At 42.7% G+C, this 72,089-nt stretch overlaps 1 protein-coding gene across 2 annotated transcripts; it reads right to left on the reverse strand.

The window, feature by feature from the left end:
- Positions 1-18,482: 18,482 nt before the first annotated feature.
- Positions 18,483-38,550, reverse strand: Prdm1 (PR/SET domain 1). 2 transcript variants are annotated; one of them, XM_051175595.1, is made up of 7 exons: positions 38,264-38,550; positions 36,376-36,624; positions 29,894-30,013; positions 26,562-26,814; positions 20,759-21,864; positions 20,379-20,507; positions 18,483-20,011 (listed from the first exon to the last, which is right to left on the reverse strand). In XM_051175595.1, the coding sequence occupies exons 1-7, from the start codon at positions 38,303-38,305 to the stop codon at positions 19,436-19,438; spliced, it is 2,475 nt and encodes an 824-aa protein (XP_051031552.1). In that variant the 5' UTR covers positions 38,306-38,550; the 3' UTR covers positions 18,483-19,435. The 2 variants fall into 2 exon arrangements, with proteins under 2 accessions (XP_051031552.1, XP_051031553.1); XM_051175596.1 differs by lacking the exon at positions 38,264-38,550 and adding an exon at positions 36,983-37,252.
- Positions 38,551-72,089: the final 33,539 nt, after the last annotated feature.

The following is a 72,089-nucleotide window of genomic DNA, read 5'->3' on the forward strand; positions in this document are numbered from 1 at the left end:
TTAATATAAATATTTTTGCTATATAATACATTTTAATTCATATGTTTTATTTGTATTTGTGTATGCTTGTACATATGTATGTGCACCGTGTGCAGGCATAAGTCTAAAGTCAGAAGAGGGCATCCGATGAAGTGGGACTGGAGATACAGTGTGATGTGAGCCATCACACAGATGCTGGGAATCAAACCTGGGTCTTCTGCAAGAGCAGAAAGTGCTTTCAACTGCTTTCTCCAGCAACAATATGATTATTTTTACTTATCCAAAAAAAAAAAAAATCTAGCAGGGTAGTGGTGGCATACACCTTTAGTCCCAGCACTTGGGAGGCAGAGGCAGGTGGATCTCTGTGAGTTCGAGGCCAGCCTGGTCTACAGAGTGAGTTCTATGACAGGCTCCAAGGCTACACAGAGAAACCCTGTCTCAAAAAAACAAAACAAACAAACAAACAAAAAGCACAAAGAAAAAAAAACTAAAAATTTCATGTTAAAATAAACTTTCTAATTAAATAAGCATAATTTACCACTAAGAATTTTGCTAAATGATAGGATATAAAAAATGGAGAAAGAAACAAACAAGCCATAGTCTTTTATAACACAACAAATGCCAACATTTGACCAAAAAAAAAAAAAATACAAAGAATTGAAGTAGTGAAGACAGTCATGGGAACTGAGCCAACCAAGGAATACTTCCAGATTGACACACAGGAGAGAAAGCCCCGGTCCTTCTGAGACAATCCCTTTGTGTGTGTGTGTATGCTCGTGTATATATAAATGCACACATGTAAGTACATGTGCATGGGTGTGCATATGTGGGTATCTTTGTCTCAAAATTGCTTTCGGTAGGAAGATAGTGAAGCCCTGAGTGTATATTTTGATGTTGACATGGACACATTCATGTGAAGTGTCTCATCCCAGTGGGGTGGTAACGATTACCCTGCTGAGGCTCAGAGGGATGGCAAATCTCTTCTTGTTCCTTTCGAGTGTGAATGGTGACAGTATATGCAGAAAATACTCATCAGAGCTTGCTCCTCCCAGATGTTTGCAACCTGCAGACTGTGCCTACAGAGATTAGCTAAATCTACCTCTGTGTTCAGTTGTATGCAGTAACCCTGATTTCCTATTCAACCACACATAATAAACACACTGAGTTTCTGAGTGCTGCTTCTCCATCCCAAAGGCCCAGGCCACAAAATCCTAGCTTTTCTGTTGTCTGTGTGTCTTTAATATGTTCTTTCTTCATCTGAAGCCATCCAGTTAGGTCATGCCCTGGAGCTGGGCAAAGATGTGCCAGCTCTATACCTTATTTATTGAGACAGGGTTTCCTTTCACTGAACCTCACAGATTCAGCTAGCCTAGCTGTCCAGCAAGACCCAAGGATCCCCATCTCTGCCTCTCCAAAACTCCCCAGGCTCCAAAAGCATACCACCAACACTAAGCTTTTACACCAACACCTAGGGGTCTGAACTCAAGTCCACATGCTTGGAAAATCAGCACTTTATCAAGTGAGGTACTTCCTCAACCCAAAAGACACTTTCTTAATGTGTACTTCAAGGAAACAAAGAAATAAGGGTAGATAGGGGCAGGCTAGGGCCAGGGACTCCTTGAGAGAGCAGTGAGACCACAGACTTCTTCTTCAGTTTTATGATCTTGTGAAGTGCAGGCTCACCCACAAGGAAGTGTGGTCTTGAGTTGTTAAACTCCAGGTTTGGTAAATGAAAGGACAAGGCTTGAAGGTGTGTCATTATTAATTTAGAGGTACAGTTTTTCTCCTCAACTGTTTGTTGACTCATTTCCAAAGACAAACTGCAGAACCCTTGAGTTGTGGTTAGAGACAACGAACTGGGAATAACTTTTTTTAGGTGCCCACGCCTTATTATTCACCAAGACCTGGGCCACTGGACATAGGCTAGGACTGTCATAACAATCAGTAAAGGGCAAACAAAGGCAAGGAAAACGAAGATCCTTTGCTTCTACCAGGATGGAGAGTCCCTCTGCCTCCTACTGAGCTTCCGGGCTGTCAAAACATGAAAAAACAAAATGGTTGGTGGTTTTCAATGTAAACACCAGGCTCCAAACAATCAGCTCAATTCGTTGAGCAGTTGGATGACCCATTTTGACTCATGCTGCTTGGGTTATGGAAATTCCACTGCAAACAGCAGAAGGAATTAGATGAGACTAAGTCAAGTCAGGTGTCTGTAGACGTGGTGAGGGGGGGGGAGCAATGATTCACAGGAGGACTAAGATAAGTCTTGTCCTGCTGAACTCTGAGTAGTCCAGAGTCCATTTTCTGAAGTCATTATGAAAAAGGAAATTTATCCGTGTAAATAGAAAGTAAACCTCGGTAGAGCTTCACAGGTCACATTTCTCACAAGAAACCGAAGGTCAGGGCCCAGGCCCAGCCCCAAGAGTGGGCCACATGTCTACATCCCTCATCACACACAGCAGGTTCACAGAATGAGTAAAGTGAGGGGGACACTGGACTTTATTACATTAAAAGAATAGTTCAAAGCTGAGCCTGGTGGTGCCCATCTAGACTCTCAGCACTTGGAGAGAAGGGACAGGGGTATCAGAAGTTCAAGGCTGGCTTCACCTAAACAGAAAGTTCAAGGTTAGCTTGGGCTAAATGAAATTCTGCCTCTCAAAAACAAGCAAACGAAAAACCCAAAAACTTAATTTGAAAAGAACAAAACAAAGCAAAAACTAAAAAATTATTGCAACTACTAAGACTTTTTTTTCCCCTGTAGTAAAAGACAGGCATTGTTAGTTGTCCTTAATGGTTTTTGTCTTTTAAATATACATAGTTTTCACATGTGAAACTGTAGGACCCTATTATGGATAAAGATTAATACAAAGTGTGTTCTGGGGTAGATATGCTTGATGCTGAAGCTTGTTGAACTCCACCTATGGTGGGAGGTTGTGTAGCTTGCAGGCTGGGAGAGTTTATGCCACCATTTACCTCCTCTTGGGCAGGAGAGGAGATTCCCCTAAAACCGGTTTCGGCTACCTGTCCTTCTGAGGAGTCTGTTGGACGGTCCTCAGTGTGTTCAGTCACTTCTGTGAGTACCCTTGCCACAGTTCCAGAGAGCCATGAAGAAGTAGGTGCTTTGTAAACTGTGCTCCAGGCTCAGGGTTAGGGGACCAGGGTGGAGCCCATCTTTACTCCTGAACCCAATGTGTGTATCATGTTACAGTTGCCAGGGATTGACAACTAGAGGAAGGAGATGGGGAAATCCCCAGGGCCTCTTCAACCTCAGAGATTCCACAAGTCCAGGAGTTCTGTCATCAGGGGATCAAGAGTCTGCTGGCTGGCCAGGTGGAGACTGTCTGTAGTCCTTGCAGCAACAGAAGAATCACTGAAAGTTTCAGGTCAAACTAGTCTACATAAGTGAGCTGCAGGCTAGCCAGGACCGCACAACGAGACCCTGTCTCAAAAAGAAACAGAACCAACCAGTCAGCCAACCAGCAACAACAAAAACCTTCCAAAGGAAGCAAGTTGGATAAGCTGCCAGACCCTGAGAATATGCTAGCAGGAAGACAGAAGCCCCAGACCAGCTTCTCAGGGGAGGGGCCAGGGCTGTCCCGTGCCTGCTGGGCCACCAGCGTGAACTGCAGTGGACAACACAGTTCAACAGCAAGGAAGATTTTATTACTCATTTTCCAGTGCTCCCAGATCTCTGTTTGCACAACAGACTTGTCCTGCTTTTCATTCTAGAAACATCTGATTGGAGCAGGAAGCATCACTCTTCTTCCTCTGCCGGCACAGCTATTTCAAGGTTTCTTAAAGAGAATTCATTCCATTCCTTAGACCGCTATGAAAAAAAACAGTCTTTCACCAGCTCCCACTGTTGAGAATCAGACAGATATTGGGGTACTTTTTTTTTTAAAAAAAATATATGTAGCTGGGTCAAAATTCTAAAGATTCAAAATAATTCTCAAGGTAAAGTAAGTTTCCAACTCCTCACCCTTCCCTTTCCCCCTTTTCAGAGGCTTCAACATTCCCCTGACTCTTGCATATCTACTCAAAGATCAACACAGAGGTACAGGATAGAGCTCAGAGGTAGACTCATTGCTTAGCCTGCGCAAGAGCCTGGGTTTGATCTCCAGCATTACAAAAGGACATACTTAATGCATATATAACACTTTGCAAATCAACTGCTTTTTTCCTTCCACAAACAGAAGCGTGTTAATATACATTTGATCTTCTTTAACCTATAGTCATGTTTGGAAATCATTTTTTAAGCCTCGGCTGTCCTAGAACTCACTCTGTAGACCAAGTTAGCCTCAAATCACACAGACCTGCCTGCCTTTGCCTCCCAAGTGCTGAGGTTAAAGACATGCACCACCGTCTGGCATTAAAATTCTTTTTTAAAGCAGTTCAATATTCCACTATGTAACTGATCATTATTTATTTAAACTGTGTTCACTTAGTAGACATTTGAATGTTTTCCAGAGAGCAGTCATAAAACACAGTGCTGAAACAAATGTCCCTCATACCTCTGATAGTGTCTAGTCATGATACACCTTGTGCTGTTAATTTTATTCTCATGTGTAAATATCTTTTTGATGAGATTGTTAATGCCTGGAGACCTGGAAGACCTGTTGCACCATGATTGCCAAAGCAAGAAGCAACAGGGTGCACATAGTTTATGTGTTTTAATGCTGGGTGAATGAACCAAAACTCCCCAGCCATGCCAGTGACCCTTTACACAGATAGAACTTTGAAAGGTTAAATGGCCTGCCTGATTTCACAAAGACCCGGCCAGTCAAAGCCAATAGCAATATAATCAAAAGTGAATAAAATAATATTGACATTTAGAATTTGTTCCTAAAAGGAGAATGTTTTCCCAGCATTGCCTTGTACACCAGAAGTGATCATCTCATTGGCTAGCCCAGCAAGAAGAGTAGGCAACTGCTCTGGAAAAATCTGTCATCTTGGGAGGTAGGCAGGTGTCCCAGCTTTTGGAATTGCACGGTATTGACTCCAGCTCTCCTAGTGGTGTCCCAGTGACCTGGAAACACTCAAGTTCAGCATCATCCCAAGATCCTGACTGGCAAGTAGATCATTCCTTTCAGTAAGGAACCTAATACAGAGCCCAGAAGGGGACAAACGAGGAGACGACGAAGGAGCGGGAACCCTGTGAGCACATGTCAGCGCTGGAATAAATCAGGGAAGGAGGGGAGGAGTGGGTGACTCCAGCGCCGCCTCAGCTGTTGTGGGTGATCCATGGACGGAATGCGCCTTTGTTAATACACAAGGAGGGTGTTGTTATCACAACACCTAATGAGCACTCATTAGAACCAGGTAGGGCAATGTGTGGTTTGATTGGTGGCCCTCAAAACAATTATGTCGACATCTCATAGCTTAAAGATAGGGCTCTGTGGTTTCGCAACCACGCACCCCTAAAAAACAGAAAGATTTTCATACACATCGGTGTTGCATGAATCTCTATGACTCCTTTCATGGATTTCCAAGATCCCCACCTAGAGTGACTCCATACGGACACACCCTCACCTTTTTGTTTTGAGGTAGTAAGTTTCCTTTGCCCTCAAGGGAAGGGGAAGGGGAAAAGGAAGGGGAAAAGGGTTCCACAGCTGCTGCTTCTTGTCTTCTTTTTAACTCTTTCATTCCTCTCTTTGGTGACATGGATGAGCAGGCCCAGGTGGATTTGGAAAAGTCTCCCAATTCACTCAACCCATCATGAACTGGAAACCAACACTTGAACAACACACCAGGAAAGAGGAAATGTGGGTGCCACTGAGCCCTGAAATGCAATGGAGGAGTATAATTATCCAAGGCTGCAGTCTGATGGATGGGGGATGGAGGTTGAGTACAGTGGCCTGGAATCCGAGTGGCTATTGAAATAGTCCACATCTCAAGTCTCTGGCTCATGTCAAAGTGCTGGCCACAACCCCATACCAAAGCCCACCTGGGTACTCGTGGCCCTGACCCATGTGGCAGAGAGCCACGTGCTGAGTCATCAGTCCCTCCAAAGCTGAGCCAAGAGCTACAGAGCAAGGCCACACTATTTTTCTTTGCTACCTTGACCAAAACACCACAGAGAGCAAAGTGGCTGGACCATAGTGCCACAGGCCAATGCTTCAATGATACTTTAAACTTTAATACGTTTTCATTAAGATGAGCAATACGCTTTTAGCTTGCTAGGTTGTAGTAATAGACTCAGAGGTCACCTGGTTTAGTTGAGGCATTTTATAGATGTGGAGAGGTGACATGTTTTGTTAAAGTCATCCAGCTGGCCAAACCAGTGTCTTGGTCACCTGCCCTCTAACAACCCCTGGTACTGTGCCTGTCCATCTCCTGACAAATATTCATATGGCTACTTTACTTAAAAAATACCACTAACATGAACCAAATTATGCACTGCACTTTCCCCCCTGAAGCAGGAAATTCCTAAAGGTCAAGGTCCTGGCCTTGTTCGTACCTGACCCTCAACCTGGCCTGGCCCAATACTTGAAATGTAAGAGGCAGGTCCTTGGATGAGTGAGTAGACAACCTAAAAAGCTGGAGTTTCCTCTGTTATTAGGATGACAAACTCATAACCTGGGACAAAAATAAAATCAAATAAACTGAAGGCTCACATATTTATGTATTTGATGAGAGGACTTAGAATTATAAGGAGTGGTAAGAAGGATTTCCTAAGCAGTTTCTCTTGGGTTAAATGAACCCAAATGCACCACACAGTGTCAACTCTATGTTATAGCTCCTTCCTAAACTCTCTAACTCGGTAATACACAATAAAATGTAGGTTTCAGTATATATTATAAACTTTATCTCACTTCAAAGATCTAGGCTTTTTTTTTTTTTTTCTTCCAAACTGAGGTTGAGCTTCTGAGATGGAGAAAGTGTTGGCCATAATTTAAAAAGGTTTTGGTCACAGTAAGTTTGACATTGTTACTCAAGAATAGTTTTTGGGTAGGGCCTTTTGGTACACCCCTTTAATCCCAGCACTCTGGAGGCAGAGACAGGCAAATCTCTGTGAGTTTGAGGCCAGCCTGTTCTACAGAGACCTAGTTCCAGGACAGCCAGCGCTACATGAAGAAACACCGTCCAAAAAAATAAATAAATAGTAAAACAAAAACAAAAAAGTTAGAGCCATCCCTGGTGACACACTCAGCTGGTGAAGCAGATGGATTACAAATTCAAGGTCTACCCAGGCCAGTTAGCAAGACCCTGTCTCAAAAAAATAAAAAGTAAAATTACAAAGAGATCTGGGGATTGTGGCTCATTGTTACAGCGCTTGTCATATGAGGTGCTAGGTTCAGCCCTCAGTCATATAAAGGAAATCATCCCTATACGCCGCACTGTTGATACTGTTGATGCTTCCCTAAATCAGCTACTGTTTACCCTTTTAGGGACTTTTTTTTCTGTAGAAGTGAAATGGACCCAATAAATTAACTTTAAAGGACATTTGTGAAGATAAGTTAATGATTGGGACCAACTTAGTGACTTCTACAGGAGAACTGGAACTCAAGGCCCTATGTTGAGAACTGCTGACGTCACAGAAGCTGTGTTTAAGGTTCATTTTTACTTTCTGTTTCTTCTACTGGAACCTTGCCATTTTAAGTGAATACTACAGAGGAAAAACAGACATGACTCATGAATCAGGTGCTCTTTGGAACCTTAATCTCCTGCTTTCTTCATTTATCTCATGAAGGAAATGAACCAAGAAGGAAAGACAAGGCAAGAGTGGACACAAAGTCACTATAAGGAGTGCTAGGCTAATTTCTAGAAAGCTCATCAGCCAGTGGTGTGGGCAACTGGCTCAGTGTGCTTTATAGGTCCATGAGATGAGTGGAGTGTGATTTGTAATCTGTTCTTGTTTATTTCCCTGGCATGTCTACTTAAGCGTCTGGGAGAAAGAATCCTATTGTAAAAGCCTTCAAGCTTTGTTCTGTTCTAGGCGGGACTATGATCTATTGAAAAACAAGTTAACTTCATTCTGAGCCTTGAAGCTTGACAGTGTCATTTACAGCGTGACTATGTCACGCTGTAAATGACCAGAAACATTCCAGAGTTCATGACTGTTGTGTAACAACAACACTTCAAGGGTGGCTGCAGGCACGAGGTACAGCACGCCCAGTGTGCGGCGAATGTGGAGGAACCACTCCCCTGGAATGTGGCCTTGCTCAGAGGTAGTCAGGCCTTCTCTCCATCCCCACCAGCCGAGCGTGCTGGGGGTGGACAGGCCAGACTGGAGGGACAACTCTATTTTCAGGGAATGACAAATTGTTTGTGCTGATTGGGTGAGAGTACTTACCTGCCCCTGCTCTGGTTCCAGGGACAAGCTGCAGGGAGGATTCGCTTTGTAGTAACTTATATGAGGAAATGCCACCACATAACCTGCTACCGAAGAGGGAAGAGGACTTCAACCAAGGGTTGACTAGAAAATTCTCCTCCTGACAACCCTAAAGACACTAGGTTGAAGAGGACATTCCATTCCACTGAGAAGGAATAGGAGACAAGATGGCAACTCTAAATTACATGTGCAATAGCCCAAGAGGCTTATAAACTTTTAAGGAGTTGATTGTTATTTTCATTCCTAACTAGTGTGCTGGTGCAAATAACAACTCCATAAATGGCTGCAGCCCACTGGAGTGCTGAGCACATGGGTTTGTGCCTGAGGTCTGCAGTGAACGGTGAGCACTCACGAGTGAATCTGGACTGCTCTTGCACCATGAACTCAAAACAGGCCTCGGTATGAAAATCAAGCTTATAGACTTAACTGAAGAAAAGCACTCGCCATCAGTGGCATGATCAAGAAATGTCAGTACCCAGTAAATGAGGGGGAGGGGGATGAGAACCGGAGTTTCAGTTTTGCAAGATGAAAAAGATCTATTGCACAACAAAGTGCGTACAGTTGACACCACCGTGCTGAACACTTATAAATGCTTAAGATTGTATATTTATAATTTTTATAACAATAAAGAGAGGTCACAGATGTAGCTCAGTTGGTAGAAGGGTTGCCTAACGTGCCCTGAGTCCTGGCTTGGATGGATTCTCAGCACCACATAAACTGGGTGTGGTTACAGACACCTGGAATCCTAGCACTTGTGTGTGTGTGGGGGGGTAGCAGCAAGAATTCAAGATCACTCTTGGCTACTTGATAACAGGTTTGAGGACAGGCCAAGATACATGAGACTCTGTCTCAACAGGAGAAAAGAAAACCAAGAGAGAAGACAGACATAGCATTACAGAAATTATCCCCACCTGCTAAAACCAAATAGGTACCTGTGTTCCCACCTGCCTGCCTTTGCCCTTCTGGGCCCCATCAGTACCTTGTGACAAAGAGTCAAGCATACACTGTTTTTGGGCTACCCAGAAGTCATTGTGGCCACTCTATCGGCTTCTCAGAACCACAGACCTCTTGAAGTTAGTGTTCTTTGCTTTGTCTAATGAGCATTCCTCCTCACCCCAAGATGATGAGAAGTAGAGTGGTCTCCCCAAAAGACATGTTTGATGACCAAAGTCTGTGTAGGCCCAAGAGGCAAGCTTCAGGTCCTCTCTGCTCCCCTCTCCCCTACCAACCCTTCCCAGTGCTCTACACCCTCTCCCCCCACATGCGCCATCAGAGGGACTTTCCCTCTCTAACCACCAGGGTCTCCAGTGGTGAGAGCAAAGACGATGACAAAAGAGGTGATGTGGTTTCTGCACAGTTAGAAGTACAGAGAAAACTTTCAAACAGCCCTTAGAAGGGAGAAAGACCAAATACGGAAGGAAGTCCGTGCTCCTTCAGCACACGCTTTAGTTTTTCTTCTAAATCTCCCAGAAGGACCTGCTGTTTTGGAGAAGGCCTTTGGCAGAGCTCAGGGCAGAGTCTATACCAGCAAGACTCAGTTCCATCCCATTGCTTCCACACTCCTTTCTCTGGTGTGAATCAAAATTCAGCCCAAGATTTACGACGTGTTTCTCACCTCTAAGTTTTAGAAGGGTCCTTCCTTCCTTCCTTCCTTCCTTCCTTCCTTCCCTAGCTCCCCCTCCCTTCCTCCTTCCTTCCTTCTCTCCCCACCCTCCCTGTTCCCCTCCCTCCCTGCTTCCTTCCTTTCTTTCTTCCTTCTTTCTTTTCTTCCCAACCAGTTTTTAAAACTCATATAACCCTTCAGGCCACAGATAAGCAATTTGTTTTGTTACCACCTTCACATTGGAGGAAGGGTTTTAGCTGGATCCTAGCTGATATGGGATAGTTTACCTCAGATAATAAAAGTTTTAGTCTGGGACCCATATGTAGGTCAAAACTAGAGGAGACAAAAACTACCAATTTGAAGGAGTACAACTATAAATGTTCCAGGGTTTCTGTCAGTTGCAAAAGCTGTGTGACGGGTGATCATGTGAAAAGTCTTTACACAGCCCCAAAAGGAGTTATGCCTGTTGGGATCCCACTGATCAGACAATTCCTTCTTAACTTCCATCTCTACCTCCAAGTACATTTGTTAACACAACACAGGGAATATTCAAGGCAGGGAATGAACCACCTTAAATTCAGGAGCAACCTAGACCTTTTCTGGACACCTGAAATAGAAATGTGTTGGTTCAAGTGTCTTCCTTCCTGTCTGGACAACATGCAAACTCCATGCTCAAAGCTGAAGGAATGTTTAAAAGCAGTTTTTCTAATAGGAAATGCCCATCTAATGCCTGCTACCCAGAAGCTGAGGTGTGCTCTGAGGCATGGGTTAACTTGGTGCCTCAGTTTCCTCTCTGAAGAACATTTGATCTGAGGCTGCCATAGAAGCCATTGTAGTCACATACCTGTCTACAAAAGCAACAGAAATACAAAACAACAGAAATACAAAGTCCCTGAGGGACCCCACAGAGGACCTGCCATCCCCAGAATGACTAAAGTGGCCAGTGGGGTGGGGGTGTTCAGAGGACTATGGCAGACCATAGTTCTCCAAGACCACTTTCTCCTCCTTCCTAACATGACTTACAAATAGTTAAGAGTACAGGCCATGTGGCTGCAGGTCTAGCTCAGTGGTAAAGCACTAACCTAGACTCCATATCCAGGGCTAAGAGCTAAGCATCTGACAAAGCAAAGTAATAGAGTGCCTTGACACCCTCACATTAGGTGCCTGCCCAAAGCACAAGCCATGGCAGCAGCTCCTTTGTTTGCACAGCTACAGCAGGAGCTAACACATTGAGCATAGTCAGTTTCCAGTTCCAGCATGCTGTTGTTAGATGTCTTGGACATCTTCTTTGACCCTTTTCCCATCTCTGGGCTGGAGATACTCCAAGCCCAACCCCATCGACATCCTTCATGGAAAACCCCTGCAAGGAAAGCACATCGCCTTTAAGCTTTCCACTAGCAAAGGCAAGGGACCTCCTCCAGTCCAATAGGTATCTAGGGCCCTTTGGAGTTTTCAGAAAAACCTCAGCCTCACTGGCCAATGGACAGAACTACATCCACACGATGGTTATTAAAGATGAAACGGGAGCATTAGGAGGAGATTCATCCTTTGGTTGTTTGTCCAACAGCATGCGTGGGTTAGTAGTTCCTTGGGTCATCTGGGTCAAATGTCCCCTGAACCTAGCTTCCCTAGTGCCTAGGTCACTAGACAGGCATCTGCCTCCTTAAGCCTGTCACTTAGATGAGGGTGTGCTCACAGAGGGAGGATGTTCACCAGTGGAGTGGACAGAAAACACATCCACACAACTTGGGACGTGTGGCCACCTGCTTCCCACCACCTAGCTGTGTGTGAACCCACAGTGGGGAACTAGCTATGGCATCTGGTCCTGGCTGCTTTCCACAAACCAGGCCTGGCTGATGGGTACTTGGGCACTTCCTCTCTTATTGCTAGTCACAGGAGGGCAGACTCATACTGGCAGAACCGGTCCACTTCCTGGTGCTCCCTGCACTTACTTCCCCAACTATGCAAAGAGGTGGAGGAGGGAAGCCTGCTATGATTGGCATCTTTCTTGCTACACCTGAGCCCAGGTGTGCTCAGGGAAGGGTCATCTGTTGGTGTCATTGGAGAAGAGACTTGGGGCAGGGCCACCATGGCTTTGTTGGGTATACCTTGTGGTATGACCAGGAATGACAAGAAGCCCCGAACAGCAAAAGGCAGGAGCAGGTCATGGCTTCGGGTCTCATGAACACCTCTGTGTCTTCTTTGTCACTCTGCCCTCACCCCTTGGCTTGTCCCACTCGCCTGTCATGTCAGCAGCTTGGAGAGGTGACCAGTCATGTTTTCGGTGATCAGGGCGGTTAAGTGTCCCATACCGTCTGTGCTGGAGGCAATCACAATGAAACTGAACAGTCAAGTAGAAAACAGTGTCCGCCCACAGGCACCTCCGAGCCAAGTGTTGCAGTGGAGGGTAGGGGCTAGGACTGCTCAGGCCAGCCTCTCTGCCACCGCCTGTGATTCAGTAATAACTGGAAGTGCGATTGCTTTTTCACTCACTATTTTTCAACGGTTTATTCATAAAGCAATTTTTCACTTTTCACTTATTTTCAGCCCCTTTCACATCTATCTACTCACAGTTTCTGTCTTGGCTTAACCTTTCCCTACTCCTCCCTCTCTGTGCTCAATTTTTCTTTATTCCCCTTTTTAAGCTTTGAACCGTTAAAGTGGTAGCAAGGCTTTAAAATAAGCAATGGCTTACTAGCTGAAATGCTTCCTTTCAAAGTCTCCCTGGGGTCTCCTTAGTGTGTTCTCTTGTTTCTCCTCAGCAGTCAGGGGCTCGGTCTCCTGGTCCTTTTTGTGGCACAAACTTCAATCTTTTTCGCTTGTCTTATAAAAATGACTATGCTTTAAAGCAATTAAAAGAAGGGGGAAAAGTTAAAGAAGGAAAAACAAAACAAAACAAAAACATTAGACACTCTAGAATTCTGTTATTGCAGTCTAGCAGGGGTTTGTTTTGAGCATAACCCATTATTTCTATTAAAAGAATATAGATTTCTTTCTGACGACCATATAACAGTGCATTGTTCTCACACGTTAGAAGGACCTGCAAGCTCACTCTCTTTTGCCAGAAGAAGCCACAGTAGTTGGCCCAACACCAGTTTGCCCACCCCAACCCCCCAATTTCTGAGTCTCTGTCTTCTACTCTCTGACTTATAGCTGCCTTCCGCAGCAACCAGACTTCAAAGGACTACAGGAAATAATGGAACCTTAGCATAGCAGAGATGTAATACTTCAGAGAGAGCTGGAAACAACCCAGGAATGGCCCCTTGTTCTGAGGACCAGGAGACAGAGGCCCAGAAAGCTCTAGGGTTTTCTTGGGAGGACACTTGTGATGACAGGCAGACCTGAGGCTAGAGCTATACTCCTTATTCTAGGTACACAGTGTCCCAGGAGAGGAAGGACTCAAACTCAGTTTGTACCTTGAATATATTCCTAGACTATGGGCCCAAGGCATGTGGAAGCAAGGGTTAGGTGACCCCATTATTGATCTTCAGCCGGTGGGTGTTCCAAGACATCTCTATCAAATTACTTGTACTAAAACTGGGTGAGAAAGGTTCACAAAGGAGGAGATGTTGATGCCCCATACTTCCTTTGCCTTTTATGGAAGAGAACTTACACTCAGGACCATTGTGCTAATGCTGATGGGAGAGGGGAGGCCACAGGGCCCCTTCTTCCCAAGTAATTACTGCTCCTGGACCTACTTGGTTGGAGGTTTCCCTAACAGTGCCAGATGAACACATTTCATTGCTCTGGGGATTACAGCATGGAACTTTTGTCATGGATTCTTCCTCAGAGTTAGGTAGGCTTTCCTAGTTTGTTTAATTATACACACTGTAGCTGGGCAGTAGTGGTACAAGCCTTTAATCCCAGAAGTTGGTAGGCAGGAACAGGCAGATCTCTGTGAGTTCTAGGCCAACCTGGTCTACAAAGCAAGTTCCAGAACACAGGTACGTTAAGGAAACTGAAGTTCTCCACCAAAGTCTTGTATGTGTCATGGTTTAGGTCTACAGCTGCACACAGAATTAACAAATGCTTGGCCTGTAGCTTTAGAAGAGCTTGCCATAGCATCTTGGGCTGAGCTTGTGTTTTCAAGCCAGGTGACTCTTCCTTAAGTCCCTTCCTTGGGAGAAGCCCAGTGTGTTGCCGGCCTCAGAGTAGTTAGTCACCTCAGTTTTCAACCAGTGGTTCTCAACCTTCTTAATGCTATGACCCTTTAATACATTTCCTCATGTGGTGGTGACCCCCCCCAACCATAATATTATCTCATTGCTACTTCATAATTTGTAATTTTGCTACAGTTATGAATCACAATGTAAATATCTGATTTGCGACCCCCAGGTGGAGAGCTGCTGGTTTAAACTCTTCTGCTGTGGGCTGATTTCCTTTCCTTTTCACTCACTGTCCTTGCTCACAATGGAGATCATCTGGTTGCCATTATCCACAGGTGAGCCCTTCTGATGCCTAAAGATGGGGCAGTTTCCTACCGTTTCACAAAAAGAGCGCATTTTGTAAGCGCATTGAAGAATACCTTACCAAAATTGCCCCATGGTGCTTATCTGTCACTTCCTCTTTCTTTCTCGATAGGGTAGAAGAAAACTAAGAGATGACTATGCCACACTTGTGCTGAATAACACCTTCTATCTTAAATACACAGAGAGGGAAATGTGAACATGGCCCTCTGACTCAGCATTGGCAAGCCTGGAAGGGGCAAACAAGGAGAGGGCTTGCTAGTTTATAGTATTCTGAGAAGCTGGGCCATGCAGAGAATATTTGCATAAATCTGGTTAAAAATAACCTACTGGAATCTTGCCTCAGTTCTTGTCTGAATCAGATGGATTAGGGCTGTATTGAAATTAAAATCACTTCTCACTCACTTAAGAAGGTGTCAGCTGTACTTTGAACACTTGGAATGGGTGGGGGGGTTCTGAGTTCTTGAAAAGGGTGTGGTGGGAGGTTTTCCCATGGGTTCAGAAACTTTGCAATCATCACTCAGCTGGAAGTGGATTTCATAAAGTGGCCAGTGCCCAAAGTGGCCTGGCTGAAGGTAATGAAATGGACACGTTATGGGAAAAGTGCTCCCTGGTTCTCCAAGGAAAAGAGGCACCCGATGGCTGCTTCAGTGAACAGGTTGTGACTCCTGCTATTTACACTTCTTTTAACTGTCCTGTCAGCTCCAGCCTTCCTTTCTAGATAGCTCTCCCAGTATGCCTGGTTTTATGTCAGAAATCCTTCTCCATGTACCTCTAAGTATTGTCATACCTCTCTCTGTCCTGGCTCTCTCTCTCTCTCTCCCTCCCTCCCTCCCTCCCTCCCTCTCTCTCTCTCTCTCTCTCTCTCTCTCTCTCTCTCTCTCTGTGTGTGTGTGTGTGTGTGTGTGTGTGTGTGTGTGTGAGACAAGGTCTCACTGTATAGATAGTTCTGATTGGCCTAGATCTCCCTATGTAGAGTAGACTGGCCTTGAACTCAAAGATACCTGCCTGCCTTTGCCTCCCCCTCCAGAATACTGAGATCAAGAGTGTGCTACCACACCTGGCATCATTATCTTTTAGAGAACACACACATACGGGGGGGGGGGGGGGAGAATAAATTCATTTGTACCACTTTATGGGACATGAATTGATTTCATTTCCCCCAAAGAAAAAACATCAAGAGATGTACTCATAAACTTCTATAGTGCAATACATATAGTCTATATGTTGTCCTTTGGAAAGGAATATTTTTGCATAGCTTTTATGTAATTAAGGAAAGTTTTGAGACATGGTGACTTCTGAAGACTTGCTTTGCCCCAGAGAGGGTGGTAATGCCTAAATCTAAAAATATGGACTTGGGCAAATGGTCTTAGACTCCTGTGGTTACTAGTTTTCCATCTAAGTCATTCTACAAGTGTTCCCAAGACAGGCAACACTCAAGAAAACAAGTATTATGATTTATGTTAGTAATTGTTACACCCTAGATCTTATGGGTGCTTAAAAAATTACCACAATGACTCTGCAGAATTTAGGCATCTAACCAGCACCACTTGTCACAATATAATGGGGCTCTGTTTTTATTTACTACACAGTTGTATGTTGGCAATATTTCAAATCCTTGGCACAGATATTTAAATGACTTTAAAGAAACATGGAAAGCAAAAGAAAACATAAGGGAGACTTGAGTGTCTACACGTAAGAAGAATCCTACATGCAATTAGCATGGACTCATGAACTTGATAATGGTGAAATGGGAACCATGAAAAGCTTTTGTAGGAGACTTTGAGATGTTCTCCAGAGAGCACCATCACTTCTTTAAACCCATCTCCTATTTTTATCTGCCAAAGACAATCAAATTTGTTTGAGCCTTCTCCCTTGGGACAGGTTAGGTTCTGGAACATCCAGAAAGTAAACTTATTCCCATTGTATGATCCATGAGGCCCAGAGCCATGTCATCAAGAACCCTGGCTTTCTCACTAAGAATGCCTAAAGTTTCTTAGAATTTCCTTTTAGAAATTCACATTAAATACCAAGTTGCACATGTGCTTCCCAAGTTGACGAGGGGTGGAATTTAGAGCATTCCTTGTGGCACGCTTTGAGTTAGCTTCAAACTATAGAAAGAATAGTACTGTCATCAGCAGGAAATGTTTCTGAACCCAGCTTCCCAGTACCCCTCACCCAAGGGCTGAGTAAACACATGCCATTTTGACATGGGTCCTAGTGCTTTTTAGCTCCTCCCTGGGACCTCAAGTATATTGATAAATATCCATAACTCATAATGAAAGAAAAAGTGCACACTATTGAGAGTCATGACATTACCACCCTGAACAGTCTTGGAAGCTAAGCAGGGTCTGGCTTGGCTAGTACTTCAATGCGAGCATCATGAGGTACCATAATCAGTGATGTTCACTTGCTTTGTAGAGCACAGGAAGGTGGGAAATAGGGCATCATGGCTGGTACTGCTGGGACAGGGAGATACAAATTTAAAAAAAAAATCTTCAAGATGTGGTTCAGTGTCACCCTGGCATTAGGGACAATAGGGTAGGGTATCTTATTTCAAGACACTAGACAAACATTTGTAAAGCATGAACATTTATATTTAATTTACATTTTAACAATTTGCACATAAATAACAATGTAAACCAGTACGTAAACATAAGATAGTTTATTCTAGCAAAGTAAAAAGCCAATAACTTTGGTCAGTCTTAACTCTGAGAGAGAGAGAAAAAAAAACCACCGTTAATTGTGGGCTCAACACTTACATGTAAGAGGCCTAAGAGGGAGACAGATGGCAAGAAAAGCAATTAGTACTTGTAAAAAATCCTCCCAACGAAAGAAAACACAGGAGGAAAAAAGGTCATTAGAAAGAAAACATTTGGTGTCAATGTCATGTCATGCTTTGGTTTACCTACAATTAAGGATGATTTTCATTAACTATGGATGCATCCAGAAATGTCAGTCTTGAGTTGGGCTGTTACTCAGTGACATCTTGCTTGCTAGCATGTGTAGCATCTCTGATTTTGATCCTTGCAGGTGAAGAGAAACCCATCTTGCTAGTCACAGCAACGGATAAGTAAGGCTCTTGGGTTTCCCTGGGTGAGTTGAAGTTTTCCTCTTTGTGTTAATAGATACATACAAAACACTAACCTAAGCATTAGACTGCAGGCTGAGGAGGTGTCAGGATTCCAAAGGAGGGAGATGAAGAGAGAGCATAGTGGAAAAGGAAAAATTTTTCTTTCTGTGACCCAACTAACGCAAATGTAGCACAGCAGTCAAACTGGACAGATGATGTTAAATAGCAAAACACTGTTTCTATTCCTCCCTGGTCTCTACACAGCCCTAACCTCTGCACCATGGTGCTATGGTATCTCGTAGCAGGCAAGGTGGTGCAGGAGCACCAGTGTGATGGTGAGGTCATGGAGTTTTAAGCAAACCCCCAGAAAGAGGTTCATTTTGCTCTTTAGGAAAGTAGGTTCTTTTACATGGCTTGGCTCACAATTTAAGTGGTTATAAATATATTATATATACACATGGTATAGTGGTATAAATAGATTCATAAATATACATCATTCTTTGCTACACCTTGAACACCAACAGGTAACCTTTGGGCTTAGACTAGTATAAGACAAAACAACGCAGCCTACCATTCCGGAGCACACATGCTCAGCTGAGTAGCAAGTCATGAGATAAGACATCACTTCCTGCACTCCTACTGAATACACTCAATGAGGTAATTGTTGTTGAACAACTTTGCAATGCCCTTTCATCTTCAATTAAATTAATTATAAAATGCAGAAACACAAATACTGAGAAAAGCTGAGTTTTACAGAAATTACAATTGATGTGTTGGGGATAGGAATGTTCATTACCCGTGTAACCTAAGATGATAAAATACCCGTTTTTTTTGTTTTGCTTTGAGTTTGTATTTTAAGTGTGGTCTGAGCCTATCTACATCAAATCCTTCTAGGTAGGGCACCACCTTTGTGCAAGTTTGACATTAAAAAACAAAAACAAGTCAACAACAAAATGACACCCAGCCCTAAGCCACCAACCCTCTCTCTCTCTCTCACACACACACACACACACACACACACACACACACACCTGTACTTCAAGACAGATTCTTGGTGGCTTGACATGGCATCTTATCTTCTTCACATTTTCAGATAACACACTGGGTTGCCAAAATCATATGGCCACTCAGAATAATCCTATGACATTGGAGATAGAAGACCCTATATTTTTGGAGGGACAGGCTGGCAAAGCCTGTCACTATTTTGGTAAAATTATGGCTAGGAGGGGAAAAATAAACTATCATAGAAAACCAGAAAATATACATTTCTAATTCCTTCCACTCAAATTATTGCTGAGTAATTCTGCACACATACCCCCAACTTATACAATGTTGTTCAAATGATAACATTCTGAGTTAATACACCAACCATATGACTTTGGCAATGTCAAAACCTCATTTTAAAGCATTGTTATAGAGAAAGGTTGACTGAAATCACATAGCTGACTATTAAGTCTCAGGTATTTCAACAGATGTGCAGAAATTATCTACAAAGAATAGCCACAAGACAATAATACATTTATATTCAAATTACAAAGAATCTTTCCAGTCATTGTAAACTTTTTTAATTATTGCTTTTTGAAAGATAAACTGTATAATAAATTATGAAGGATTATCATTGAAAAAATAATTATGGCTAGGCAATAGTTTTAGTAATAGGAAGGCTATGCAAACATATCCACACAAATATTCAAAATACACAAGTTCAAATATATAGACATGGCTGTAAATAAGTATATATATATATGTATATATATATAATATGTATATGTATATATAGTTGAGTCTTTGCCTCATTTATGCCCTGAGATTTTGGTAACTTTGGAGTCCTTCTTAAATTCCAGAGTGGTGCGGGAAACCACCTGCTGCCAGGAGTTCTGCAGATCTGGAATTGTTTACAAGCAATTCGACACAGGCACCCTGACTCAGCAAGTCATAACCTAAGAAGCAAAGCAAAACAAAACACTTATTTTCTGAAAATCTTAAGGATCCATTGGTTCGACTGTTTCTTGTTTGACCTTTACAGGTACCAGAGGTAGTGGGTTGCTGTGAGGCAACTTCATGAGGGACAGGTCTGATGACTCATAGAGGCTGCACCCTGAGGAGAGGAGTCCTTTCCCCATGTTTCTTTGCAAAGACACTTTCAGACCATTTTCTTCTTTCTCTTTTCTGACCACAGCTAGAATCTCCTTCTCCACCATAGAGGTCACATCGATGCTGTCCTCCATGTCCTCAAGACGGTCAGCATTGTCACTGATGTCGAACTTTTCAATTTCTTCATTGATTCGGGTCAGATCCTCCAAAGGCAGCCCGGCGGCTGGGGCCACTGGACAGTTGCCCTTCAGGTGGACCTTGAGGCTGCAGAGATGGATGTAGCTCTTGTGGCACTGGGCACACTTGTGGGGTCGCTCCCGGGTGTGCAGTCGCTTGTGCAGCTTCAGATGCACAAACTGAGTAAACTTGGCAGGGCACACCTTACACTGGTAAGGTTTTTCTCCAGAATGCAGTCGAAGGTGGGTCTTGAGATTGCTTGTGCTGCTGAATCGCTTGTGGCAGACCTAAAGTGTGGAGAGGAAAGAATACAGAGAAAGGAGACAGGGAAAAACTGTAAGATTAAATATTGCCAATGGCAGGGGCAAGACAACCCAGCTACCTTGGGAGCCCAGAAGTCTCTTAATGGCACTCATGGTGTGGTAAGCAGTAACGGGGGAAGCTGTAGTTTCATCTGCGGCTATTTCCCCACCCACTGGAAGCTGTCACCCACCCATCACTACAGCCTGTGAGCAGCCACAGAGGGTCGAGGAGCTTCACAGAGCCAGCATCCTGTGACAAGGCAGGAATCCTGTGTTGGAAACAACACTGGGGGGTAAGGCCACAGATACTGTCCCCAAAGGTCAAAAGTTCTACCCAGAAAACACTTCCCACCTGGCATTCATGTGGCTTTTCTCCTGTGTGTACCAGGTAGTGTTTCTGCAGGTGGGCGAGCTGAGTAAAACCCTTGTTGCAGGTCTGGCATTTGAAAGGCCGTTCTCCACTGTGAACTCTCAAGTGGACCTGGGAAGAAGCCACAGAGGTTAGCTCTGGGGATGAGATGAGGCCTAACATCTTAAGTTTCCGCTCCAACAGCCAGGTGCTTGTGATGCAAGGATCTTAGGAACGGCATCAAGTTAAACCCCACATTTTCAATATTCAGCAGGGAGCACCCGTGCAGCTTAGTCCCAAACTGTGTCTCCTATGCCTCAAGCACAATTAACAACCCCGCTGCACGGCAGCCAACTTCAAGCGGCAGGTGTCTGGAGGCCTACCTTCAGGTTGGAGAGCTGACCAAACGTCTTGGCGCAGACGTTACACTCGTATTTGATCTTGCCGTTCTGCTTCTTCAGCGGGTAGGGAAGAGTCTTGTAACCGGTCATGTTTCTTTTGTTTTTGATGAGATTCACGGCTCCGTCAGTGCTGGGGGCTGCCATCACTGCTGAGGTAGCTTTGGGTTGTACCACGTGTTCGGACGTGGCTGCGGTTCCCGCGGTTGGAGATCCACTGGGGGGACTACTCTCGTCCTTCATGCTAGCGGCAGTCCCAGTAAGGGAAAAGGCACTGTGGGACGCTGGGACAAGCACCTCTCTGGGGTGCTCGGGTGGAAGCAGCCTCCGGGCTCCATCTGAGGGCAGGGAACTCGGTAGAGAAGCTGGATTGAGCATGGGATGAGTCAGGTTGCCCCCACCAAGGAGGTTACTGTAGACAGGATACAACCTGGGGAAGAGGCTGAAATTGTTGATGCCATTGATGTTGTTCATGGTGCTCAAGCCATTGGAACTTATGCCATAGGGTGGCAATAGGAACTTGGGGTAGTGAGCATTGTAAGAGGGGATGAAGGCTGGTGGGAGGTGGGGGGCAGGTGCATAGCCAGGGTAAGAGCCCAGGCCCTCTGAGCCATAGGAGGCATTCAAGTAGGAGGAGGAGTCCCGGGGTTCCAGGAGGCCCCGTGCCAGGGGTGACACGGTGTTCCCTGGGCTGCTCTGGGGGCTGGAGCTCTTGAGGCTCTGTTCAGGGCTGCTGCTTGCTGGGGGGCTTGGAGTTGTGGAAGACGGAAGGGGACTGTGAGTAATGTAAGTGGGTCTCTCTAGCCCATAGGCCAGGGATGCTTTCAAAAAGTCTTCGGGCAGAGGTGCCCGGATGGGGTAAACAACCCGGGGGTAGAAGGGCATGTCAGGGCTCCCATTTTTCCTGAAGCCATCCATGTCCTTTTCTGAAGTGAGGGGTGAAATGTCGGAACAGTAGAAGTCCTTCCTTTTGGAGGGATTCGAGTCCAGTTTTAGGATTTCTTTCACGCTGTACTCTCTCTTGGGGGCAGTCTTTGGGTAAAGTTCATTTTTCCCACTACTGTATTGTTTTGGGTGGCTTTCCGTTTGTGCTAAAATGAAGAAGAAAGGGCGGTTACTCAGAGACTGTGGAGAACCAAAGTGAAATCAGAAGCATGCTCCTCTTCTTGAGAAACCCTGAGTAGCAGCTGACAACACAAAGGCTAGACACCTGTCCCCTAACGCCTCTCACTCCAGAGGGCTCTGGCCACCCACTCAGCAGCACTGCTCCATTTCCTCAAAGGGGGGGGGGAGAGTGGGAACAACAACATCAGAAGCGGGAACAATGGCAGCCTCCACACAGCCACAACACCCTTGGAAGATCTGGCTTCCATTAGTGCAAACTATGACAGAAAAGTGCTGTTCAAACTGGAACGGTAGAGTGCTCACTGAGACGGGGTGGAAAAAATACAGGGGTGTGGGGTTGTCACACGTTATTAAGTCATTCTGATGTTTGCCGTTCACCTAAAGGAAACCAGCACACTCTGCAGACTGAGATGAGAGATTAAAACTAGTTTTAAGTAATGAACAGTCATCAATTTTCAAGTGGATTCTTTTTAAATAGGAACTCCATAGAGCTCTGTTCAAACTGCCTGTGCCAAATAGATTAAGGTCATGGATGCTACCCTGTATGGCCATTGTTGGACAGCACCAAAACTTCACCAAGCTCTGGTCTAAACTAGGCTACCATCTGGGCTGTCTCCTGGAATCATGAGGCATGACAGCTACCTCTGCCAAACCGCAACAGGTACTTCCCAAGCCAGTTCAATTACTTACAGCACCAAAGAAAACAGAGGCAGCTAAGAGGAAAACATTGACTCCTAGATATGGCACACATTCCCTGGTAAAGCTCAGAAACAATGGGGCCTTCCTAGACCGTCCACCGCCATCTGGCCCAATTACTCAGGGAAGATGAACCCTGCAGGAGAAGCCTCAGATCAACTTCCCTGGCCAAAGATAACACATATGATGCACAGGCTGAGCTATGGTTCCCGGGGTGCTCTCTCTAACAGGCACTCCTCCCCAGGAGCATGCTGACAGCAATGTGGGGAGGCATGGGTACGAGGGGGTGGGGTTATACATGCTCTGAATAGAAGCAAGATTCTTGGTCCCTGCAATCGCAGGTACAGGATGATGCTTAGGGCACTTAAAAACAAAAACCCAAACAAACAAATAAACAAAAAACAGCATCCTTTTCAGTCTTATAAAACAGCCCTGTCAGACTTAACTGAAAAGGAACTCCAGGCTTGCTACCTGTTAGGTCTGAAGATGAACTCTTTGGAAGCCCAGAACTAAACCTTTCCAATCCATTCTCCAGACTGACAGGCTTGAGGGATTCAATTCCAGTTGGAAAGCCCTTTAGAGGATGTTATCTCCTGCTGGCTATTATCAGTTCCCCCTGGGCAGCCAGGGCCCCAGAATAAACACAGTGGCCAACACTATCAGGAAGATGCTGCTGGGGTCAGTGATGGAAAGCTTTCTGAGGGAGAGCAATTTCTCAAGCCTCTAAACCAAAATAAATACCCCCTTATCAGGCCAATATCAGTCTTTCGGTGAGGCCCAGCAGGCAGGAAGTTCAAATTGTCACTTTTGTTTTTTAAAGCTGAAATGGTAAAGGAAGAAAGACAAGTAAGCTGGAAAACTGATAGACAAGGCATCCTATAGTCACAGGAAGGGATTTACTGGAGGCTTAAAAAGAAAAGAAAAGATAATGATTTGGAAGCACCCTCAGGTCAAAAGAAAAGAAAAGAAAAGGAGGTTGTGTGTGTATAACCCTAACTATGCCCTTTTGGGGGGAATGAGTCTTACTATACTATTCAGCTTTGGTTGGTCCTGAACTTGCTCTGCAAACCAGACTGGCCAAGAACAAGAGATTTTCACCTGCTTCTGCCTCTCAATTGCTGGCATTAAAGGTGTGCACCACCACACTCAACTCTGTGCCATTTTTATGTGGCAAATCACATCTAAGCCTCACAATGTTTTTGTAGTAGCCCCATGGTGGAAATGTAACAAATGAAAGCTCGAAGTATAAGGCATTAGGCTTTCTCAGTGTTGGGCCCATGTTTAATCATTGCTAAGCACTTCAGTACTGAACTCTCTGAAGCTAATGGTTGAGCCAACACACAAAGAAGTCAGAACTTCATTTTTCTCTGTGACACACATGGCATCGTGTTTGCTATCTCTGTCTTCAGAAAAACAGGCCGCCAGCTTATTCGGAAGGAAGATCTGCAGGAAAATATCAGTGTCTCCAAAATACTTTACAGCTGGAAATTATAGACTGTACATGAAGGTACATTTTTAAAAACTCAGCCTCCAGCAGCTGAGTAATCAGAGGAGCTGGTATCATTTCTGACTCTCCTACTTAGCAGCTTGAGTTAACATGAAAAAGAAAATCAAGATCTGTTTTTGTTCTTAAATCTTAAATGGCTGTAGGCGGACAGAGTCATTTCAAGAGTGAGCTGCCTCTGAGGTTCTCAATGGCTTCATTATGCCGACTCACATTTTCGATCTATAATAAGCACCCCCAGGACTACAAGAAAGAACCTAGAAGTTCTGCAGTAGGCAAAACAAAGTCTGTTTTCAACTGAAACCGAGAAAGCAGATTAACTTGCAGAAGTCTATAATTTGGTCAACTGATTTCTAGATGAGTTAGTTAGATAGATAGAAAAAAATTACCAAAAAGATTTAGAGGGCTAGGAACTAAACTTAATAGTTCTTTTTTTACCTTCTTCCTTCCCTTTTCTTTCTTGCCAGTTTGTGATTTCTAGCCACTTACTTTCCTTCATCCCATCCCTACTGTTTCCCCCAAGTAAGCCTTGGCAGGTTGGTTCTGGACAGACGTCTATTGTGCTTTAAGCATGGAAGAAATCTAGCACAACTCATCGTGGACACACTCTGCCTATTAGGCCTGATGAAATGGTGGAAATTTTCCTGATCACAGCCTCAATCATCAGTTAGTTACCACACCTGAGCCAGCAGGTTTCACAATCAGTGACAGCAGCCTTGTAGTGTGACTGCATTGTTAACTCTTTCTTTAGTGGGAACAACAGACAAAAGACTTGCTAACCTGACACTCAGAGAACCCTGAATAAATCAAAAGGGGTATCTGAAGAAAATATGTCATTCACAGTATACATGACAATTAGTTCTGAACAAAAAAAAAAAAAAAAATCAATGCCCCAGAGAGGCATGGGGGGGGGGCACATGCCTGTAATCCTAGCACTCTGGGAGTACTGATGGGATCAAGTTTGAAGTGAACCTAAGCTGAGTGGGGCCCTGTCAGAACAAAAACAAAATAACAATAATAAAAAAACAAAACCCAAACACGCTCCCTTTGGCCAAGCTGGGGATACCACCATGCTCAGCTCAAGGGCGCTGAGTTAAAGGCCCTGGGCACAGAACCTATAATGGGGATCCTACAGCTGAAGCTATAATTTTCAGAAAACTGAAGTTCCTGAAAGTCTGAACACTGTAGAATGAACACAGATAGCTAGCCAGTCAGAGTATGCTATCTCTAAGTCATTGGTCTTAAGGTGAAAATACTAAGATTAATATTTATTCCCAGTGACTCAATGGCAAAATCTGAACTATATCCTCCTGATGAAAGCAAATGAGACTGCACAGAAAACCTGGGTAAACAATAACTTGGAATTCTCTATAGTTTTCTGTAACGTTTCCTCAAGTTTGAGATAATATCAAAATGAAAACTTATGCTGTAGGATGATGGCCCATGCCTTTAATCCTAGCACGCAGGAGCCAGAGGCAGGCTGATTGCTGAGTTTAAGCCAGCCTGGTCTATGCACCTAGTTCTAGGACAGCCAGAGCTACACAAAGAAACATTGTCTTGAAAAATCAAAAATAAAAACCAAAACAAGCCCCCCCCAACAAAACCAAAACTTTAAAACCTTCAACATTGTTTTAATCAAAAGGGGGTCATTTTAAAAAGTGCTGCAGAACTCATAAGTATAACCCAGAATATATAGCCAGAGTTAGAGGTTAGACTTTTTTTATTTTTAAATTGTCCTTAAAGCTACTTGAGAATGACTAAAATAAAGGAATGTTTTGTAAAGGTCATGACAGCAACTTTAGCAAAAAAAAAAGTAAAAGCTTGTAAACCTAAGGAACCAAGAATCTGTCAAGATAAAGTGATAGGTGGTTACCGTAAGACTGATTCAAAGTTGAGATTAATTCATTTTACCATAAGGAAGGAAGCTAAGATATGTAATCTTTTAGGGCTATTCGCTTAGATGACTTGAATAATTATGACAGTTTTTTTTTTTAGAATCAGCCTTCCACATTAGACCATGGCTTTACATGTACAGGTATCTTTATAAGATTTCAATGAACACTCTAAACCCTGGCACATGCACATTAAGGCAATAAGGGACTACAGTTGGCATATTGGACATGTCCATACCAGTCTGCATTATGTCTGCTTCTAGTTGCCCTTTTGCATAAATTAGAATTGGGAATATATTTCTTTCTGTAACTCTCCGAAATCAACACTCAGAGAAGGTCATCATATATAATAAGCATGCAATAAATATTTGATTAAATAAGGAATAGGAATATTGAAAATGTTTTCCTCTTCCTAGTCTTAGCTAAAGCCACCTACTTAGTCCAACAGGTGATGAAGCCATATAATTAAACAACATATTATTAGCTCACAGGGGCAGAACTAACATGACCGGCGCTTTTCTTTTCTTTCTTTTTTTTTTTTTTTTTTGTTGTTGTTCTGTAATCCACTTACTAAGATTCATCACTGTGAGCTCTCCAGGATAAGGATAGTGAAGCCTCTCTGCAAAGTCCCGACAATACCACACAAGAAGTTCCTGGTTGGCAGGGATGGGCTTAATGGTGTAGAAGTAGATGTTCATCCCGTTCTGACAGGCAGCCAGGTTTTGCTCCAAGGCAGAATGAGCTGGATTCACATAGCGCATCCAGTTGCTTTTCTCCTCATTAAAGCCATCAATGAAGTGGTGGAACTCCTCTCTGGAATAGATCTGTCCGAGAGAGGAGAAAGATGCAGTGTGAAAGGCAGCTAGCCCAGAGCCAGGGAAAGCTTCCCCAAACCTCTCAGAATAAACCCAGGCAAGCAAAGCAGCCCCCATAGCATAGTTAGAGAAAGAAGGAACCATTGGTCTGCTGGGAGTCGCCTTGAATCAGCAGAAATGAAGCATGACATAGGTAAGGTACATTCTGTCAGCCACCTTTTCCATTTCGATGTTGTGGTCTTTTCATGCCTGGAGTGCATGGCACTGCCAGAGTACTCTTGCTACGGTAGCAAACGGCGAATGGGCGTGTCTGCTATGCTGACTTTTAGTGCTTTGAGTCACCGGGCAGACGAGCCAGCAGAGGACTGCAGCAAACCGAGTCTCAGCTTTTTCTGTGGCCTCTGTGCTTGTGTTTCCTACACCTCTGCCCCGGGCATAGACTCTGCAAACATCCTCCACCCCCAGCCCCAGTCCCACAGCAACACTTGTTCAGATGAATACTTGGAGCCCTGCCTTTTTGTGGAAACACTGGGTGGGGCAAAGGTGAACTTCACCTGCCATAACAGAGTGAGCCACTGGCACAGAGGCCAGCTTGGCAGTCTGAGAAGTCACTTTTCCTCTTGGTAAACATGTGCAGCCCTGTGCCTCTCTTTCATGCCAAAAGAGTAAAGATTTCCCAGTATCTATGAGGAGGCTGGCTAAAACAACACACACAGAACCATGATTTGGGGCTTTTGGAAAAAGCAGAGGGAAGAAAATTACACACACACACACACACACACACACACACACACACACACACACACACACACACACAACAGTTCCTGTAAAGAAAAACACAGAGTTTGCCCTTTAGCAATGCTACCTCTGGCTAACAGCTGTACTCACAATGGTTAGAAAAAGGGCATAGTTAAGAACAGAGGAAAACACTCTTACTGAAACCAAAGAGCAATAAACTCACTCCTTATCTTCTCCAGAAAGTTCCTTTCTTTGAAGAGGCACCACCCTCTTTCAGACCCCAGAGCTTTCTTTACACACGGAGAGTCAATACCTGGTCACCTGCAACCGGAGTCTCCAACAGATGCCCTGCTTGCTCAGCCCAGAGAGCTCTACGGGGCAGCAGGCTATTGCTTTATTCTTAGTCACACTCTGGCTGTGTGACCGTTTCTGTATTTCTCTCTAACGCTATCAGAAATGAAAAGGAACTCTGTCCCTTTAATATAGGCAGTGAACAGCAGAATCAGTTTCTTTTAAGAGTGACTTCCTGTGAATTGTGAGGGGGGTGTATGTGGCTTCATCAAAGCAGCCTGTGAGAGCTTCCGCGGTGTGTCTTGTTAAGAGAAAATGTAACAAGACTGGGTGAATTCAGCTATCAAGAGGGGTTTTCAAGTTTGTTTACTCTGACGCGCAAACTTCCAGGAACATGGGGTTCCAGCGCTCTCGCACTAGGGCGGAAACTGCTAGCCTCGGGTGTGTTGATCCCAGTCGGCTTTCCACGACTACAATTTATTGTATCCTCCTCGTTTAAAAACAGACCCATAGATGTCATAAAGTCACACACACCCCAAGAAAATAAAATCATGCATTTGTAATACGCACACTGATGCCTGCCTTTCCATTTATTATCATGAAGATTAAACACATGCTGACTCATAGTACAGTTACAAGAAATGTCACTGGTTTTTCAACTTGAGCATCTCTTTGACTGTGTAATTTGCATGAAAGCCCTTCATTCCTCACAACAGATGTTCCTATTCCTGCCCTACAAATCAGGCTCTTCCAACAAATGACAAGTTTTATTCCTTATACTGTTTTTGTTGTATATTAACAACTGATTTAATCAATTCCTCTCAAGGAAAGCCTTTTAGTTATTTATATTACTATTATTTTGTAAATCTATAAATGAAGCAGGACAGGGAGAGTAATGGGATTCTTAGGCGTTTCTTAACTATCTTCAAAATGACAATGTATTAATGAACATGTCAGATGGACAAGATTAATATATTTCTATGGCTTCCATCTGAGAGTGACCATAAAGGCAAAAATATACTCACATTCAGTCAGTCAGTCCTGTAATAATATATTTTAATACCAAGTAATTATTAAATAAATAAAAATTGAGAACAAATAATTCTTAACAAATCTACAACTACAGTTGTAGGAGTAGCAAGTAAATGACTGAAAGTAAAAATGTCCTAGATGTAGAGGGATCTCTTAGGAATAGCTTCATGAGTAATTTCCTAACCAAAAGTCTTTATAAGTTACTTATGCAAAAGTATCAGCCAGGGCAAGCATGATCCAGTCTTGGTTATTAACATATCTTTAGGTGGTATGTTCTCTGTGTTGTATGAGGAAAAGTGCTCACTAAATTTATATAAATAGCTCTTGACTTCCAAACTGAGCAGGCTGGAGACATCTTGGGGAAAGGGAGGTTGACTTTTCTTTATCCACTCCCAATTCAGATTTTACCCATGAATCCCATCTCCTAGGTCCCCCCAGGTTCCTTACAAAACTTTGACATTCCAAGAGAGACTGCATAGGTCAGACCTTTTAAATAGCTATACTAGCCAAGTCTGTCATCTCACATGTGTGTGAGCATCTTCCTTATGCTTAGCAACTTAAGATACTGTCAAATGTAATAGTTTTGTGTGCAGATGGATTTAATAAGTGACTTCTGTGGTTCTCTGCCCTACTAACCCACCTTCTACCTATCCTTTCTTAGTGACATTTCTCTTCAAGATAATTCATTTATGATAACTCTTCCATTCAATTGAAGTAAACTCAGCAAGAAATCAAGAAAAGGTGAAATCTAAGGCTTGGTGACTCATTACTACTTCCTCGAAGAGAAATGCAAATGAACCTGCCCTTGAAGCAAGCAACAAACTGTTTCCTTTCATCACAAAGTTGTGTGTAATGAGTTGCAAAGATCAAGATTCACATGCAGTCCCATTTAACCACCTACAGCCACAATTTCCAGTGTTTCCTTGAGTGAGCCCATTGTTCCCATCACAGGCTGAAAAGGGACGCTGTTCTTTAAGCTCCATCTACCCCCAATATTGAAAAGTCTTGAAAATGTTTCCTTACTTACCCGCCAAAAGTATTTCCTGTTGGCGTTCTTGGGAACCGTGTCATTGGTATAGATTTCACCTATCAGGGGTCCAAACCTTGTTCCCTTCGGTATGTACTCCTTACTAACCACTCCAATAACCTAAGGAGATAAAACATGAATTTGTTACTGAAACTCTGAGGTGTCAATCTTGTTATTTCAGTGAATTGAGTTGTCAATTGGCATCAGTGATGCCTCCACAGCTAATGCACAGCAAGCTTCCTTAAAGTCATCTAGGCAAGGAAATAGTCCAGGGAATTGCTTTCTGATGCCTGTGGCTCTTTGCTTTATTACTTTTCATGCTAGAAGACCAGATCAGCATGCTGTTCCAAGAGAATAAAGCAGAGAGGGAGATGTCAAGATTAGACCCTTCAGTTTCCCCCTAGATCCCTCCTTCTCCCTCAAACCATAAACACAATGTGCTTGAGGGGGGAAAAAAAGCTTTAACCTCAGAAACCAAAATAATGCTCTTTACTTATCCACAGAGGCCAAAGGAACCAGAAACCAAACACCTTGGCCTATGCCCTTACAGTAAAAATACAGGGAGAAAAATCTAATTGGGTGAGATTTGGAGAGGAGGAAGATGGGAGTAATTAAAATACTCTTGTTGCAGTGCAGAAGCTCAGGCCACCTTCACAACTGAATAGTGTTTTTTGTTTTTTCATTCCAGATGAGATTTTTTTGCCCCCTCTTCTTTCCCCCACAGCTTGTAAGGGTTCTTTACTAGAAGAAAGATCTTTCAAGTAACTTTGTTCTTCTCTAACATCTACTCAATGGTGGTCACAAGTCCCTCTTTGAAATGGAATGTGTAATGAGGAGACTGTGGGTTCTAAAAGATGTGGCTTCTAAGATCTGAGGAAACGACCTGTTCAGTCAGACTGAAGGCTTCATGCATTATGACTCTGTGGGGTTTGCTGAAGAAACATGGTAGCTATGGCAGTTCTTCCTTGATCAAAAAAAATAAAAATAAAATAAAATAAAAAAATCAGACACAAACTGGAAGCTCAGTTCACCTTTCACAGTAGAGATTTGTTTTCTCATTTTAATTTTCTTTGTGGTTCAAAACAGTAAGAAATGTCTCACTGAAATGACCAAGGGCAGTGTAAAACATAGGATTTATTCCTACTTTTTATTTTTCTTAGTAGCTCTTGTATAATTATATATCTGAAACAGCAAGTGCAGATAAGTGAATGACTGTTCAGACAGTTTGCAGTGGAATCCAGGACTTTGGTTATAATACACACTGGTACCTCAATCGATCCATCAAAAATTTAACCTCTGTCTAACACGGAATAAGCAAACTTGCATAGCTTGTTGTCATGTCATTTTTTTTAAATCGTCAAATACCCTTTATTGCAAATTATTTAATATTTAATATACAGTTAATAGTGCATTCTTAAGACAGGAAAAGGGGTGGAGGAGGAGAAAACTTTCTTTACTCATTACAACTCGAAACAAAGTTGGTGAGTTAAAAGTGTTATTTTTGGTCCTATAAGAATTTGTGGCAAAGGTCTGAAAAAGGCAGATGTTCCTCTCCTCTGCCCTCATTACATCTGTGTATGCTTCTGAGAACACTTCATCACTGCTGCTGTTGGTTACGGCCCAGTTGAGGAAGACAGGAGCATCTCAGAGCTGAGATGCTAGAGACAACAATATACAGAGAAGCCTGGCTGGCCTTCCCTGGTCACGGCCTTGTTTAGGACAAATTATTGAACCTACTTTGTAAAACTCATGAAACTGTCTTCTATAATACACAAATTATTAGACATTTACATTTGAATGCTTATTCCATAACATTAAAATGCCAAACAGGAAAAACAAATAATGCCATTTGTCAGAGAGCCAATAATTAGCAGCTGATAATTTCAACATATCCACTTTAAAGCAGTGATTTTAAGAAAGGCACTCGACTGGTTCATCAACTTTGTTTTAAATTATAGCCTCCTGCAGACAGTGTCTTCGGAGTCAGCGCTTGATTACCAACAAGGAGCATTACATCGAGGTCACAGTTTCCCTTCCAAATTGCCATCCTTCTTTCTACAGAGTGGCCTCTTGGTTTTCACCTATCAGTCTTACACTAAGAAAACACCTTTTCCTGTGGCCAAAAGGAAGTTAATTAGAATCTCGTTCCTACAACAAAAGAATTGTGGGGAAGGCATAAGCTATCTAGTACCTTTTAAGCACAACTATGGACTGGGCACTATACATGTTTAAATCAGTATTGGAAGTACCTGTCATCTATAACCTCACAAATGCAAATGAACAGACAAGGCAGGAGAATAATTAAAAAGCAAGTAGCCTTTTTAAGAAAGAAAGTACTGGTGTGGCTTCAAATCCCAGCTACTCTGGAGGCTAAGGCAAGAGATTGATGAGTTCAAGGTCTGCCTGGGAAATATAACCAGACTGAACTTTACTATTAGATGGTTTTTATAAACAAAATAGAGCATAATATTTTGAATTCCTACTATACATAGAGACGAGGAATATAGAAAAATTAGCCCTGATAGATACACAAAGACACATAATTCAGCATTCTGAGATTAGAGGAATCCTGCTGCTTCTGAGTTACCTATCACTAGGAGGAAGCAGGAAGAGCACCAGCTCGTGGCCTGTAGACTACAGACATCTCCAGAGTCTGTCTCAGAAAATGAAAACTAAACCATCTACATCCATCCTACGTTTAGCATGCTAATAACACACAATAAACACCTCCGTGTCAAATCCACATCTGCAACTCTAAAGTGGGGATGGAAGCCAGAGTTGTTCTTAATGGAGGTCCTAAGAGATCCAGATGAGTATAGTAGCCCAACCCCACCTCCCTAACCCATTGTTTACAGTGTTCTATTCTAGGTACAAGAAAATGGTACAGAGAAACTTGGCCTGCGCTTTGAGTTGCACAGTGCTAAAAACACTAATTAAGAGTGTACTCACCTAACTCAGGAAGGAAACTTCACTGGAACTGACCAGGGTCCTAAAGAATTACTGCTGGAGAATGGCCACTGTATGCCTTCTATAAACCTATCAGTAAGAGAAAGAGGCCTCCAAAGGCTGCCCAAGTGTCAGCTGCCCCTACAGAAGCCCTTCATGCTTGCTTTATGTGCTGAGCCGACCTCTCTGCCACTTGGGCATATCTGTCTCTGTCAGTGCTTTGGCTATAGAATACAAACTGTCTGTAGCTTTGAGACAAAAACCAGGGTTTCTTTTTAACTTTACAAAATAAAGATTTTTTTTTTTTAACAGTTCAGGATGGATGGGATGGAACTATGAAATGAAAGATAATAAGAACAATGTAGGTTTGTTTGCTTTAAAAACAAGTCCCCCTTTAGAGACTGCAACAAACTCACACAAGAAAACACGGGAATTTGAAAGAGACACTATTCAGTTGTGAAGGTGGCCTGAGCTTCTGCACTGCAACAAGAGTATTTTAATTACTCCCATCTTCCTCCTCTCCAAATCTCACCCAATTAGATTTTTCTCCCTGTATTTTTACTGTAAGGGCATAGGCCAAGGTGTCAGTCTGTATTTCACTCCATTTTTTTTTTTCAAAGAAATGAACAGGTGTTTCTGAAAGGTTTCCAACTTCATTATCTTTATATTAAAGACAGTGGTGATGCCTTGCCATACGCTATCCAGTAGAAGAGTTTGGAGGTGGATTTGCATGTTCTGGTGAGATTCTTTACAGATGGCTCAGCACAGTAATGGACCTCAGTCAGAATAGACACAAGCCCCTACGATCTGCCTGATGTTTGTCAGCACTCAACTCCAGATCAGTCTTAGAGGAGCCAAGTGCCTCTTGAGGACAAGTCCCCTCAGCTGACAGCAGAAACCTGTCTTGGACACTGCTCCTAAGCCTCCAATGATTTTTCTGTAGTCAAATACTCACAGATTATTTCCGGAGGCCAAGGGGAAACTCCCCACAAAAGAACAACCTGTCAGGTTAAACGTTCTACAAGTTTTAAATAGCATGTCTGTATTTGGTTTTAGATCTGGAAATAGGAAGTAAGAACAGCCTCAATAAAAAGTGCAGAATGATTCTGAGCCAGATCTAAAAATTAATGTTAAGATCAAAAATACAGTTTGTATGTTTTGTTTTTAAACCCAGGGGGTGGGGTGGTGGGAAGGTGCTGGCACATAGCACAAATTCATAATGAAAAATGATCTTGCTAAAAAAAAAATTCCCCAGGATGTCAGCACACAGTACATAAAGTAACAGCTTTTGCTATTTTAATGAAAACATTTAAAGATGAGTGAGATAAATCAGTCAGAAAAAAACCTACACATAGAAAAGCCTTTTTTTTTTTTTTTTTAACCTGTTTCCACAGCTCATGGGACTCATAGAACTAACTGAACAACGAAACAACGAGAATATATGTAAACATTTCATCGATTCTAGATGCTTCTGCATTGGAACTGGTTTGCATGTATCACACCCTGAATGGCTCAATTCTGCCATTTCACCATCCCTAAGGAGCTATCCCTAAGTTCAAAACAAGGAGAGAGGGAGAGGGGGATAGGGAGAGAAAAATAGGCATACCTTTTAGTGTAAGCTTAAGACAGGATGATATTTAATTTTGTTTCCTGGTTGCTCTTATGATTGAGGACTAAAGAGGTACTACCTCTTATTCAACTGTTTCACTTAAGTAAAATATGGGGATGAAGGATAAAAGAATCCCAACTTCCTACATGCTATGAAGGATTCCCCTTCAGGAAGAACACAAGTACTGTCTCTATCTGGTTGCTTAACATTACAGGAATAGGGAGGACTTTGGCAGAAAAAAAAAAAACCCAACAGGCTTAGTAAAAAGATGGGTCTGAACTAGGTTAAGATGATAAATAAAGCCACAGTGACACCAACAGGGACCCGGGGAACATGATCTAGAGACACCTGGAGCAACCAGAGAACTTTGCTCCCAGTCTGTGCCTGGCTGTAACTACATAGCCTTTGGGGAAGTTGACTATCTTGCTCTGAACCTTGAACTAAATGATCTAATAGCATAACTCCACTCAGCCATGATTTTCAGTAGAATGACAAAAATTGAAAAACTTAAGTGTTGAACTGAGAAGGGCATCACAGGGTAGTGAAACAGATAACCCACAAAGTGGGGTCTTTACTTCTGTCCTAATAGGCTGCACAGACAACAGGACATGAATGATCCTTTTGAGTGGATAAATGTTTAGTCAAATCCGATGTGGCAAAACAAAACAAAACAAAACAAACAAAAAAAAAACCACCTTTTAAAGCCACAGTCAGGCCTCAACACCCAAACAAATGCAACATTGACTACAAGATACAAGAGCTCCTCTCTGCTCAGGGGCTTTCTATTGAGAACACTGCTTTCAGGAAGAGGTATAATTAAGGCTGACCTCTGGGGTTACATTTTTTTTTTTTTTGGTAATATTTGTATGCACACTGCAATTTAAATTTTGCCTTTTATAAAATTTAACACTATTCTCTCAAGAGTGGAGCTTTAGTAAAACTCAAAGCAGAATTCCTCTTTCTCCCCCTCTCCCCTTCCCCCAAAACACTGAACTCAGACACACAAACAGGAAAGAGACAGTATTTCCCCAACTCCGGGGACTCTCACATGAGCTCTCCTCAGGGAAGGACGAAAGTGATTTATCTTGGCCATAATGAATACTCCCAGGAGCAAATCTGGATTTTTATAACACGGAATCCCCTTTCCACTGCTCCCCAAAGACATTAAGTATCAGAACCACGGCACTGTGGGTGATGCCGGTGGGAAGTCTGCCTGGGGGTGGGGGTTGTCCTCAGCGAGAAGACCCTCAGGAGAGGGACTGCAATAGTTAGATTCTCAGAGCAAGAGGTAGTTCTGCAAATCCCTTCCAGCCACACATTGCCAGGCTTTAATTGTTATATAAAAGGGTAAACACAAGTCAGGTGCTCCTCAGTTGCTTGTCCCTTTGAAACAACAAAGAGTGTACCCACTTCAGAAGCCATTCAGAGTGGGGCCTGCCAAGCCTGGCCAAGGCAGAAGAGCTGCTGCAGGTAAACAGTGGTTAGTGAAGTCATCCTGACAGAGGACACTTTTAAGTGACCCTCTTCCTCCCGGTTAATGCCATCACTTCAGTTAATAAACATGTCAAGGTTTTGAGAATAATTTTAGAAACCCAGCTAATAAAGCTGGCTCGTTAAAAAGAATAAAGCCATCTCACGAGCAAAAGGAGACATCTTTTTTTTCTCAGAAAATGAAGAGCAGAGCCACAGCTTCCTTACAGGGCTGCCCACGGGAGCCAGCTCTTCCAAGACATGTCAATTTGCCAAAAGATTTAACTGTTTACTAATTAGTATAGGACAGCTGACGGTAGGAGGAAATGACTAGGAATTGGCTTGAAGAGAAAACAGTGAGTAGAGAGGTCAATTATTTGCCAATAAGTCCTCTTGGTTCTCAGAGATAGTAGTAGCACTAACTCAAGTGCCCATCGTCAATAGGGCACAGGCTTACCTCTTTGCTGTTGTTGGTGGCATACTTGAAAAGCAGGTTCCTTGGTAGGGATGCCTCTGCTTGAACACAAGTACTCCCGTCGGCACCGGAATCCCAGGGGTGGTCGTTCACTATGTAGGTACACTTCTCTTCAAATTCAGCCTCTGTCCATAGAGTCATATCAGCGTCCTCCATGTCCATTTTCATGATCCCAGTCCTGTCTGCCAACCCTTGAAACTTCACGGAGCTGGAGCTACACTTAGGGGCAGCCTGTAAGAGAAGGGAAAGGCCTTTAATCCCCATTGTCCGGCGTTCCTGTGGCTCCCTCTGAGAGCTATGACTAACACAGTAGTCTGAAGGCTTTAAGAGCTGATGGAGGACTTGTACAGTTGAGTAAGAGTCCAAAGCCGTATAAAGCAGACTGCCTTGAAGAAGCACGGTTTTAAAGTGCAACCCTTGGCTGAAGAAGAAGAAAAAAAATTATATATATATATATATATATATATATATGTATGTATGTATATATATGTATATGTATATGTACACACACACACACACACACACACACACACACACACACACACACACACGGCAACCTCATCCTCATGGGGAGAAAAAGAACAGCTACCTTTGATCAATCCTTGACTTAACCTCTGAAGGCAGAAATACATTGTGGGCGCTGCTGCGTCCTGTGTCCCGGGACGCCTGGGGTCATGGCCGCCAGACCCTCAGCACTGTGGAAAAGCTGCCTCAGAGAAGTGTCACAAACAAGGAGAGGAAGAGGAAGGAGCGTTGTCTGCCTCTGAATGAAGCTAAAAATGGAAAGCGCGTGTGGTGCAGGAGCGGAACCCAGCCTGCCTTTTCCAAATGGGGAAGACTGAACTTTCCCACCAGCTCCCTACGCGAAGCAACTTTCAAAACAACTGGGTTGTCCTCCTCCCTCTGGCGCGCTAAGTCTTTCATCCTCTACCAGAGAAGCCCGAGAGGGGTTGCACCCTGCCAGCATCTCTGAGCACTCAGCCTTCCCGAGCTCCCATGGACCACAGGAAAATAGAACTGGGTGAAGGGGTAAACACCCTGCAGCCCTTTTGGATCGGTGGGCATATCGAGCCAGATAGGAAAAATAAAAACAAAACATGAAAAAAAAATTAAATAGAATTCCCTGAAGAGAATTCCTTTAGGAGCTCTCGGCTACAAATAGCACTTTCCATTTAAATGTGAAAGTGCATGAATTCCCAGAAGTCATTGAAGTGGCACAGCTTACTGTAAGTAAGTTATACAGAAGACTCGGGGATCCTCTTGGAATCTGCCCTCGGAAAAAAAGTGCTTTCCAAAGAGGGGAAACAAAGGGATGAACAGCCCGTGCAAAGTACTCCCACATAGATGCGACAGATAAAAATTAAAAATAAGGATATCCATGTAGGAACGCGCGCTAAGAAAATGTAAACACCGTGGTAGTCCCCGCATCTTCCCTAAATACCACGCTCTGGGAGTGGGGGGGGGGGTGAGGGATGTTTAGTTGTCTTTGCCCCAGTTACAACTTAAACACTTTATTTAGTTCCAACATGTAAGGTCACGTTGGACAAACGATGCTAAAGTTAGTAAAACTGAAAACCTAAGCTAACCCGGGATAGTTGCCTTGCTGGGAGCGGGTGGGGGAAACGGACTAGAAGCACTACTGAAATTTCAGTGAATTGACAATTATGTATGTCTAGAACCGAAAGGGTTAATGATTCATACGGGGAAAAAAAAAAGTCTTTTTAAATGTTTGACAGTGCTCCGCGCGCTAAAGCAGAAAGAAGCGTTGGTTTCTACCGCGGCAGCATTCTTTAAAATAATAAGAAAGAAAGAAAAGAGAAAGGAATAAAAAAGTTTTCAAATCAGATGAAAACAGAATCTAGCTCCTTACCAAGGTCGTACCCACACGTTTTTCCAAGAGAAGATCCAACATCTGAGATAAGCCTCGCTCATGTCCACCCAGTCCACATCCTCCCGCGTCCCAGCCGGGCTGAGCAGCACTGACGCGCACCTCGGCGGTCCCTCCTTTTCTACGCCGCGGGCCGGGCTGGCTCCAGGCGGACAGGTGCTGCGCGCTGCTCTTGCGTCTCCGCAACACTGGAGGGCCGAGTGTCACGGCAGCACTGTCTGTGCTAGCGAGCGACGGCTCTTCCCCCTCCCAGCCTGCCGCAGACTTCTTTACCCACTGACTGGTCTGATTCACTCCTACCCGCCGCCGGGATGGGGGCGTGGCCGCACCTGGACAGCCCAGCCGTGCCGCGCGGGGTTCAGGGCTCACCCCCACCCCCACCCCCGATTGCGAGCCGAAGCAGCTTCCTCTCTTTGCAAGTGGATTTCAACACGGACTGGGAATCTTCTTACTTCCCTTCGCAGGCGCTTGCCCTCCACGTTTACTCACACTGGGATTGTATTCTAAGTATTCCAGATCGCTTGCTTCCTGTCGCGGCAGACTCAGGCGGGGTGGGGGACTCCTCCAAAGAACTAAACCCAAGTCACCCAAACTCGGTGTCTCAGTTACTGGATCCGACGTACTTGGAAGGAGAGAGTTTTAAAAAAAAAAGTATTTTGGCATCACGTGTAACGCAAGGACGCTGTGTAGTCCTGGAGTCATAGCCAATAAAATAAATAGAATATTCTAAGACGTTTCTCCTCTACTATTTAAACATGTGGGATTTCATTTTTTCTGCTAACTGAATACATTCAGCTTGGGTAGACCTAAGTTCCTTCTTTTAACCATTTGGACATAGGGAAACAGGAAAGAGTTATAATCATATATACTGACATTGTTCTGGCCGCTCATCTCCAAGCCAGGCTTCTGAGCATGAACTACAATGGAGAGTATGAATGGTTCACAGTTAAAAGGGGGATATTGAACTGATCACCTTGAGTGGAAAGCTGTTGGAGGCAGTAATTAGTGGGGCTTGTTCTGAGCCTGGGTGGCTTTTCCCTCAGCTCCAGTCAGTCCTCCGGAGAAGGAAGGACATCCTGTGATGATGGCATACAATGTCCTGTTTGTTTATTATTAAGAGCGTGGACCTTGCATTCCTGCTTCTCATTACAAAACAAACCAGATGCTTTACTTCCTTCAATGGTCTTGTGCCTTCAGCAAGGACTCCTCTAATTCAGAGAAACAATGATGCAAAGGGCCCATTTATAACCAGCACCCCATCACTAGGACTGTTTAGGTCATAGAAATTCAAGTCTTCCACTTTTCCTGCTTGCCTCATCACAGGTTTTTGTTGTTGTTTTGTTTTTTAAATTCAGCTCTCTTTCAACCTTAGGCTGTGATGTCTTTTCTAGTATTTCAAACACACAAGACATACACATCCACACCCACATTCACACACCCAGACCCAACCTAATGATACCAACTTAGTCATACAATGAAGTGGACCTCTGAGTATTTGTTTACAGGAAGAAATGAAACTGAGCAAAACAAAAACCCAACTCACTCATAAAGACAGGCCTGCTTATCTTTAAGTTTTCTTTTAAGAAACTTTCCCAGAATTTTTTTTTGAGGGGATGGGGTTGGGTGGGAGGTGGAAGACTGTATCACAGAAAATGATATGTGCATCTAAATATTCTTTTACAATCTTTGTAGTTCAGAACAATCAAATTCCTACCAGGGGACCCTGGGGCTATAGGTCCACCTGTTATTGCACGTTATGCCAGAGGGGGCGCTAGCACCAAGAGGAAACAGGCTGTAAGCATGTTCTTATGCCAGCGGTATTAAAAAAAAAAAATGAATGAACAATTCTTAAGAGTTCTCAGAAAGGTCCAAGTGATAATTAAACAAAAGAAACCCAGCCTCTGCAGAGGGTTTATTAACTAATGCTGAGTCAGCACCCCGATGGACAGAAAAACAACGTAGTCATCCCGAGGCTGGCCTGCTGCTAGCTGTCTCCACTGCAGATCAGTTAACACGTTTTCACACTTCCCTTTCAGGATGAACTCTGCTCCTGGGCCACAGATACCGTGCAAATGTCAGTGACTGCACCACTTTGGTGTAAAGGAATCAGCAAAGGGTGGCAGTCAGGGTGGGAAGAGGGCTATTTTAGGCCAAATATTTGCTTTAATGACTGGAAGATGCCAGTGAATCAACTCACGGTTAATTAGTATCAGCCTGCACTCACCTTCTGAGGTGGTGAAATGGGCTTGAGTCTAGGGAGGACGCAAACATCAAATACCAGTGTGAGGCTTAGCTAGGCAACCCTAGAATTAGTTCCAGGTGTTTCAGCTGAGCTGGACAAAGCCATAGGTGGAACTATCAGGAAAGAAGATTTTGGGGTACAGTATTGGAATATAATGCCCTTGAAGTGTTTGCTTCATTTTTTCAAAGAGACGAGGGAATAAAAAGAAGACAAACAGCTCTAGGCCAATTTTTAATCATGATTATGGAGTTAAGGACAGATAGATAATGGTATAACTTAAAATGAAGAGCAAAAAAAAAAAAAAAAAAAAAGACAAAGGAAAGAAAGCAAGATCCTCATTCAGAGAAATAATGCTCATATTACAATACTTAGGTTTTTGTCCAGTGCAGAGCTGCTAAGCAGGTGAGAGACCGGTGGCTAGTGTCACCCAGCCCTCTTTAATGCCACAACAGCGATAGCCAGAGTTTAGACCAAGGCTGGGAGACGCTAGCACAGGTAAACTGCAGAGAGAGCTGAGGCTGCCACACTCTGCAGTCTTAAGTATTAAAACGTTTGCTCTAAACCATCACTGGGTAGGTACATCTGTAGTCACCATATCACCTTCTCCAGAGTCAGAGCACCCAAACCTCCCTTGTCTTTACCGACGGGCCTTTCTCAGGCAGAGTTTACTCACTGAGAGTGTGTGGAAGAGTAGCACATCACAAACAATCCCAAAGCTCTGTTCTCAGAAGCCCTGGTCCTTTTCTTCTGATGCATCATCACAAGCCAACATAGATTCAGTTTCAGCTCCTGGGCTAGGTTCCTCCCCCTCTCCCCCCCAACCCCCTCTAGTCCCTGTGTGGGTTGGGAATCACTATGTAGGTGGCTAGATGACTGTATGGGGAAAGGGACTATTGTAGCTATGGCAGCATGAAGGGAAATTGAGCACCAAATCTGGAGACCGGACTCCACTTGGTTTTTTAAAAAAAAAAATTTTCCCCCTAAGGAAAGTTAAAAAAAAAAAAAAAAAATGGGATGAAATATGCTCAAGATGAAACAAGTTTTCATTTTCTAATTCAACTCCTGTTATACCCAAACAAGGTCAATGACAGGCTAACCACATCAATAGAGCACCCCCCACCCTCTTCCCCACTCCCTACTCACCCACCCACCCTCAGCCCCCACGCCCATTTCCCACTTCCTGTAAGTTAGGCATCTTCATGCTGGTAAACATTTGGGGACCAACTGTAAGCCTGAGCCTAAGAGAGGGGCACTGTGGCTTTGAAGCCCTCCCACATGTCCCAAAGCCAGGAGGAGAACTGGAGGGGCATTTGGCTTTTAAACTTTAACAGCCTTTTCAAGTCATTGGGCTTGGCTTCTCTGGCTGCCTTTCTTTCTTTTTCTTTCTTTCTTTCTTTTTAAAGCTAGACAAGAAGAGCAAGTATGTGTGTGAGTGAGAGAGAATGTATGCATGACACATGCTGTATTACAAAGCCGTGTGTGTGTCATGGGTGTGATATGTGTATGATATGTTTCAGTGATGTGTTAAATCAATTTAAAAATAGCATCAGCTCCCTTTGCATGACACGGCTTACCTCCCCAAAACTGGGACAAACATTGTCAGGGCTTAGACTTTGGAATGGTGATCCTAGGGGCCTGTGAGATGTTTGAGAATGACATCAGTGTTTTGACTTCCTAAAGAAGGGAAACAAACAGTAAGTAAATTAAAGTAGGACTCCTTCTCTCTCTAGGAATGTAGCAAAGATAAGTACTTTACTAAGGCCTGTAAAGACCTCCAAGACGGCTGCCATGTCAGGGCTTTCCAGAGTTGTACATGTCATGACACCTCGGAATATTTTGATCTGTCATCAGAGTTACAGTTTTCTTTCTTTCTTTTTTTTCATTATTCACATATTTTAAAGTTATTCATTCAGTTGATCATCCACCAACTTAACAAACAATGCCAATGGTCCTCATCATCTCTGAGGCATCTGTGGGGGAAACCACTGTGGGTTTCCAAGATCTGATTGCTTTCCTAATCATGCTTTTATTATGGTGATTCAGACATGAGAGGGATCTTCATTCCTGAAAAGGCTGTGGGAAAAGCAATCATTTCTGAACCCAGAAGGTGTCTTCTAAGACTGAGTTTGGTTGGAAAGGAACAAGCCTGCACTGATAGGAGGCAGAGCAGAGACTCTGACAGAGGGTACCAGGACAGGTGCACATGCAAATGCAAGTTCCTAATATCTCCTCTGGGAGTCTGAGGGAGAAAGCAAGCTTCCACCTTAGTGAGTCCCTGGGGCAAATGTTTGCCTCTCTCTTCCAGGGGGGAGGAGAGGCTTATAGCAAGAGGCAAGGCCTACAGAAAGAGAAAGAAAAGATGGGCAAAGCCCTGGGCTCTCAGCACTGCATAAAAGCAGATAAAGTGACACATGCCTGTAGGGCCCACATGGAGGTGTTGAGGCAGAAGGATCAGAAATTGAAGGTCACCTTCAGCTACACAGCAAGGTAGCCTGTCATAGGGGCAAAAAGGGCTGATAAATACTTCTCATCCTTTCTAAGAGATGATTAAAGACAGTAGAGGGTTGGTATGTGTGTTCATGAATGTGCATGTGTGTGCATGCATTCCAGGGGAGTTAGAAGCAGATAAAGAGAATTATGGGGTAATAATGAAGTCTGAATCTCTGATTCCCGTCACACACATAGACTCTGCTCCAAGGGGTTTAGTACTTCACCTGAGAGGAAGACAAGATCAGTAACAAAACCCCATGTTCCTACCAGGAAAACTGAGAACAGATTTCCAGAAGCTTAGAAAGTATTTGTCTCCTGGATTTGCTTACAATAACCAGATCTCACCTTCAACCATGGCCCTGCGAGATGCCAGCTCACAGACATGGCTACTGCCTAGAAAACACACCCATAACTTGGCAGAATCCCAAACCCAGAGTTCTGAATTTTACACCAGTATCGTATGAGGCTTAGAGAGGAGGAAGAAAGCCCATGGCAGAACCTTTTAAGTTGGACCTGGAGTTTAGAGGCAAGTGACTGGTCCCTCAAATATGCCTTCTCCACCTGAGAGGTTGAGAAGTGATAGAGGAAAGAGAAAACAATGGTGTTACAATAACAGGCCTCCTCTAATAGACAACTTATCTTCTAAAACAACTCTCTACTGTTGACTATGAATAAGCCTGATAAGTCTTTTAACAGGAAGATAGTGAGGGTTTTCTAACCCATCAGCCCTGACAAAGATAGTGGGGGATTCTCAAGCCATCAGGCAGGACTTATCTGGTCTCCATCTACAGCCCATTGTTTCCTGAAAGTGCCTACCAGGGAAACAAGCCACCTATTAATGTTCAATAGGTATCTTCCCCTTTGCACCTGTGGGGACAACACTGCATTACCTTAGAATGGGATCCTCCAAAGAGAAAGTAACATCGTGGTGTTTGTAGGGAGGCTTCCCAATAGCTCCTTTCAAAGGGCAGACACTGTTTTCAGGAGAGCTAAGCCCACAATGGAGGGCCATTAAAAGTATTAGAGTGTAGACTGCCACCAGGATCCTCTGGAGAAGAGCTGGGTCCTGACAATAGACAATTAAAGCTGATAAACCCAAGCTACTTGTTGCAGGTCTAATTCCTCCTAATTGTAGTCTACTTGTATTCAGGGATGAAGCAAGCTAGTCTAATCTCCCAAGTACCTGACCTATTTCCTAAAGGATCTTTCCAGCATTCTTTTCTTCCCATCTGGACCCCTTTCCCTCTTCTACTATGCCCCTCTCTGCTGTGGCTTGAAATGTGCAGAGGCTGCATTCAAGTCAGTGACTCTGAGGGCCTCGGACACTACACTAATAGGTAACAGCTAATCATGCTAAAGGGCCGGCCAGTGATTAAACTGCACACTTGCATTGGGCTCAACAAGTGGCACAAAGCACACTTAGGGCTCCACTGCTAGTCCACTGTTAGATGCCATGTGCGCATGGCCTTGGTGATTCTGTGTATAGCTGACGTCTTACTGGTTGTACTAATACCGGTTGGTCAGAGGATCATTGTTCCCTCCTCCCCGACAGCATGCCAGCCAGCAACAAAAGAACAAGTGTCAGGTCGGGGCCGCTACCATTTCAGAGAAGGCACTTTGTCAATGCCTGCAAAATATGGCACTTTCAGCGCCCTTCAAATACGGATCAGTCACCAAGCAGCTTTCCATAAAACTAACAATTGTGTCTCATTTGGTGCATTTCTACATTGACCCTGCTAGGAAGTCATCAAGGGCTCACCTCAAGATGAAAACTTAAGCCCCATGGGAGGCAAACCCCCAGCCACCTGAATCTGTCTCTGTTCCTTTTAGACTAAGGAGCAAGAACAAAATATTGCAGATAACTCACTTTTGCTCTGCAGTAGTCTGAGCGGAGCAAGTGACAGGCAGCCCCCCCCCAGCAGGGGCTCAACTGATAAATGGTGTCAAACTCCAACCATTTGTCAGCTCCAGAGAGGGGAGAACAAGCCGAGAGATGGACTCAGGAAACAGATTTATCTGGTGTAACACATTAACTAGTCTAAATACCAGCACATAAATGTAAACGCATTTGCAGGGAAGAAGAAAACTCATCTTGGGGGCCTCAACTGAATAGAATGTTCTCCAAGCTTTCACCTCCAGGTGAGTGACACGGATGGCTTCTTGATGATCTTCCCAGAGTTAAACAAACTGAAGGTTTGTTTCCTTATTGACAACGATTTCATTAGTTTTCACAAATATAAAAAAGTTTCTGCCAGGCTTGAAGAAAGAGGTCTTCATTCTCTAGAATAGAGGTTTTCCAAAGCGCCACTGGGAAAATTAATGTGGTGAAAACCTGAACTCACACCTCAAGCTGCTATGCACAGAAAATGTACACATTGCCTCGTGTTATTTTGGACATCCTTGGAAACAAATGGGTTGTTTCTGTGCCTCTGTAGAACACAAAGTGCTTGCTTCCCTTCCCCTGGACACTTTTGTTTTGTAAGTTCTACCAGGGAAGCCAGTCTAGTAACTGAAATCTTCCTCAGTCTTTTACTGCTATGATCAGCCATGGTTATCATGAAAACTCCATATTCAGCTCAGTACCTGGTCTATAAAGTCTGCTGAATAGACTAAAAGTTATTCTCAGATTCTATCTGGAAATGAGGCACTGAAACTTGCTCTGAAGACACTTTTGCTCAAGAAAGTATAGGGCACTCAGCCCACAGTCACAGAACTTAGGAAGTATTCCAGGGCAGAAGCCATCGACATAAGACCGGACCTCTGACCTTACCACATGAAAATCAATTCCTTCATTAAAAACAAATGAAACAATGCCTCACCATGTAACTCTGACTACTCTGGATCTCAATGTGTAGACCAGGCCTTGAATCCACAGGGATCTGCCTGCCTCTGTCTCCCAAGTACTGGTATTAAGATGTGTACCATCATGCCAGGCCTAAGTGTAGTAGGATTTTCAGGCACAATTCTTATTGGTTCTGCTTATGTCCACGGTCACCTGGATGCACACCTCCTCACTAGAATTCTTTCAGAAAGTTTGTCCTGCCAGTTTTAGGCCTTTCCTCCACTCCACAGCCACAGCAATTAGTTTAAACTAGAGAAATCAACAAATTAGACTCCTTGCTGCTTAGTGGCTTGATAATTCTGATTGCAAAATTATTTTTGGATGTGCAGAGCAGCTTAAAGCCAAGGTAAATATCACACACAACTGACATACTATTTGTTTATTTGTGTAGACAGTTAGATAAAGTAGAGTAAAATCATACTTTGCTCATATTAATACTAGTTTAAATCGAGTTAGTGCTCAGAGTATTAAACTCTTCAAAGACAATGGCCTCCCTACTTTTTGCTCATAAGTAAATAACTGCTCTTTAGGTGCCTGTAAAAGAATGATGGGACATAATCAACATGCCCACTTTCCTGAGCAGTTTTTACACAAAATGGTATGCTTCAAGTTTCATAGCCACAGTTAATGTAAGTTCTTTTTACTGGATGCAAGGGGTAGCAGTTCCGTACTCGCTTATATTCAATAACAGTGTCGCATGCAATCCCAATGTTAAACTGGAGTCATATAGAGCCTAACTTTTCTTTACTTGTAGTGATTCTTATGATAGCCTATGTCAGCCAGCTTCCTTAAATCTTTGAACAAGAGTGTGGTGCTGAACAGAAGAAGGAACCATCTATGTTCAGTTAAGAGCAGGGCTCCTCCCTTTGTAAGTCTTGGTGAGCATGTGACAGCAATAAAAGTCAGTGTGTTAAAGCCATGGAGACAATCACAACAGCATCCGAGGGCCAGCAACGAAACTTATCGGAACTAGGGACATGTTGTGGTTATTGTAAGGCTGTGTTTATTTTATTTTATTTATTTATTTTTGATTTCCCAAGAAGCCATTGTTGCTAAATATTATGTCCTTATTTTATCCAGAACACTGAATATAAAAAAGGCAATTCTTTTAAAATGTACACAACTGCTGGAGTCAGAGCCAAAGCCATGGCAAAAATATTATTTCTCCTCCTAGAAATCTAATTTAATATAGGGAAATGAGTTTTGGAAATTATTTGCTTTGGAAATGAAGCCACTGAGAATTAATTACAAACTGTTCTTCCTTTCAGATGTGGGCCAATATTTACTTATTTGTTATTTATTTGACTTTTTCTAGGGTGGTAAGGATGCTTGGCAAGAGCATTAGCGCTGAGCTACATCCCTGGTACCCAAGGTTTCATTTGTAACAATTTGGTTTCAGGCAAAATTTCTTTAGCCCTTCCTTCTTCCCTTCCCTCTTTTCTTTCTCTGTAGCAACCACTAGAGTGTGAATCTATGTTCATATGTGGGGATTCTATGTTCATATGTGAGGATGCAAATGTGTGCGCACGTGCACGCGCGTGCGCGTGTGCGCGCGCGTATGTGTGTGAAACAGAGAGAGACAGAGGAAGAGGCAGAAACAGTGGGGCGAAGAGAAACAGTCACGCAAAAGGAGAGCACAGCCGCGGGGGCAAAAAGCTGATTGTCAGGTGTCTTCTTGGCTTGTTCCCTAGCTTACATGTTGAGCAGGATCTCTCACTTGAAGCCCAATCTTGTGGATTTCTTTGGGGAATCTCCCGTCTCGGCTTCTCGTGTGATGGGATTACAGCCAGCTGGGATCCAGATTCCTGTGGTCCTCTCATTTTCCTTGGGAGCACTTTATTGCTTTTTCCATATCCCTAGGTCCAGGGGAATTTCTAATTGAGATATGTGGATATATTACATTCATTACAATAGTCAAAATTAACTGTTTCCAAATTGATTGATTATCCACATGGTCGATGCTTTCTCATCCAGTGCAAATGGGACCAATCATTTTAAAACTTTGGAAACAGTCAACTCAAAGACAGTTAAAAATAATAGTTACTAATCTTGAACACCGAAACTTGGAGAATATATCAGTGGGTGCCAATTTTCCCATCTTGATTCAGGGCCAAGATGCCATCCCTGTATAAACCCTCCCACGATGCTGTTCTCTACAACTTACCTAAAGCACCCCAGTGGTTTAAATAAGATATGACTCCTACAGGCGTGTGTATTGAAATAACCGGTCCCCAGTTGGTGGCACTGCTTGGGGGAGGTGCCACTTTGCTGGAGGAAGCACATTGTGGGGTGGGCCTTTAGAGTTCATATCCTCACTGCATTTTCAGTTTGCTCTCTGCTTCATGTTTGCAGTTGAAAATGTGATTGCTAAGGCTCCCGCCAGGACCACCTGCTGCGCTAAGCCTCCTCTGCCACTGTGGACTCTTATCTCTCTGGAACCATAAACACAAATAATCTCTCTTAAGTTGCCTTTGGTTAAGGTATTTTATCATAACAACAACAACAACAAAACCGGAAATAATAAGGCACCGCACCCTACTATATTTATATCTTTCCATAGTATTTTATAGTTTTGCGCAAAGCTCTTTATATTACAAGATTTTTCAACCAGTAGCAGGTCTTTCAAAAAAAAAATTCTAGTTTTCTTTTTTTTTAACGGAAATAACTCTTAACAATATTTTATTGGTTTATGTAGTAGCCATGTCATATAAACACAACAAGCACTAGTCTTAGTAAGCACATAAGTCAAGAAACAGGGCCTATGTGACAACTCAAGAGGTACAGGTACTTGCTAAGTAAGCACTTGACAACCTAAGTTTGATACCCAGAACCTACAAGGCAGAAGGAGAGAATTAGTTCCCATGAGCTATCACATACATGCCACGGCATATGTGCACTTGCTTCCAACACAATAAATAAATGTAATAAAACAAGAAATGCAAAGTAGATGTGCTCAGGAATAGTAAGGAACTGCCTAGACAGAAGATGTGAGGTATATTGAAAAATATAGCAGCTTGGTCAACACTTGTCACTAATCAGTTAGTAACTGAAGTCTACACTCACCAAGAAGTTAATAAACTGTTTGAGAGAGAGGGAGAGAGAGAGAGGTCACCAAGAAAGATTTCTGATTTAAAATTTTAAAAAACATTTTTTCTCATTGTTCCCACACAATTCTGGATTATGCAATATGATCTTTAGTGAATCTGAAAGATGGATCCTGTAAAATAAGTGTTCTGATCTAAATGATAACACCTATGTTAAGAGACTGTCCCTTAAATTCCTTTTCACACCCAAAATTTCATACCTAAAATTGTCTAAGAAATGTGCACTGATACGTTGTTTGCTTGCTTGCTTGTTTGAGGCAGAATATTGCTGTGTAGCTCAGGTTGGTCATAAGCTCCAGTTTTCAGGGATTCTTCTGCCTTAGCTTCCTGAATGCAGGAGTTACAGGCTATAGGCATACTGCACCATACTGGCGGGTTCATTGAATGTATTGACAAATAGTCACTGGTAGAACTCAGCAAGCTGCTTCTAGGATTAAATCAGCACTGGTGCTGAAATATACATCAGGCAGGTGGAATTTCAGAAACATTTATACTAAAAAGAAGTTACTCTTTTTCCTAACATAAAAGTAATTACTATTTATGGAAGTTTTTCTATAAATACAGAGGACATTGACATTTCCTAAAATATCACAACCCAGGTAAACTCTGGCAGAGCCATGCTGGTGAGACCAAAGGGGGCCTGTGCAAGCTGGATCCTTATAAACGAAGAATGTATCAGGGCAGTGGTGGTGGCGCACACCTTTAATCCCAGCACCCAGGAGGCAGAGGCAGGTGGATCTCTGTGAGTTCAAGGCCAGCCTGGTCTACAGAGGGGGTTCCAGAACAGTCAGAGCTGTTACACAGAGAAACCCTGCCTCAAAAAAAAAAAAAAAAAAAAAAAAAAAAAAAAAACCAAGGAAAGAAAGAAAGGAAGGGAAGGGGTGGGTGTGGGGGCAGGGACTGTTAGAATGAATCTGGAGGGGGGTCTGGGAACTTACATTTTCTACACATAGAAACATAAAAGCTGGAAGTCTGGTGGTGAGTGAAAATGAGCAGAGTAGGAAGCTGATGTAGAGCACTGAAGGAAAGTCAAACACTGTCCTTGAGTGAGGGAAGTAACCATTGTGGGCGGTGGCTGTCAGGCTCCCGGAAACCCCAGGAGGCAGCTTTTCTGCATTTGCCTGTAGGCATCCAGGAGATTACCCTGTGTGTCCTGTCCATAAATCCCACCGAGGGCTTCACACAGCCCCTGGGGTAAACAGGTCTGGTTTATTATTCCTTGCTGCCACGCCAAGAAGCCAGTCATCATTAGCAATTTGGTGTAGATTCTAGCATTTAAGTGTTACTTCTAAATGGACTTGTATCACAAATAATGGTTTTGTTTATTTCTGGTGTTTGGAGACAGAGTCTCACAGTCAGCCTACTTGAACTCTTGGTCTTCTTGACTCTAGTTCCCCAGTGCTAGGATTCCAACTCTGCAGGTTAGAACTCTAGTGCACAGCATTTCCCCTCACTTTGGTGAACACTCACCAATGGCCAGAGGATTTCAAAGTGCAAATATGTGTCTTATTTATTTATTTATTTATTTATTTATTTATTTATTGGTCAACATATATCAATTGTTTGCAGTGCTGAGGATTAACTCAGGGCCTTCGTAAATTCACATTCTACCACAGAGCTGTGCCCCAGCCCTAATGTATTATTAAACTATAAAGAATGCTTTGAAAAACTGGGAATCTGAGCCTGAAGTTCAGGATTTGAAAAATTCTGAATTCAAAGTCACATCTAAATTCCCAAGCATCCTGTATATAAAGGTGTGGGGCCTGCAGCAGGGTCATGGGAGTCAGGGGACTTTCCCTGCCTGGCCATAGCGCCCAAGGTTTCTTGGATAGTAACTGATTCTAATCCCAACAAACATACTTGCTTAAATTAATGATTAAGCATAAGGCTGTCTATTTTCAGCCAAACTTAAAAATATCAAGTATCTGGGTGTTTCATCGTTTGATTTGGTTTCTGAGGTAAGGGTTCTCTAAGTGGCAAAGGTTGAACTCATGGGTTCTGAGTACTGAGATCACAGGTATGAGCCATCATACTCAGCAAAAATAACTTTTAAATTATTTTGCCAGATATTTTCTAGGCAAAACAATAAAGAAAATAATAAACAGCAAGTGCCACATACAGTGACACACACACACACATAATTTCAATTTTTTTTTCTGAGACAGGGTTTCTCTGTGTAGCCCTGGTTGCCCCTGAAGTCACTGTGTAGACCAGGCTGTCCTCAAACTTACAAAGATCCTCCTGCTTCTGCCTCCCAAGTGCTGACATTAAAAGAATGGACACTACTACCCAGCTAATAATTTCAATTTTTAAAAAATTAGTCTCTCAGTATTATTTAGCTGACCAGAGGGTACAGACTGTAAAATGACTTCATTAATTTTTAGAGAATTTTTAAACTGAAGAAACAATTAATACCTTGGGCTAGAGAGACGACTCCATGGTTTGGAGCGTTGGCTGCCTGCAGACCTCTTACACTGCAGCTGTGTTCCCAGCACTGACATTGTGCCTCACAAGCATCTGTCACTCCAGCCTGGGGACGTTAATTGTCCTCTTCTGTCTCCTCTGGCACCAGGCATGCATGTAGTGCACAGGCATATGTGGGAACAAAATTTCCATGCACATTACATAAATAAATGTATCTTTAAAATAATTTTAAGTCAGTAAATAAGATAGCCTCCTTAACATTAGGGTGATGTTCAGCAATGGCTTAATCCTCTTACCTTTGGGGTCAGACCACTTATGCACACTGCAAGGCATGCTTTCACCTCCTGGAGTTGAGCCCTATGTCAAGCCCCATCTCAGCTGCCTTGTGTTGAAGGGAACCAGTTGTCATCCCCTCTCCCAGTCCCATAACACCATTACTTCCCCTTCTTGAGAGTCAGATCCATACACGGCACGGCACAGGCCGTGGCTTCTGGGGAAGCTCTGAGGCCTGTTGGCATCTGTCCCCTTCAAAGCAGCCTTGGAAGTCTGTGTGGGATGAGGAGGATTGAAACCATTCTCTTTCCAGAGAAGAGCAATGTCTGCCCCACCATGTTTCTGTTCTCTTTTTACCGGGAGCTCAGGACATAAATGGTTGGAAGGTTGTTTCTCAACTCCCCACTATGGGCAGCAAATGCTGTGTTGGTGTTGCTATTGGTGCGGGGCCTCCAAAAGGTACACAGACTCCGGTTACCTGGCCTAGAGTTTTTATTGCAGATGGTTCCTAAAAGAAAATAAAACTAACTGTACTATTAATTGTAAGATGGAATAGAAAAATCTGTGTGTCTGTCTATCCATCTCTCTATATATTTCTCTCTGTTATAACAAACAATAGCCTAATCTATTCTTCAGTCTCAGGTGAGATGACTTCCAAAACTATGCGGAATTCTTGTGTAGTTGGGACAAGAAAACTACAATTCTCAGAGCCATCTCATTCACAATTCTAAACTCTTGCAGAAGAACTGAATAACACTCCCCATGGCATTCCCATGAAATAATTTCCAGGTGATTTCATTGTTGCTATCCTTTAGAAAATGAACTTGCTCTTTGCTTCTCTTTCCCAATCACAAAGAAATGGTTAAGAGGTATAAAGACATCTTTTTCCCCCCCTCATACTAGATTTTAAAAAAAGAGAGAGAGAGAGACATGTCTGTGATTTAGTGGGAACATGAACACAAAGCCCAAGTAAAGGCAAACAGAAATGCAACACATTGAAAGTAAGATATTAAAATATACTCCACAAATGCTTTTGCTGGTAGCTTCAAACTTCAGGGCATACCAGAATAGCCTGGAAGAATCTTAAAATATTATCATTCAGATCGAATCTCATACCAATGAAATCAAATGATGAGGTGAGAGCCAGCTCCCACCATCTTTGAAATTCCTGGTATGATTTGAACATGCTGCCAAATGTGGAGCCTTTGCTTTATTTAACTAGATTTCCACATTTTACATATTACACACACATAAAATATTGTCCCTCCTAATGCTTCCTGCAGAGATAATGAGTGTCATTTTGTTGTGTATATGGCTATTAAATATTTTATTCTAGATTTTAGTTAACATACAAGAAATGAATTTCATCTTCCTACATAAATATCATTGTATTTTCTCATATTTATTTCCTTATTACCTCCCTTGCCTTTCTCCACCCTTTTAGTTTCTCTTCTGCTTTTGCATTATATATATATATATATATATATATATATATATACATATATATAGTATATATGTATATATATAATGTATATATGTATATATGTATGTATGTATATATGTATATATGTATATGTATGTGCATATATATGTGTATGTATATTGTTAAATGTAGAGTCTGCATGAGAGGAAACATGTAATATTTGTCTTCTTTCTCTGCTTTACTTTCGTCCCCCCCCCCATTCTCTCCTCCTTTTAGTTCTCATTTTTCTTAGTTCCCACTTCTACTTTTATGTAATTTAAATCTAGGCACACAGACAGCTTCTAGGTATATGGCCTGGATTCATCATACACAGTCTGCCTCTGGGATTGACAAGGGTGTGAAGCAATGAGGTTAAGCATACAATTTCTGCACTAACTATTGAGTTGTGGTCCCAGATTGTATGCTTATTCCAGTTACAGATGAATTTGTGACTCGGAACAGAAACTACCACCAAGAATGTGGATGAATAAACAATACATACCCAAAGCTGAAAATCAACTAAACGTTATACATTCTGTGGCTCGTTTATAGCTTAGTTGAAAGAGTGCTTGTCTCAAATGTATGAGACATTGGGTTGGATCACCTACACTTCCAAAATAATACAAATTCCACATTCTATTGCAAGTGAGTTAGTATCACCATCTTCATATATTGATTCTTTATATGTAAGTTATTACAAATTGCAATTGTTTAAAGAAACAGTGGAAGACATTCACAAGAATAAACATTTAGAGGGACTAAAAGCTACTCTTTGGGGGTATGGCATGGTACCTCAAACATAATCAGACATCACCATGTTTCTCAAATGAACAAAAGATAGAAAGACAGTTATCTATTAATAATGTTATCAACACTTAATAAAAAAATAATCAAAAGATATTAGTACTTAAAATTTAGGATTAATCTCACTTTCTAGGTTAATTACACAACATACTTTGTTCATATACATTTTCTCTGAAAACTTTAAAGAGTTATTTATAAGTGTTTTGCCTGCACATATGTCGGTGCACCATGCGTGTTCCTGGTGCCTGTTGAGGTCAGAAGAGGGCATCCAATCCCTTGGAACTGGTTATAGGTGGCTGTGAGCCACCATACAGGTGATGGAAACCAACCTGGTCCTCTGCAAGAGCAACCAGTGCTCTTAACTGCAGAACCACCATTCCAGCCCCCACATAACTTCTCTAGAAATAAATTTAGCTACATACACAAAGAAACTTGAAAAGCCTTTGGTCAAATAATTCATATGCACAGGAATAGATCCATGGGAAAATAATTTGAGCAGTCATAGTGATACAAGCATATTTAAGTGAAGGTCACACATAGTTACACTAAATTAGAAATGGCCTGAGTGCTACTTAGATTATGATGTTGGTTATGATATTGCTATTATTCAGTCATTGAGAAGGTTTTAAGGTAAAGGTATTGGAGAGCATGTTCACAATAAACCACAAGAAAAAAAAAAAAGGCAAAAATATCCTGTAATTCCATTTGCTCCTTCAGACAACAACTAGAAAACCCTTTGATGTAAAGAGTAACATCTAAAGCCATTAGATGGGGTATCTGAACTTGCGTCTCTCTTTTCCTCCTCTAATTAGTCCTAATGAAGACAGCAGTCATAAATTTCAATTAACTCTAATCCTCATCTGGCACAAAACCACTGGTCCATATGTTAGGTCTTTCTTTCAATAGACCAAATGTAACAGCCTTGAGAACTGATTTAGCTAAAAACAAAAAATGTGATAGATTAAAAAAAAAAAAAAAGGCAGACACTTAGGAAATCTGAAAAGATAATAAAAAACAAATCAATGTATTTTCAAAATCTTGGTCTTTGTTCTTGTGTAAGTTCATCTAATCATAGCCAATAAGAAAAGTTTTGTGGTGAAAAAAAATACACATGGGTGCTGAAAGCCGGCTCCCTGGCTCCTACTCCCTTCACATCACCAGAGTTAGGCCACCGGTGGGAAGTGTAGCGCAGTGCATTTTTTATCGAGCAGAAATATTTAGCTTGGCTGTCTGCCAGAGAATGCTGGAAGAGCCAACTGAATTAGGGGATTTACCCTCCACGTGCTTGGCACGTGTCATTCAGTCTCTTAGTCTATTCCCACTCTCAGGTGTCTACACAGGGCAGACTCCAGGAAAAGGCGAGTAGCTTTCTGTTCTAACAAGCACACCGTCGACTGAATGGACAATCTTTCCATGATTGCTCCAACTGTAAAATTGGGATATCAGAGGCTGGAGAGATGGCTTACTGTGCAAGTATGAGGACCTTGACTTGATCTCCTAGGACTGGCAGAGAGAGAGAGAGAGGAGAGAGACAGAGAGACAGAGAGAGAGAGGAGAGAGATGAGAGAGACACACAGAGAGAGAGAGCAGATTATAATCCCAGCTCTGGGGAGGTGGAAACAGGAGGATTTCTGATTCTTGCTGGCCATCCTTGTTAGCCCAAAGAGCTCCTGGTCAGTGAGATACCCTATCTAAAAAAGTAACAGATAGAGCAATTGAGAGAGATTCCTGCTGTCAATGTCTGGCCTCTCGGTACACACACACATACACACACACACATATACACACACCACAAAACAAACAAAACCTGGGCATGTTCTAGCTATTGATGTTGGAAGGAAAAGGCCTATGATATTTTCACAAAATTTAAAAGAAACTTCCATTTAAATCTCTCTCTGTGTGTGTGTGTGTGTGTGTGTGTGTGTGTGTGTGTGTGTGTGTGTGTGCCACAGTGTGAATGTGAAGACTGATCCTGTGGAAGGAAGTCAATCCCCTTCTTCCACAATGGGGGTCCCAGGGTCATCAGCCCTGGCAGCAGGTGATCTCATCTGATGAACCATCGCACCATCTCTGAATGTAGTTTTTATACAAGCCAATTCTACGTGGCTGTTTGGGGATGACAGCTAAAAGACACAGACGAGGTCATTATGTCTGGGTTAAGATCTTAACTCCTAGTTCCACATGGCCAGGTTCTAGGCAAGTTAATTGCCATTTTTTACTCTTCCCTTTTCTTCAGCAGAATGGAGATAATGGCACTAAGGTCCTTAGGAGGATTTGGAGACAGAAAGTTGTAATATATATGAAGCATTTAGCAAAGGACCTAGTGCATGAAATGTGCTCAATAATGGCAATGCGTCACATACCCATAGGGACTGGAGAGATGGCTTGGGGGTTGAGAGCACTGGCTGCTGTAGACCAGCAGGTTCGATTTCTAGCACGCACATAGTGGGTTAGAACCAATCCCAAGGGCTCTAATACTCTATTTTGGCTTCTGTGAGCACAAGGCACACACACGGTATACAGAAAATGTACAGGCAAAACACGGAGACAAACACAACTAAAATTTAAAAATACAGTTTTTAAGAAAACATATAATAGGGAAAACACTTGGACTCATGGTTGACATCACTATAATAATTGTTTTTTGTGAGTGTGGAGACTTCTGTGGGTAAAGCACCAGGCTTGAGCTTTTTCCCAGAACCCATAAGGTGAAAAGAGAGGCAGCTCCTGTAAGGTGCCCTGAACTTTGTACCCCTGCTGTGACATGCACACACAAATGATATAAAATGTACCAAAAGTTTTCTGAAAGAGGAAAGAGAGAGAGAGGAGAGGAGAGAGAAAGAGACACAGAGGTGCTGTCTTCTGATTCTGACTTTCACTTCAGTTTGTATTCTTGTAGCAAACACATTTTGCTGTGCTGCCTTTTGAAATGCTGGCTGTCGGGTGTTCCAAACATGAAGCAAAGGATCCTCTCCCACACAACTGTCTACTTGATTAAAATCTCACTTAGCATCTTTATTGAAATCTGCTAATCATCTTCTGTGGTGATGGTCTAAGACACACACACACACACACACACACACACACAGCCTAGACCTCTTCTCCATGCCCTCCTGCCTCATGACATGATCAGTGAGGCTCTGTCCACCCGAATGATGAATTAAATGTGTGACAGTTATGACAGGTGAGGAGTACACGGAGGGGCTTAACCAGCAGGGATAAGATAAAGTCCCCATTTAAGAACAAAGCCCCCACCAAAGCTGGCCCATTAATGACCACACTGGGGATCTCTTTATTTGTCCCATTTAGAAGGAACAGGCAGAAACTGTAGACAATGGGTGGCCAGGCAGGGCACTGTCTCCAAGGGCCTCCAAAACAGCTAATTGAAAATCCTTTATATTTTGCTAAACATGTCTCAAAGGCAGGCTCAGCATCCATGGAAGAGCAAGGCTTCCTTTCAATGCTGCATTAATGCAATAGACTTAAATTTACAGCTGGACTGAGTGGAATTACTGTGTATAAACCATAATATCTATCTGCAGGGATCCAGCTAAGCCCCAGAGAGACTAGACTAGTTCAGCAGGACAAATCCAAGGAATTTCGGAAATCAATCCATTAGGATTACAGGGCAGCCCCCTGATTTTGGAAGTCATGGGCTCAATCTATAGAAGCAATGAAGCCCCAATCTTCTTTTATCCCTACCTCTTATCTGCAGACTTGTTGACCCAGTTTTTAAAGTACAGATGAGATAACGACCATTTTCTATGTTTACACAACATTCTGAGACAGCCTGGACATGTATTAACTTTGCTACAGTAATTTCAAACATACTTTTGAAAATTGTTCGTATGCCAAAGGTGTAACCCTTTTACTATATAATTACAATAAGCAGCCTTACCATCACATATGATACACACTGACAACCCATAAAAGAAAATGTGAACTGGAGCTGGAAAGATGGCTCAGCACTCTTTCAGAGGTCCTAAGTTCAATTCCCAGCAACCACGTCGTGGCTCACAACCATCTGTAATGAGATATGGTATCCCCTTCTGGAGTGTGGGCTTACATGAAGGCAGAAAGAATACTATAAACATAATAAGTAAAAAAAAAAAAAATCAATTTTTAAAAAAGTGTGAGCTGTTGGTTATGGTTCCCCGTGAAAGACTTTTAGCTACTGTCAGCTTATTAATAATAAGCATTATAAAAGAGTAAAGTTATAGAAGGCTCTCCCAAAATGTACAACAACCTAGGGCCTAGATCCTGGGTATTGGTCTGTGTGGGAGCAGCTGTACATAGTTAGCCAACAAACACTTATGAATCATTAAGAGCATTGACAGAAACTTCAAAGCCACAGACCATCCCCGAGCCATGGAGGTAAGCTCCAAGTACTCTAGCGACCAGAATAAATGTGTGGATCGGATTCGCTGAGTACTGCAGAGTGGGTGAGAGGCTAGTCTACCAAATGGATTAAGAGCAGGAAGCAGCAGCCCTCTTCCGCATGAGGAAACAATGGCTCAGGTGACACAGAGAAAGTGTGACTCAATGGCCGGAGTGAGGCTCCAAAGGCGCAGGAAGGCAACTTCTGTTTCCCAGTGCAAACTTCAATTCAGCAGTGTCAAGAACTCTGGCCCAACACACTCTCTCCATGTCTCTAAGAGTCCAGCTCCGGGAACATCTGATAGGGAAGGCCCCAGCTAATATCCACACTGTCAGGAAAACCAGAATTCCACTGTGATTGGTGACCTAGACAATGCATACTGCCCGACTGTCCCTTGATTCAGCCATGAGAATCATTCCCTGGCAAATGGTTCAGCTGGCCAATGCTCTTCGAGACTGTGTTGGTGCACCTATGGCAGAAACATCCGGTGGAGTTTTAACAGCCCCACGGTTTCGCTGTTGGCTCAGCCGCTTCCCCAACAGCCCGAGCAGCTGCCCTCTCGCCTTCTGACCAAGCCTGGATTTTGTCTGTCTACAGCTCAGCACCACGAGGAGACATTTTGCAGAAGAGCCGACAGACACAAAAGTGGACCTCTTCAGGGCCTTATCTGAATGGTGGTTCTCAACTCTCACCACCTGGACCTTGCTGGGGAGGCAGCAACACTCAATCACTGCCTCTTTTCCTAGACAACTTGCATCTAATCCCTCCTCCAGCTGATAGGAACTGAGGAAACACAATTCTATTTTTAGATAGGGGCATGAGTTCTTTCATCTATGAGAAATGCACTTACCACTACAGTGGGTCAAGCCCAGATGCTGGATTGGAGGTAAAAATGTAATACTATTGCCATTGTTACCCTTTTCAGAGTGAATGAGTTTTGATCATTTTAAAGCCGTTTTAAATTAAACCTTATTCTCCTCTTTGTAAAAGGCTGGAGGAAACAGAACTTCCAGCTAGCGCACAGGGGACATATTAGTAAATAACCTTGTAAGACCCTCTTGACAGGTTTCTGCCTTCTCAGCTGTCAGCCTTGCTCATATTTTCTCAAGTCAACAAATGATCTGAACAAGAACTTGCTTCCGATATGGTACACTGAAAATGGAATTTTCAGAATTGGCCGGTAGTTTGGAAGTTGATCATGTATTCCTCTCTCCCACCCCATGCCGCCCATGTCTGACACGTTAGGATTAATGCATTTGGTGTAACTGACTGCTTGTTTCTTCATTGGGGTGGGGGGCAGAGTAGGAGAAATTTATAGGCAACATACAGTATAAGACCAAGAAAACTCTACATGTGAAACTCACTTTCCATCACAGTAGTTGGTGCCCAGATGGTCTGCTCTGCATCTGAGCCATGGAAGGCTGGGAATGCAAATGCTTGCTGTACCGGGCAGCCTTTGAAAGTCCAGGCACATTATTTCCCCTGGTGTCTTCTTGCCATTTGAAGAACGATCAGGAAAAGAGGTGTTGAGTTAGTTTACATTGACCTCCTCCTGACCTGGCCTGAGAGGTTTTAAGAGCCAAGCAGCAGTCTCAGCCAGGAAGGCCCAGGAAAACAGCACTCGGAAAGGGCTTCATTTGTGGGGACCGAGAGTCACCCCACCATTCTTGTTATAGATTAAGGGCATCCCCTTCGCCCTTTGCGGGAAGGGAGCCCATCCATCTTCATTTAGACTGTTTTGGGGGGATGGGGAATGAGGGGGTGGAGGGAGGCAAGACTGCCATTTCCTTTGGCTCTTAAAAACAAAACCAGGCAAAGATTATTCATTTCTATCCCCGATGCCACCCCTTCCCCCACCCTGGAACCTTGTAGCAGCAAAGAGGGAAGAATCACCATTCTCTGAACACATTAGCTTTCCTGTTGAGCTGCAGCAAGCAAAAGATTACCAGTCAAAAGGGTTTGCATGAGGGATGGAGGTGGGGATATGTGTGTACGGGATGGTGATGGTGTTCAAGTTTTGAAAGCCACACACTACCTTCTCTATAGTGGAACAACTCCAGTTGGGAGACTTCATCATAAGGCATTGTGCTCTTAGAAACAGCTAAGAGACTCCTGTTGTTACTATAACCTTATCGGTATCTGGGAATAAATCTCACATCACTCTGGAGTATACAAATCAGTGGAAAGATTAGTTCTAGATATGATATGAATTTTCACATCAGGATTAGTCTAAAAAGGGAGTTATATGCTTCCTCCCTCCCACCCTCCAAAAATGAAGGTGGCCAGTTTTCAATATAACAAAGAAATAGAAAATTAGCTTTAGTATTTAAACCTTAAGGAACCCAAGGGATATTGCATATAATACACACACACACACACACACACACACACACACACACACACACACAGTCAAATCTATGGGCAATTCCATGTTTTGAAATGAACAAGGACTACATTTTAGATATCATAAACGTTATAAAAACAATGTATATAAGTATCATGGTAAGAAACAAAAAAAATCAGCTAGGTGGTGGTGGCATATGCCTTTAATTCCAGCACTTTGGAGGGAGAGGCAAGCAGATCTCTGTGAGTTCCTGGCCAGTTTGATCTACAGAGCAGTTCCAGCACAGCAGAGAAGCCCTGTCTCAAAAAAACCAATAAAAAATAAATAAGGACCCTGTCTTCCTAATGCCAATGAAGGTATTGAAAATAATTGCTTTTTCATTTGTTTTGAGCTATTTTCATTCTTTTAGATCTGATAAAACGTGTTTGAATTGTTGGTGTCAGAATAGACTTATTTCCTGAGCATTTCTCCTGATTGCTTTGAAGCCAGTCCTCTTCACTCCAAGTCCTCCTACATAGGTCTACTTTCCAAGTCCATTGTCCATTGCAGAGCTGGGTGGATCATGGATGGGGCAGAGCTCAGTTTGCCTGGTGGATATCATTAACAACTCCCAAAGCCTCTGAAATGCATGAAGACCTCTGCCCCTAATTAGCTGAAAGCTTTAAGCCCATCACTCAATGTCGCTGAGCCTTGATTTCCTTATTAGGATATTCAACACAAACAAGACATAGCATGTCTGAAACTTCATTACACATTGCTGGGACACCAGGTTTAAGTTTCTTGTAGAGACTGGTTAAAATGAAATAGAGGAGCTCTGAACCTATACTAGAAATCATATTTGAATTAATATTAAATGATGTATTGTAATAGTAAATTCAACCAGAAACAAAGGCAGGGAGATGCTGGCAAGGCTGGTGAACTGGTCACTCCTGGGACAGAAGGGTCAAGGCAGAGGCGTGGAAGCTGCTGGAAGACACAGTTCTGGGTAGTGGGGCTACTTCCATGGTCTGGATAAATCTATGGCATTTAGCTGGAAGCTAAAGAAGCTTGGTGATTCAGGGTTCCACTCATTTCTGCGACTGCTACCAAGTGACATTTCTCAACAGTAACCCTAGATCTTTTGAAGCACATGACACCAGAGATCTGCTATTTCATGGCTTGCTGCCATTTTCTCTTAAAGGCTGAAGGCCTCTATACCCAGCTCACTCTTGTCTTTTCTACCTGCTAGTTCTTGTTACCTATGACATCATGGAGACCTCTTTCCCTTGGTCCCATTCTCAGCCATCTGCTGGAAGTCTACTTAGTCAACTTTGATCATTACACCAAGCACGGTGCTTCTGACACCAGCTCTCTTCAAACACACATCTTACTTTGATGCTAAACATTCCTGAAACCATATTAGTCTTCTAGCCCACGAACTGCCTTGCTCCTCAGTTCACAGATGGAAATCCTGACCCTCAATGTGACTTTATTAGTAGGGGATGATAATACAGATCCCCCTAAACATATTATTAGTTGACTCCTAAATGGGACAAAAGATAGTTTCCTTATTCTCTTTCTATCACATGAGACTCTAACAAGAGCACAACAGTGTACACTGGAAGAGAGAGCTCACCAGAAGTCAAACCATGCTTTCAAGGACCTTGGACTTCTAGATTCCAGCTCTGTGAGGCATACCATTCTGTTATTTGTTGCACTCTGTTAGCGTAGTTCCAACAGACTTAAAGGTTATTGAGAGAACCACATAAGAATTGAAAAGAACTTGTGCCAAGTCATGACATAGGATGGTATATACTACTAGGAGGTTGCCATGGAGAAAAGAGTCACAGAGAGCTCTGAACCTAAACCTATATAACTAAGAGGCACCTACCTCTCCCTACACCCCTCCCCCCAGGTGGGAGCATTCAGACAGAGGACAATTGTAATGAATCTACATAAAGTACTGCCTGCTTTGAACAAAGCACACAGAAAATATATTTCAGAATATAACTATCCTAATTTTGTTTTCCCAACATTTATATAACAAAAAAGCAGGATAAATTTCCTTATCCTTAAGCCTCAATGGTTCTCTTCATAAAGTAAGGATATAAAAATGGAATTGTATTGGATTCAATGCCAGCTCCAAAATCTGCAGCCGAAGGCAGTGTTACATAGGAGAAGGGCTGAGTGGTTACTGTCCCCACTTTCATTTCAAAGGATGACTTATGGCTCTGCAGGAAATTTTATGTCATTGCAAATAATTTAAAGTCAGTCTTTCACATGTTTTCCTTTGAAATAGTGAACCTGGCATTCTCTGCTTTGATATCTGAAAAGTAACTTGTTAAAAAGAAAAATCAATGTTATTCAAGAAGCCTTTCAAATTCAGGCACTTGAACACACAGATTACAGACACACAGATGACAGACAGGCAGGCAGGCAGGCAGACAAACAGACAGACAGACACACACACACACACACACACACACACACACACATCTGGTGATTTATACTTCATTTACTATGTATCCCAAATCAATAATTGTGGTGAAAAATTCATCGCACTACTTCTTCTCAGGGTTGACAAGAAAAAGCCGTGCTACACAAACATATTTAGCAGGTGTACAAGAGTGAAGCTTCTTTGCCTTTTTGTACCAATACAACATGAACAACAGGGTTTGGACATGCTTTTCTCTAAACTCACTCATAAAAATTCTTGAGGTTCTTAACCTTACTGGAAAAGAAAACCTCAGATGACTATAAAGTAAATACACAGCATATTCTCAATATCATGGCCATCTTCAAGCAATTTCTCACACTTATAATGCATTTATTTTTATATAAAGCAGATGCATGTCTTTGGGGCAAACCATGCCTTTTATTCTTATGTTGTGAAAGTCCCTTCTAATTAAAACAGGAAATACAAATTTCCTTGTCTAGTTCTGAGGATAAATCCCACTTAGCACAAGCAGCTGTCTGCAGTTTGGGGTGAACACTTTCTGGCTATTCTGAGCACGCACTCTTTCGGAGTACTTTTGTAGGCGCGTCCATTGTTCTATGCGGCCCTTGCATACCTCCTGCTCCTGCTCACACAGAAGCCATGCTACAGCTTTAAAAACCGAAAATACAGAGCAGAGGAGGTGGACTATGTTTTGGAAGAGGCTGTGGTAAGTAAAAAACGCTAAACTGTAAAATGAGAAGTCTTTTAAAGAAGGCTTGGGGTTGAATGCGGGAGAGAATGGCCATGCACTTCTTTTTAAAAGCCGCTCTTCTGTAAATGCTTTGTATTACAGCTCAAATTGCAATTAGGAAGAATCTGGTCCCACCCTTCTAATTAAAAAGCACAAGTAGTTCCTTTACTGACCACAACAAAGGGCAGGGAGACTCACACCCACTTCCTCTACTGGAGCTTCTCTGGTTGTAGTTTCCAGGCTGGTTGTGTGTGGCTGATACACAAGCTATCAGGTCTACAGAAACTAAAGCCCAAGAGAGGGGAGTAGATGAGTGCAGTGGGTTTTACATAATTATACAATCTAGATTAATATCACTACTAACTGAATAGGGAAATAGTTCGGAGCTGGAAATATGACTCAATGCTAGTGTATCGGCTCGGCATTCATGCAACTCCAAGTTCCATCCCCATTGGCCCCCTTCCCCCGCCAAAAAAAGGCCACTTAATTCACTGGCACACAAGTGACTGGAGGTGGCTAGAAGTAGAGAGGCCAGAAACTGCTCCCCCTTTTAGAGATGGTTTTCTGCTCTTGTTCACCTTGGGACCATTTTCTCTTGGTGCGTTCTAATTCACAGTTGTGGGCTCACACACTAAGCATGGAGAAGGAGGCCTCTGTGGTGATGGAGGCCTGTGTTTCAATAGTGGAATAAAACTACTTCTGTAGATTCATCTGTAAGGAATTATGAGATGAGAATGTCTAACTTGAAAGTGTTCTCTTTTAACCTTAAATACCTCCATTTCTACTGTCTGAGGCAATATGTTTTCCCTTGAGTGAAATGTTCTCATGAGCACTCTCCGAGTGCCTTCCCAAGTACAGCTTTTGTTTGTACTTTGCAGCAAGGGTCTCAATATTTAGACTCACATTTACAAACCCAACAAACCAAAGGAGATACAGCAGCCATGTTGGCAAGTCTTATTGCTGATTCTAGCCTCTTGAAAAATCCAGTTAGTGGGTAGGAATTGTAACCAGGATTCTCCACAAACATGACAAGAAAGTTAATAAACACTAACTTTTTCAACTGCAGCAATAAATCTTTCAGTTGGTGAAATGTCTCCAAGTTCTTCTCAAAACACCGTGTGAATTGTTTAATTAGCAAACTCTTGCAACACTCAACAAATAGAAATCAGCAAGTTAGGGAGACACAAGGTCCCTCAAGCATTAACTGTGCTGATAACCTAATCCGAAAGCATTCCAAAGGTTCACATAATCCATTCTTCTTTCCCTGTAAGGTTTGAGATACTCAAAGGATAAACATTTTCCCTTAAAATATTCCAATGGTAAATAAAATAGAAGAGAAGTTTAGACAATACTTATAATCATATACCAGGTTTCATCAAGATTAATAATATGTCTCCTGTGTAAAATAGTGCAGGACATGCATGAACCCTCCCAAAGTAATGACAGTATTTGATTTGAAGGAATATTTTTTAAAATCTTTTAAAATCTTCTTTTTTCTTTACCAAGTCATAAAGGGGGGCAAAGTATCTATTAATTCAGATATCCATTCAAGGACATCTACCCAGTCTCCTACCTGATATACTGGTATGGTTCAGGTAGTGGTTTTTTAACTATTGAATAATCTTAGGTCAAAGCCCCATGGTAGGTTTTGAGCCAGGACATTGTGTATGGAAACAGGTCATCCTTCATCATAACCTTTGCGTTCTCAGTGATGACAATATTTAGGGGAGGGTGAACAGTTTGGGTATGACAAGCCAAGCTGAATCCATAAATTATAGGGGACACTGAAGTAGGGTGAGCTCTGTAAGAATGATTTCCCTCTCAATTCAGACTAGGCCAGGCAGACAGGTAAGGGTTTATCAAGTGATGGAAGCCATATCATAGACCCAAGAGCACTGCCATTTCAAAATGCACTGTCCCAAGTGAGCCGAGGGATTATCAGTGCCTACGACAGCATCATAAAGTGTCAAAGCTTCTCTCACTATGGATAGAAACAAACCCGTTTTTTTTTTTTTTCCTGTTTGTACAATGCTCTTGCTAAAAGAATATTCATGAAGGAATACATATAATCTATTCTCATAAGAACAAAGGAAATCAGGCCTTTTTTTTTTTTGTCATAGAAAAGTTTAAAGTGTTCTAAGTAAAGTTTTCTTTTCTTCTTGGAGAGCCCAGCTGTGGTTCATTACAGCCAACATAAAATACCTGGGTAAGCTGAACGAAGCTGTTGTTAGTTCTACCTGAACAAGCAGAGTGCCATGGTCCTTATCTTCTCCAGGTTTACACGTTGATCTGACAGTAATCTTCTTACAATGGGATATCCCGGTGTTAGACTGCAAAGCACAAGCAGGCACGGTGCTGTTTAGTGGGAAATCATCAGCTGGTTTTCTTCTTGTTGTTTGTTTATTTTAGATAGTGGACATATTCCTGAAAGAAAATCAGATATTCTCAGAGACAACCCCTACATCTTCACCTCTAATTAGGAATTATTTATTAGCAGGTCATGATAGTGCACACCTTTAATCCCAGCACTCGGGAGGCAGAGGCAGGGGGATCTCTATAAATTCAAGGCTAGCCTGGTCTACAGAGTGAGTGCTAGGACAGGCCCCAAAGCTATACAGAGAAATAATGTCCAAAAAACAAATGAAAAAAGAATTGTTTATTTGTTTGCTTTTGGAGACATGGCTGCCCTTGAATTTTCAGTCCTTCTGACTTCGCCTCCAAGCACTTGGAGTACAGGTATGTGCTGCCGTACCTGGCCTTGGGGTTAGTTTTAAATGAGAGACAGACAGACATAAGGGAGCAAGTAGCTTAAAGTGGTATACTAAGTGCACATGGAAGGTTTTTACAGTCTTTCAGGAAGAGTTGAGCAGTTTCCTTCAAAGCCTGGACGCATCTTGAAACCCTTCTGTAGAATATCTGAGTTTGTACCTTCCTTCGATTTTCTTTAGACACAGCTGTAAAAAATTTTTGAATTATAATTTTTTTTCTGCCTGTCTGCTACCACGGAATAATTGCAGTTACTTCATGATACCATCAATCTTTGGTCAGCCATTTAACCCAGCAGTAGGCAGACTCTGCTGCAAGCAGATGACCTATGAGCCAAAGTTAGCGTCCATGGGAGACGAAGTCTGTGACCATGCTCTGTAAGCAAACTGGAATGGGGCTTTTATTCTGAACTTCTTACAAGTGGTTCATAACCTTTGTCCTCTAGACAACCCATTCAGACTATCTCACCACTCTGTAAAACGGGCTAAGGATGCTATAAGACATGAACTTTCTACCCAAACAGAGTGTTGTAAACATCTGGGGGAGGCATGGTGCTACTGCTAAAATAAACCATAAAAAAGGACATTAACCACGACACTGCTATTCAGGCAGCCTCTCTCTATTTAGTGAACGGTTCTTCAAGAACCGTGTTTGATGGTGCTAAGAGGGGAAGTGAACACAAGCCCCCATCCTTAACCCAGAAGCTATCTCCAATTCATTTTCTCCAATGGGGTCTCATTGAGTATGCAAAACACCTTCAAGAACAGATTCCCATTCTCTTTCTTTCTTCCTTCCTTCCTTCCTTTCTTTCTTTCTTTCTTTCTTTCTTTCTTCCTTCCTCCCTTCTTTCCTTTCTTTCTTTCTTTTTTCTTTTCTTACAGCTCTTTTGCATGTATATTATGGGTTTCCAATGTGTTTTTATGGGATTTCTTTGTGTGCGACTGTGTGTGTCTCTGTATGTATATGTGTTTTCTGTGTTTCTTTGGCTCCTTTTTTCCTGGCAGTTTACTTGTTTTGTCCTATTCTGGTTTGTTTGGTTTGTATTGTATCTTATTTTATTATCTTTTAGATGCTTATTTGTATTCCAACAAGAGAGAGTGAGAGAGAGAGAGAGAGGATATGGATTTGGGTGGATGTGAAGTTGGGGAGGAGATGGGAGGAATTGGAGGGAGGGGAACTGCAATCAGAGTATATTGTCTGAAAAATATTTTCAATAAAAATATGCTAAAAAGGAGACTAGAGAGACAGCTCAGCGGTTAAGAGCACTGACTGCTCTTCCAGAAGACTGGTGTTCAATTCTCAGTACCCATATTGCAGCTCACAACTGTCTCTAACTTTTGTTCCAAGGGATCCGACGCCCTCATACAGACATTCATGTAGACAAAACACCAGTGTGCAGAAAATAAAAATAAACTAAAAAAAAAAAAAAACATACTAAAAGGCTGGCTTTGAGTATTAATGTTTTGTAAGTAACAAAAGATAAATTTAGAAGAATTTAAACAACTAGGATACTGTGGAATAAGATACACACCATACACACACACAGCACACACACACTGTACACACACTGTACTCACACAGTACACACACACACACAAACACACACACTGTATACACACTATACACACAGGGCACACACACACACTGTACACACACTGTACATACACACACACTGTACTCACACAGTACACACACACACACACACACACACTGTACACACAAACATGAGCTTATACTATTTTCTCATTTTTAAACTGCAGAGGATATAGGCAAAAACACATAAAAGGAAGAATTGTTACTTTCAAGAGATTGCCACTTAATATTTCCACTCTCTGATTTGGTTATTTCAATTTTAGTTTTAAATGATAAGGTCTTCTTTTGAGCAGAAATGTTTGAGTTACAAATTTTCAAGCAAGGCAAATGACATGGAGTAAAGGCTGAAGGGAGAGACTGGACTCCTACAAGTTGTCCTCTAAGTTCCTAACACATACATTTGTATGCAAATGTGATCAGAATGTAATAACTGCTTCAAAAGAAATTAAAATTAAATACAGTAATTTTTTACTTATTTGGAAGAGGGATCACCAATGCTTTTAAAATTGTGTAAAATTAAATAAATAAAAGTCCCCAATGAGGCAGGAAGTAAAACTTGGTCCACTTTATCTACATTGCATAAAAGAATAAAGTTATCAAAGATTTAAAATTTTATTAAAGAAGTTTTATTTTAAAAGTTCTGGAGTAAATTTGTGGAAAACAATGGTTCAGCAAATTTTATGTTTTTGTAACATCCCTGTGGTAACTGTGGACTTTTATGTCTTATGTTTTCACACACCTAGGAGTGTTTAAGGATAAACATCCCTTCTGGCCAAATCCTAACAATCGGGAGACTTCCCAAAGGCCCCTAAACAACTGGTAAAGTTAACATGGTGCCCGGTTAGCTATGCTGCAGTCTGATGAGCCAAGATATAAATCATGAACATCAAGCTGATAATTATTTTTAGAGTTGTTAATTAAATTTGAAGTACATGAAACATAAAAGACATAATTAAGTAGACATTCAAAAAGTTCATGCATTTTACCACACAGAAAGTCTTCCATAGAGCAAAAAATGGTGTGGGTGTGGGGGGTCACTGGATCAAGTTTTTGCAAGTTGACTTTGGTTTTATAATTGGTATATGTGTGTACAATAATTATAATGGATTTTTTTTTTACCTGTGGTAAAATATACATAATGTAAAGTTTACCGTTTTTACCACTTTCAAATGTTCAGTTCAGTGGCATTAAGTATAGACACACTGTTGTGTAACCATCTTTATCCATCCCCAGAACTTTCCATTGTCTCAAACTATTTACTAGTCACCTCCTCTTCATCCTCCTCTGGTCTTGGCTGACCACATTCCACTTCCTACCTCTAAGAACTTGACAATTCCAGAGACCTCATATGGAATGGAAGGATTCAATGTTTATCTTGTGCCTGACTTATCAGAATAATGTTTTCTTTATTTAAAGTTCGAAACAAGCTAGTTTTACATGTGAATCCCACTTCCCATGCCCTCCCATCCTCCTCTGTTCCCCCCCACCAATCCCCATCATCCCATCCCCATTTTGCTCCCCAGGGAGGGTGAGGCCTTCCATGAGGGATCTTCAAAGTCTGTCATGTCATATTATTTGGAGCAGGGCCCAGGCCCTCCCCCATGTGTCTAAGCTGAGAAAGTGTCCCTCTATGTGGGATGGGCCCCCAAAATCCATTCATATATTAGGGATAAATACTGATCCACTACCAGAGGCCCCATAGACTGCCTAGTCCTCCTAATAATGTTTTTAAATGGAAATCCTAACCATCCTACTTACACATATAATAAGAAAGAAGATAAATTTATTACCCAGAAAATGTATATGTAACACCTTTCCCCAAACACATTATAACCGATCTAAGCAACCCACTCACCTTTTCATAAATAAGTTTACCTCCTACAAGGAAACTCAGGCTTCAGCATCATTTCCCCCCTTTAAGGCTCAGACTTGAGCGTCCTTAGCCAAATCACACTTTGTCTGTCCCTCTCCTATTTGTCCCTTTCTTCTAGAAGGAAAGGAAGCTCTGCCTGCTGTCCTAGCAAGCCATGCTGCTCCCTACACCTGTTGAGACAAGGGGGCAGGACAAAAGGAAAATAACAGCTGAGGAAGGAAGGTCACCCACCCTGTGATCTTCAAGACATTCACAGGCTGGTCCCCCTCTTTGCCTTCGTTATTTGAAAATAGCAATTTAAGTAACATGATTCCTTTCCTTTCTGTTTGAAGAGACAGTGAAAGGCCGCCCGCTGTGAGTTCACTCTGGGTCTGGGGAAGGGGCTGCCTCAATCCTCAGACTCAGCCCCCCAGGCCTGAGTCCAGGGGGGAAATAACACCCTTCCTTCAGTGGTGGTGTTTGCTCAAAGAGCCAGGGGCAACTACCAGAGTTAATGGTTAACCAGGTCCATATTTTACTTCGCATATTCTTGTTGCCATGACTTTTACTCCTAGGTATAGTTAAAGACATTTCTTGATTTTCTGATCTTCTCTTAACTTTCTCTTTATAAGATTTGGACTGCAATGTTCCAGATTCAAACAACTACAACAACAACCACACACACACACACACACAGCCCTCAAAAAGGATTGGGGTGCTGCTCAGTGGTGGAGTGTTTGCCTAGCATGTTTGAGGCCCTAGGATTTGATCCTTAGGACAGGGTGGGGCATTAAAAAAGAAATGCTCAATGCTTTATATTCAGAAACACACACACACACACACACACACACACACACACACACACTATCGTTCTCTTTTAAGCTTTCATTTAATCTTTGTAATGTTCTTCTTATGTACTCTTTGAACCATCCATTTAATCTTGTTTATTTGGGGGTGATAGGGGTGGTCCTTGAGATCAAACCCAAGGACTTGTGCCTACTGGAGGGGTGTCCTACTGAACTGTCTTCTCAGGCCCAGTCACAGGGATTTAGGGCTCTGCAGGGAGCGCTAGAGACAGAGCTGTACAGAGGAACACCATCAGGACATTTTATCTCAACAGTGGAACTCCTCTGGTTAGTGTTTGTCCTATTAAAGTTTCTGACATCTTAGAATAACGCTAAAACAACACAGTAGACAAATGCTGAAATCCAGTTGTGGAAGCCACCCTAAGATTCATTCAACCCCCTCATCTGAGACGGTGGAAGCAGAAAACAGAAGCCCAATGAGATCAGGTGACTTAGTCTAGTATGCTATCACATGCTTACATGCTTGTAATTCCAGTGCTCGGGAAGCAGAGTCCGAAGGACCAGGAGTTCAAGGCCAGGCTTCACTATGTAGCAAGATTCATGCACGCCTAGGCTACATGAGACCCTTCCTGAATACAAAACATAATCACGTGACTTTTTAAAAGTCACTTCTCCCCTCCATTGGGCTCCTTCCTTAGCACTATCTCCCATGCTCCTGCCCATCAAATGCTGATAGCTTGACATTGTCCAAGTGCCTATTATGCATTTGCAGAACTACAATAGTCAGCATACCAGTGTGGAGGGAGAGATACGGGTTTGACATTAGTTTTTTTACATTTTTACACATACCCACACACTCACACACACATGTGGAGATTAGAGGGACAACCTGTGGGACTTGGTTCTCGGCTTCTCCCATGTAGGACCCGAGTGCTACAATCTGCTCCACTAATCAAGCGAAGGCCTAGAGATTAAAATAAGAGACAAGACAGCAGGACAGCGGGTCATTAGTTAAATAGCAAGTCGGACCGCCGAATGCCATTTATTGAGGGGAAGGAGTGGGCTTATATACTGACTCCCAGCACAGTGGAAAACAACAGGGTTTTCAGACTTAGCTCCTCCAGAGCAGATGTGTGTTAGCAAAACAGGAAGAGTAGCAATAACAGCTCGGAGTGGGGGGGTGGAGGGGGTGGAGGGAAGCAAGATGTTCCAGCCAACAGCTTCAGGCTTGCTCAAGGAGCCTCCTGGTCCATGCAGGGAC

The sequence above is a fragment of the Phodopus roborovskii genome, unplaced genomic scaffold, assembly GCF_943737965.1.
Source record: "Phodopus roborovskii unplaced genomic scaffold, PHOROB, whole genome shotgun sequence".
Lineage (NCBI taxonomy): Eukaryota > Metazoa > Chordata > Mammalia > Rodentia > Cricetidae > Phodopus > Phodopus roborovskii.

Bases quoted from the DNA above. Each gene is read 5' to 3' on its own strand.
- Prdm1 (XM_051175595.1), bottom strand. From the start codon at position 38,305: ATGTTGGATCTTCTCTTGGAAAAACGTGTGGGTACGACCTTG. The intron at 26,815-29,893 runs GTAAGTAAGGAA...TCTCTCGGACAG, and splicing joins ACAGGAAATACTTTTGGCGG to ATCTATTCCAGAGAGGAGTT. The intron at 20,012-20,378 runs GTGGGAAGTGTT...TCCACACTTTAG, and splicing joins AAAAGCCACATGAATGCCAG to GTCTGCCACAAGCGATTCAG.